The following is a 72089-nucleotide window of genomic DNA, read 5'->3' as shown; positions in this document are numbered from 1 at the left end:
CACTGGAAATAACAAATATAAAAGTAAGCCAGTCCTTGATGATTGAGCTCACATTCCATGGGGCAAACAGCATATGGACAGTTTTAGTAGCAAGTCAGCTAGACAGATACCATGGTCCTTAGGGTGCAGCAGCAAACCAGGTGGTGATGCCTCTTCTTCAATGTCATTTCTACTGATAAAATCATGTCAGTTTCTGAAGATGAATCACTTGAGAGTACCAAGGACTTTGGTGAGAAGAACTTTTTTTTTCTGTGTCTCTAGTGACTGTGGTTATAGCACTTTCAGCAGCAGTTTTCAGGGGGCATTTCCACAGTCATTAGTTCTAAGGATGATGGCTGTATGCATTTGAAGGATCACCATAACCACGGTCTTGGGTTATCTCCCTCAGGGTCTGAGAGGAGATGGTATCAAAGTGGTGGTGGTGGTATGATGTGCTTGGCGATTCTGCCTCACATCTATCCCTTAGGATGCCTTGTTGCTTTAGCTAGGCTGTGAGTGCCTATTGGGTAACAAGGGGTGGCTAGCCCCTCTTCACAAGAGACATCTTCCTAAATTCTGGCTGTGAGAAAGCAGGACTGGTGGTCTGTAGGGTGAAGGGATGATTCTGATACTACCAAAGCTCTTCTGCCTATCTGCCTATTGGGAATGGTTGGTCAACAGCTGTTGCCAGTGATGAGGAGGAAGGCAAGTCCTTTCTCCACAATGAATTCTTGCCTTCACACAAGTTGTGGCTGTCTCGATTGACCCCAACAAGATGTAGAGGCAGTTGCCTCCCTTCTTGCCAGCTCCTGAGAGAAGGGTAATTAGATAATGCTATAGGAGTTGTGCTCCCATTATCAGCAACCCTTGTGTAAGAAGACTAGACTAGAATAAAGTAAGATTATTAACCCCTTCCAAGTTGTCTTCCTGTCTGACCAGATCAAGAAAGAACCTGTGCTAACAGCCATCCTGTGTGCTAGCCTTAGCCATCTTACATAATGCCTGCACCATTGACTAGTGCCATCTTTTTTCATCTTTCCCAGTTTTGTGGGTGAGTCAAAATGTTTCTTAATAATAATGACAGTAATCATAGTGATTATTAAAAAGAAATACTAATAGAAATTTTGAAGAAACAAGCATTTGTTAAGCAGCTACTATGTTCCTAGTACTGTATATTTACATCTATGTGCCTATAGATCTATCTATTTAATTTGGTCCTCAAAACAATCATCCTATGAAGTGAGTTCTATTATTATCTCCTTTTTACAATTGAGGAAACTGAGTCAGGCAGACTTGCCCATGGTCATACAGCTATTAAGTGTCTGAGACTATATTTGCGCACAGGTCTTTCTGACTTCAGGTCTAGTACTCTAACTGCCGCACCATTCAACTGCCTCTACGTTAGAAGGAGAGTTAGGCTCACAGCAAAAGGGAAAACTTGGCTAAGTAACCTTTGGCAAGTCATTCATGTTCTTTGGGCTTAAGTTTCCTCATCTGCAAAATTAGGTTGGCTTAGATGCTTTCTGAAGTCACTTTATGTTCTTTTTTTACATTTTCACTAAACATTTTTATTTGTGGCATGAAATATATTCTTTGCAAAATATAAGTAAAATGGAATTCCTTCTAATATTGGATGTCCCCCAGATGTTCATCTTTACAGACACTATTATTGTTCTAATATCATGAAACCTTGGAACATTATAAGCCCTTCCTCCTTAAAGAGATTAAGGCTGAAAATCTAGTCATTTACACTAGAATAAACAAGTGGATGAAGAAAGTATATTGTCCATGTCATGAGAAGTAGTTAAGTGGCTTTCTTATTCTAATATTCCTTGGAGGTAAGGGTTCCTTTTCTGATCTGCCTAAATGATCCCTGAGGCATTCAACACTGAGAGTCTATGATTCTGTATCTTCTTAGAAAGGAAGATTTTAGCTCAATGTAGGGAACATAAATTTTTGTAATTAGTGTGAATAAAATGGGTGATGGGCTGCCTAGGGAGGTATCCAGTTTTTCTTAGATTGATTTCTCTAAGCAAATGCTAATGGATCAGTTGTCATGGGTGTGTGAGAAGGATTCTTAGGTAGGCAATTGCTCTTTTATGCATTTTTGGATGAACTAGATATCCTTTGCAACTCAGATAATCTGAGTCTGTTGGATACACGAAGTATGTGATGACAGAGTTGAGGCTGATAGGTGTAATCTTGGGAGGTAAAGGAGCATTTCAATTACGACTCTTTTTTATTTATTTTCATTTCTGATCTCTTTTTCTGTCCTACAATTTTGGGCCAATTCATTTTTGTAAACTTGGTGAGCACCTATGTCTACTAACTGCATCACTTGGTACTTCTCAAATTTCTTGCTCTCAAACATGACACTTTTCAGCCAGATTCAGCAGGTTCAGCAATGGCCTGCAAATGTGTGAATAAGAACATTCCCTCCACTCTACTCCATTATTAATTGTTGAAAGTGTTGAAAACCAAGTAATTCAGCAAAAAGAAAGAAAGGAAGGGAGGAAGGGAAGAAGGGAGGAAGGGAGGAATGAAGGAAGGAAGTTAGGAAGGAAGGAAGGAAGGAAGGAAGGAAGGAAGGAAGGAAGGAAGAAAAGAAGGAAGGAAGGAAGAGACAAAGGCATAATGTGAAATGACATCTGAGAGGGTTGGTGGGAAGAAGCTGATTTGATGGGATTTTTTTATGGACCGGAGCACTGCTTTGTTTTGAAGAGCGAATTGCCCTCAGGAGTATGGAAGGCCTAGTTTAACTTCTATTGTGGAACTCTTTGGATATTCTATAATCTTTCAGTGCCTCAGACAACTCTGGTTCCCTAAATTATAGCTGCTGCTGCCCTACAAATGCAGAAGACTTTCTTCCTCATCAGAAGGTCTTCACTAGAAGACAATTACAGGACAAGGTCCCAATCAATCCGTAAGCATTTATTACATGACGCTATATTTCAGGCTCCAGTGATCTAAGTACAAAAGTGAATCTTTCCCTGCTCTTAAGGAGCTTCCATTCCATCTAACATGCACATATAAAATGAAATGAATATAAAATGAAAATCATTCTATAATCACAAGAACCTAAGAGAAACATATACAATTATTCAAATGTCGATATGTACAGATGGAATAGTATAATTGAACTGTAACCATTTAGCTTCTACTTTTGGAAGCCTGGAATTTTTTTATAACCACTCTACAACTTTTCCATCCATTAAAATCTGTTTCCTTTATAGCTATAGGTTTGGAAAGGACCATCTACTCCAAACCATACAAAAAAGTAGTCTTCATTGTAACCTACCCAATAAGACATCTTCCAACTTCTGCTTGAATATCTCCAAGAAGGGGGTATGTAGCAACTCTCATTGCCTTTTGGACAGCTCCAATTATTAGGAAGGTGGTACTGGTGGTGGTTTTTCCCTGACAGAGAATCTAAATTAACTCTTTATGCAACATCCATTTATTGCCCCTGGTTCTGTCTTCTAGAGTTAAAAAGAACAAGTCTAGTCTATGCCCCACATTACAGACCTCCAAATACTTGAACACAACTATAAAGCACCCTTTTTTCCCTCCCCATTTTTTTTCTCTCAAGGATAAACACTCCCAGTTCCTTCAACCCTTCTTTATATAGCATAAACTCAAGGCCTTTCACCATCCTGGATACTTCCTCTGGACACTCTCCAGCTCATCATCATCCTTCTTAAATCTATAAATGAAGAAATAAAAATATCACAGAAGAGTATTTTATGCTGATCTCTCTCAATACTACTGGAAGAATACAGTGGGACTACCATCACCATATTCTTGTCATCCTTAAGGCAGTTCAAGAAGGTATGCAATTATTTTGGCTGCCAGAGAAGGAGGCCTTTATTTGGAAATTCTATTATGCCCCCTTGATGGGCATGATTGCCCACTGATGCTCCATTTGAAGCTTTTAAAGTATTTCCTTGAGGGATGTGGAGGCATTTTTGGATTGTGTACTTATCAAGCTCTTCTCACTTCAGTGAGGATAGCTGACTAAGCAGTGAAATGATGCGTTTGACTTGGGGTTTTGTAGAGTTAAGCCCCATTTCAGGACTCAGGCCTACAAACAATGGAGAGAGAAACAGCTAAGTATGGAAGTAACCAGAGACCTAAGACTAGAAAGCAAGACCAAGCTCCCTGAGGAGGAAGAATTTAGTTGTTTGCACAGCCTCCCCAGGGAACCAACCCCAGAGATGGTAGCTCTGGAAGGATAGTGGCAGAGCTTCTGTTTGGAGTTATTAGATGTACCACTCAAGCCCAGAAGAGAATGGAACTACTTGCAAGATGGCCACAGCCAGGAGCTTAGGGAGGGACAGCTGCAGAGAAGTGGCAAGAAATTATGGAAGCTGACTTCTGGAGAAGAACCTGGAGTTCTTGGACCCATTCTTACAAAGTTGTGTATGTTCTTGGTTATTGATGTGAGCACAGTGTGGTGTGATAAAGTGCTAACATTATTGCTTGGCTGTGATTAAGTATTGACATTGTGCACTGCTGCGTGCATTGTGATTACTGTTTGGGCCAAAATAAGCATCAGGGCTGTCCAGTCACTGACACGATTGTAAATAGTAATGGGACTACATCCTCATAGGGGATTTCTGCTCTGAAGAGTACCAGTCAACTGTGGGGGAAAAGATATCCAAAGTACTTTCTAATCAAAATTTTACCTAAATAAGAAAGATGAGATTATACCTCCCTCCCTTCTTTGTAGAGGTGAGAGACTATGGATGTGGAATGCTGATATATTATCTGACTCAGCTGATTTGTTGGTTAGTTTTGCTGAGCTAATTGTCATCCCTTCTTTTTAATTCTTCACTATATGGAATGAGTCTCTGGGTAGAAAAGGGAAGAAAAATAGATGAGGAAATAAGCGTGATTTGAAAACAAAAGATGTCAATATTTTTAAGGGCCTTACATAAGACCTTGGACAATTTGAATAAATGTGAGCTATCTTCTAAAGGATTCATGCATGCAGCCTCCCATCTGTGTTTTGTAAACTATCTGATCGATAATTACATTTCAATATTCCTGAGGAGATCAAAGTTTGGGAGAATATCTGGAAACAAGTGACTAGTTCACTCAGGTAGAGAGATATCAAGACATATCAGGAGATATCTTGTCCTGTCGAGAGAAGGAAAAATATAGAATGGATGAAGGTGTTTCTTGGTTTAAAAAAAAAGAAAGCATCTGGCCTTTTAGCATTCATTAAAGATGGAGATCTGAGAACTGGTCGGCCAGTCCAAAAAAAATCTACTGACTATAGCAAAGTACTTATTAGTGAGAACAATGAATCCTGTGAAGTGGTTGCATGTATTTGAATTCATGATATTTGAAGTTATAATTATGTACAATATGTTAATTGGTTCCAGACAAAAGGAAAATTACAACCTAAATTCAATTCCTGTGGTACTTTATAGGATTCATTATTTGCACTAATCAGGACCTCCTTCATTCTACGGGAAGCTAAGGACTTTCTCAAGTCAGCATCCATGCCATGAGATACCACTGAAGTGTTGTAGCATTGTTAGTGGGAGAGATGGAGGAAAGCCTACTGAGGCCTTCATATGATCCCATGGGTATCCTGTAAGCACAGAAGCTTGAACTCTAAGTGTTGAGTGTCTTGAAAAGGCTAGCAAGGTAGTTTGGCAAGGTAGAGCCTGTGATGACTACTTATTTTCAATATACCAACACCTTTCAGTCCAAGGGAGAGGAAGCCTCAGGATCTGTGTTGTATGGAGAAAAGCTACTCCGAACACTGGTAGTCAAAGGATCATTGATGTTGGAAGGTACGGAGAGAATTAGACAGATTCAATTGCTGTATGACCTAGGAATGGACATGCCCATTCTTGATTAAAATGGACAATAGTTTTGGAAAAGTCCACTTGCTATGCAAAGATTAATATTTAGCTGGGGGAGTATCTTTGCAAAAAAAAAAATCTATCTAACATCTGATTTCCAAAATACGTGTATGCATTTGGTATGTGTAAATGATACAATTATATGATAATAAGGTGCATTGCCCAATAAATGGTCAAATGATAGGAAAAAAGGAGTTTCCCTCCAAAATATATAAGCTACCACCAACTATGAAAAAACACACCAAATCATTAATTATAAAAAAAAAAAACTTCAAATTCACCTATCTCTGGGTTCCACCTCATACTTGTCAGATGGACATAAATAACAACTAAGGAAATGGTGGTAACCATCAAAAGGGCTGTAGGAGGAGAGGCACACAAATTGTTGTTGGAGCTGTAAGTTGGTCCAACAATTCTGGAAAGAAGTTTCATTCTTCGCTCCAAAGTCACTAAACTGTACATTCCTTTGATCTACCACTTGCCACAAAAACCAGAGTTTTTGTGTTTGTTTTTCTTTTATGAGTTTGTTTGCTTTGGGGGGAGGACAGGGAAAGGACCCATATGAATCAAAATATTTATAGAGGCACTTTTTGTTGTGAAAAAAATAAAACTGGAAATACATGGAGACCCAGTAATTAGAGAATGGCTGAATAAATTATGGAATGTAGCTGTAACTGAATAATGTTATTCTTTAAGAAAAGATAAATGTGATTGATCCAGAGAAATCTGATAAAATTTGTATGAACTGATATAAGACAAGTGAGGAGAATTAAGAAAACAATTTATATGGTGACCTTAATAATGTAAAGAAAAATAATATTTAAAGACTTAAGAACTTTGACCAATGCAATGACCAATAATAATTCTAGAAATCTGCTGACGAAGTAACTACTGAGATGCACATTTCCAGATATGGACATGTATTGAATTGTTTCTTCTTGACTATGCTTTTATGTTACAAGGAAAGTCTATGGGCAGGGAAGAGAGCTGATGGTGATTAGTTCATAGTGATAGTGATGCCCTCAAAAAACAAGAAAAGTAACAAAAACTTCATCAATGAAACCATAAAAAATTCATAGGAGACAAAGATTAGAAGGGGAAACATACAAGTGAAGTAGCTATGTTACTATCATGTTAAATTTAACATACATTTTTAAAAATCAACCATACAATTATTCTCTTTTTGAATGTTGAAATGCTTGTGTTTGCCAATATTCTTTGATTTTAACTTTTAAAATGTCTGAAGACATGAGGGAGAGATGAGAAAGTGGAGGTAACTAATAGAGATTTTTCTAGAAGCTAGGTTTTGAAAAAGAAGAGAGATCTAGTATGAGAGTTTGAGCATATGATAGGGTCAGGTGAAGGGTGATACAAGAATTAAGGGTGTTCAAGCCTTTTCCTAAGCAATTAGAAAGGAGCCAGTGGATAAGGAAAGCTTTTAAATTATGGGAAAGAGATATTTTGATTCAAGACAAAAAGATCACAAAGGAGATAGGAGAAAATAATGCAGACAAGGAAAAGGGTCACCTTTTTCTCTGAGACTCAAGTGAGAAAAGAAAATAGGCGATGATGTTAGGCAGAAGGGGGAATTCTTGATACATGACATTAATGTAATTTTTTACCCAAACTCTAAGGTATTATCCTTAATAGGGCTGATCATGTCACCCTACTGCCCACCCCTTGCTAAATAAACTTGAGTAGCTCACTATTGCCTCCAGGATCAAACACAAAATGCTCTGTTTATCATTTAAAGTCCTTCATGACCTAACCCCCTTCTACCTTTTCAGTCTTCTTATGCCTTATTCCCAGAAACCTAATCATTTCCTCTTTATCCTATATACAACTTGCTCTGTATATATTAGTTTCCATGTTGTCTTGTCATTAGATTGTAAGCTTCTTGAGGGCAAAGACTTCAAAGACATGCAAGGACAAAACTAACTGATGCAGAATAGAAACTGTGGAAGACTCTATAGGATCTATCCATTTTTCATGATGCACCATTTGGCTCCATCTATGAGACTCACAAATACTCATCCAGAACTGTCTAGCTCCTATGTGCCCACATGTTCTGAGTTTAGACAGTCTTCCTATCTTGTACTGTGCCTGGGAGACAGAAATCTGTGATCACATGCCACCTTGCTATTTCCTGATCCCTGTAGCATCTGGGAGGTTATAATCAGGAAAAGCCAAATTTCAATCTGATCATGTTTTTCTGCCTGGGGGAGAAAGGAGAATTCAATGTTGAATTCTAGGGTACATGTTCCTATTGCTTTGATTTTTGCTATGTTTTCATCTAATCCAATAAAACTTCTTGATGAGTTTCAATCACTTGAATGAATGCTGTTTAGCCTAAGAAGTGCTAACCAATAGAATGGGGGGGGGGGTGCCTAGCCAATGAATAATGAACATTGGACAAAAGATCTTAAAATATAACTTATAAGGACTAGAATTCTAGATAAGTGATAATGATTTGTCACTAAACTCTGGCTAATGGGACCAATTTGTACACATTCTTCCTGTGGAGGGAAATAAATCTTTCATCTAGATCTGTGGAAACCTGGTCACAAGATATACTCTGAGTACCTGGATAGGGGCAGAATTAGACAAATTTGTAAGTTCACTGAAGGAAATTCTATATAGGGCTATGAGTTAAGGATAACATTTGTAGAAGGAGCCAGGACTGAACATAGTTCATGGAAATTCAAAGCTTGGGGTCTTGGGACACAAAGGTTACATGAAATAAATCAATGAGTCTGAATCAGTCAGTCAGTTAGTCAACAAACACTTATTAAATGCCTACAATGTGCCAAGTTACTGTGCTAAGTGGTAAAGACAGCACCACGCCCCTAAGGGAAAAGATGTTTCCTATTTTCAAGGAGTTCACAGTAAAGCAGGGGAGACAACATGCAAATAGCTATGTAGAAACAAGATACATGTAGGATACATTGGAGATAATCTCAGAGGGAAGGCACTAAGATTAAGTCACACCAAGAAAAATTTATTGTGGAAGGTGGAAAATTAGTCAAGACTCGGAGGAAGTAGGGGAAACCAATTTCAGAGGGAGAATGTTCCAAACATGGGGAAGAGCCAGTGGAAATACTCAGGGTGGTAAGAGAGAATATCCTCTCAGAGAAACAACAAAGAGGCCAGTGTTACTGGATTGCAGAATGATACTCAATCATTTTCAAGTTTAGTACAAGTGCTATAAGAAATGATGAGCAGGATGGTTTCAGAAAAATCTGGGCTTACATGAACTGATGCAAAATGAAGTGAGCAGAACCAGAAGAACATTGTACATGGTAACAGCAATATTGTATGATGATAAACTATGAATGACATGGTTATTCTCAGCAAGACAATGATCCAAGATAATTCCAAGGACTTATGACAAAAACAAAACACACAAAAAACCCAATGAACCCATAAAAATACACAGAATAAAGTGAGAAAGAACTGAAGGAATCAGAATACAGATTGAACATACTTTTAAAAAAAGCTTTATTTTTTTGGGGGGGGGTTTGTGTTTTCATTTGCAACATGACTAATGTATAAATATGTTTTACACTGTTCATGTATAATCTGTATCAGTTTTCTTGCCTTTCAGAAGAGGGTATATGAAAGGAAGGGAGAGAAAGTATTTGGAAGTCAAAATTTTGAAAAAGGAATGTTAAAAATTGTTTTTATGTGTAATTGGAAAAATGAAATGTAAAAAGAGAATAAGAAAAACAGCTGCAGCACAAGCTAGTTTTATATTTATCCCATGGGAATTTTCATTAAAATCAACTCAAATTAATTTGCATGTTATATATTTTATTGTAATTGATCAACTCCTTCACTTTCCACTATCCAATCATTTGACAAATTCTATTACTTCTTTTTATAAAACAACTCCAGTTTTTGCCTCCCCTCAACCATCTCCTGGCCTACTATAATGGCCTCCTAAATGGCCCACCTATTTCCAGTCTTTCTCCTTTCAATCCATCTTCCACCTAGGCTGATTTTCACCAGGTTGATTTATATCACTCCCATGCTCAAGAACTTTAGTGTTTTTCTATGGCCTCGAGGATCAAATACAAACTGGTTAGCTCAAATTTAAGGTTCCCCTAAATTTAGAACCAACCAGCACTTTTAGATTGAGTTCCTATTACTCCTCTTTATTTGCTCTTCATTACAGCCATACCAGACTACTAGATGTCACCCAAACTGAACATTTGATCTTCCACCTCCATTTGCTTGCCTCCTCCAAGGCTGAAATCTACTTTCCTCACATTTGAGTCTCAAAATTTTTACCTTCCTCCTCCCCAAGGCTCCATTTAGACACCACCCCTTCCCTGAAGCTTTCTCTAGTTAGTTCTCTCAGTCCTCAAATAACTTTGAATTTAATTATTAATTATTACAAACTTGCTGTTTATATCACCTTAGAGTAATAAATAATAGTCCTAGCAAATTGATTTCTATGTACTGGATGTTTGATGAATTGAATTGAAATGAAATCAAGACTAAACTACAAGAACAGATGACGACCTAAAGTAACAAAAAATCAGGATTAGGAATCACTGAACTAAACACAAGAAAGTTGCTCAGTTCTTGTATCTTTCAAGTTTATGTATTCTTACTTCAAACATTTATACCTTTGAAGGGCACTTTTTTCTGCCCTTATTTAGTTAATTCCTCCAGCAGTAAACCTGATTATCTGCCTCTCTATTAACTGAAATCTTCAAATAGTAAGCTATTTTCCCAGGGTAAAGATTACCATAGAAGCATACCTTTGAAGTCCAGTCATGACTGTATGTCTTATTGTCTTCCCTATTCCTTCTGCTAGTCTCCTGCTCTAGGAGAGCCTTCTAACTCATGGTCAGGCCCCAGAATCCCTCTTAGAATTGCAGTTATATACACTATCCACAATGATATATGAATAAGTGCATTTGGATGGAGGAGTATATAATTTTGTATGCAGAGTATAGATCGAAGGCCTCAAGATTTCCTACAAATACATATTGGAAATCTTCCTGGGGCCTGAAAATTTCTACCAGGGGATATTGAAATAAGAGAGTTATAAATTGCATATCATAAAGCACTATTTCTTTAGATAAAAACATGAACCCCTTTGAAGATTTTTTATATCAGCAAATTTAGTGGCCTCTTCGACTTCTTCATATTAAATCACTGTTCAAAGACACTATCAACACTGGGCATCCTGCCTTCAAAGGTAAAATTCTATGGTAACCTCCACATTGGAAAAGGGATTTTACCTTTTGAAGATTTCAGCTTACAAAAAAAAAATATAGATGAACCAGCTTCTTGCTGGAGGATCTGACTTTAGAAATGCCCAAAGTCGATTTACCACATGCTGGTCTAGTTCTTTTGTGCAGGCAAAATAAACTCTGTGACTACATCAAAACACACAGGCTGAAGGATTTCCAGCAATAGCTGGGAAATCTTTTCAGGTAAGATTGAGTCACCTGGCTGCTTGAAGAGGTGTCAGACTTGCCTTTACCTACTATTACCCACAAGAGCAGCTATGGTGGTTGCATTGGATTTTTTTCAGCTGTGAGAAGAGCATAGACATATTTAGATATGAATGAAACAAAAACAACAACTTATTATTCTGTATATATCGCTGATATTATATATCTATTCAGCTAGCAAAGGACACAGTGTAAAGCTTCCTTCATGCCATACTGTTCCTACAATTTCAAAACAAAAATGAGATTGCAAGCCTCTTTGATTTAAACCTGATTTCTGTAGACACACGATTGTTCTTTTCAACAAAAGGTTAAAAAAGAAGAGAAAATGATCCTTTAAATATCCTGATCTTTATTTCTAGCACAATGGAAAAAGTTACTTACCATGTTTACCATAAAAGATAAATTGGTATATTACAATCCCCAAAAATATTCATTTTCAATTGCTGAATAACTTGCTAATGTCAAGTAACATCAACCCTTTTAAAAATGCTTAAATATAAAATCCAATGCATCTATCCCTTCCTCTTTCTTCTTGTATAACCTGGGCTAACCTTTTCATAGGACCCTTCCTGCCTGAAGGAGAACTGAGAGATACCACTGCATCTGAGTTCTGGTCCCCTGTGCTGACTTCCCCCTGCCTATCACTATAGTAAGAATAAGTTGTAATTATCAATAAGGTAATAGAAATGTTTGTCAATGTAGTATAACTGATTCCACTCTGTCTTAAGCCTCCATTTCATGATTGAGCTATTTTTAAGTAATAAGACAAGCTCTTGCATGGTATGATCTATTAAACAACATGTATATTCTTAAACAACTGATAAGTATGATAAACATTTATAAATATAAACTGATAAACATCCTAACCTCTGATAGGACAGACTACCAATGGACAATATTATAAACAACTTTATCAGTAGCTTATGAAATGAACCGCCAATTAAATTATGTGGTAAACAAATTTGAAGCACTCATAGGTCAAACTATAAGAAACCCTCCAAAAGCCCTAGATATTTTGCTTCTGAGTTGTGACTAGAACCAACTTTCTCATTTCTCATGCTTGAGACTCCAATAGCCCACACTCATTTTAAGATCGTGGTGGCTGAGATTTGCCAGATGGCCACATCAGAGGGAGACAAATGGGCTCTGGTCAGGAAGTCAGGGAACTTTGTCACGACTACCAGTTTAAGACACTTACCCAGAGCTCTAAAAATCAGGTTGGCAGTTTGTTTGGAGAAGTGCTAATTTTGTATTCTTTGCAATATTGATTAATAAAATTTGATTGAATACATTGAAAATGATGTCTAATTGGCATTTCCATTACAATATTTAGCACGTAAAACAATAAATCCATTGTGAGCATTCATGTACCACACTGGGGTGAGGAGGCACTAGGCGGAGGCAACATCATTCCATCACATGTAGATGCCCTGGGCTGGGCTTTTCCTGACAGCAGGGGATCAGAGAGACACTAGAAACCATTCCATCGTATATAAGTCTCCTGACCTGGTTTTTCCTGCTCTGTGCTTGCCAGAGATTGGAGAGATACAATTTCAGTGTGCCAGTCTCTGGAGCCGGCTTCTTCTTCCTTGCAGGATACCTGTCCTGCCTACAAGAGATGGGTAGATGCCATTCCTTCCTATCTCCTGATTAGGTCTGTCTGTGGGGATAGGACAGAAATGCTATTCCATGTTCTCTCCCCTACTGGCCCACTCCCCTTAATTGCCTAACAAACACCCTCAGAGGATACTATTCTGAGGCTGAACCACTAGTGATGTTAATAGTCCTCTTAAATTCATTCAGCAATGACTAACAATCCCCTAGCTGGTCATACCCTCCCCTCTGAAGTGATCCTGAACCCCTGGCTATCATTATACAAACCCATTTTCCATCCTCTACCTTCCACTTCCTTATTCCTATGCCCTTCAACCCAACCAACCAATATTATACTCTAAAACTACCTATCCCTTCCCCTCCTTCCATGTGCTCTCTGAAATATGAGTTCCATAGGTTTAAAAAAGATTTTCATCTTTAATCTTTTCTTTTCTGATTCCTTCCAACTTTTGGCTCCCGCTGAGACCAGAACCCCTCCTGATGACACGACCTCCCTGCCCGGTCTTTTCAGCACTGGTTGTACTTTGACTTGTCTCCCCCCTCCCCGACTCACTGGTCAAGGTTGGGAAGTTGAAACATTCTTGTTCCCCATTGCCACTTCCAGGCACTCCCTCTTCTTCCATGCCTCAATAACTTATTTTCCTTTGAAGTTCACTCAGTCAATATCTACCATCCAATCAAAATTCCGGTAGCTACTGTCTGCCATCCTTGATGACACTCTCCTTCCTTTCTCAACAAGTTTTGTGCCTGACTCACAGTCTTTCCTCCCCAATTCCTTCCCCTACACTAGGGGACATCACTATAACTACTGAAACTCCATCAAACACCCTAAATTCCAAGATCCTCAATTTGCTCATTTCCCATGATCTCCTCCTCAACCCTACCTCAGTCGCACAAAGAAAGTCATACTCTTATTCTTGCCATCACCCACAAATGTTCCTATAAAAGTCTTCATTGAGGACTCAAGCTTTTTTCAATTTCATCTTTTTTTTCCTAGAGACAGCTTGAGTACAGCAAGAGAGTAAGGGCTAGGGGGAAGTGGTTCTCTGATAGGAGCAAAAGAAGTTTTAGAAAAGCACTTGTCAGTTGAGGCTATATGATTATTCATGTGTCTTAGAAAATAAGAAAGAATTCCTTTATAGCAATTCCAAGTTAAAGCATTTATAATAATTTCTTAGTAGGAGTTGCATTGTCTGAAATAGCAAATTAAAGGGTTCGGTGATCTAGCCTTCTATCAGGAAAAGGGGAAATTCCTTAAATGATGTCACTTGTGGCCAGAGAACACACACACACACACACATTCATAGCTCTGGTGCCAAGAGGAATAGCAGCAAGGTTTGAAAGCTGTAATATGCAAGAGGGGACATGGATATTGTACACTTACTGTTTTTGTCCTTCATTTTCAAAGAGGACCATGGCATCAAGGAAATGATGACATGACTTGCAATTGACTTTGATTTGAGTGAGGGTGGGCCATGCAAGGTCACCAACCTCACTTTCTCCTACAGAGCCATCTGGATCCAGTGACCAGATATTCATCAGGATGACTGGAAATGACCCTGGATGCAATGGCCCTTTTAGGCTAAGGCCTTTTCATGTACTCACTTAGAGTGAGGTAATGCCTATTCAGTGACTAGGCTTCTTTAAGTAGTGAGTCAAAGGATGGCCCCATTTCATAATGAATGATTTTGACTGTGTTGGTCCAAAGGGGAGGGATATGGCTTGTACAGAAATCCCATATGGATCTCTTTTCCAGAGAGAATCCAAGCCCTCAGAGTAGCACAATAAATTTGAATATCTGTATGAGTCTCTGGGATTAAAGAGGATTCATGCTAATATGTGGTTTTGGCTTGCTAGGCGCCCTAAATTCAGTTTCCTTCTGAATTAAGCCCAACTTTGAGTGATGCTTTCAAATTTTGGGACTATCTAGAAAAATAGGACCTACTAGTCTAGGGAGGGGCTAATGAGAGGTTGGCTGCATGATTATAGAGCAGGGATCAGATTTGAGAGATGCTATGGAGGTAGAAATGGCAACATCTGGCAACTGATTGGATGAGAGTGTGGAAAAGTGAATAACATTAAGGTTATGTATAAGACTGGTATCTTTAAATATTTTGTGAATATCAGTCCAACACTTGATCTGTTTCTCTATTCTCCTTTGCTACAAGACTGGCTCATCTGGTTCTGTTTGGAAATATCCTTTCTGATGAAATATGCTACATTTTATGAAATCACAGTGTGTCAAGATCTGCAGTCACATGATATCCTCAGGAGAATATATAGGTCTTAAAAACCTGAATTTTGGCAGCAAGCAGGTAAGGATCCCTGAAAATACAAGGCAGCTTCCTACATATGATCTGCCTTCATTGTCTATTTTTCATTCTTGTGCAATGCATATGCAAATGTGCATATCTTTGAAAAAGTATTTACTTGACACTACTGTCCATGGAAGCTATCTTTCAATATCTTTCTTTTTTTTCACAGATAAATTTTTAGGAAAAACTGTCTATAATCGGTGGTGTGCTAGTCAGGTCAACCCAACTTGTGAGAGCCAATTGTTAAATCTTCAATGGGGACATTGTCTTAGATATCATCAAATCCTGTAAATTGGGATCTATTGTTTGGTTGATTTTCTCAATTTAACAAAGTGAAAGTATCAATAGGAACATTAAACTTGAAACGTGTGCTGTAAGTACAGTTTTCTTCCCCTGAGGAAGCTACTTGTTAAACATTTACAAGCACCCCAATGATAATAATTTCTTCCCTCCTCCACTTTCCCTTCACTTCATTACATAAGTTTATGTACAAAGAGAGACTGATAGATCGATAAATTGATCGATAGAGATAGCTTTGCATCATTTATTTATAATTTGTGCAACTTTTATGCTTAATAAATTGTTGAATTTTTACTGCTAATACAAAATCAAACTTGAAAAGAATTTGCTTTCCGGAAGGAAAATTTTACTTACTGCATTGCTCCCTTTCTCCTAATCTTTTCCTAGCAAAATAATGGGACCCCAATACAAGTGTTTTTTTTTTGCATCATAAGTCCACTCTTATTAATTTCTTAATTCTTTGCAACATGGCTTTTAATATCAACATTTAATTAAAGCACTTCTCTCTGAGGTTACCAATGATCTCCTTATTTGCCAGATCTGATGGTCTTTCTTGATACTCGGCCTTCTTGACTCTCTATAGTATCCAACTCTGTTGACTGCCCTCTCCTCCTGGGCGTTCACTCTTCTTTGGATTTTCATGATACTATTCTTCCATTTTGCTTCCTACCTGCCTGATCCCAGTCCTTTGCTGGCTCAACAGCTATCATTGCCCTTCACTGTTGCATTCCCAAAGGTTTTATACTGGTTGTTTTCTCTTTTCTCTGTGCTTTTTCTTCCTGATATTTTTTCTTCTCCAATGGAATATACATATAATGTGTGTATATTTATAATATTGTGTATATAATGTATACAGACACACATAGATACATGTCTATGTGTTGTGCATGTGTACACGTATATGTATATATTTGTGTGTGTGTGTGTGTGTGACCTTAATTCTGACTTTCAATCTCATATTTCCAACTTCCTGCTAGGAAAATTCACTGAGACACCACAGGTATCTCAAATTCAAAATCTCCCCCCTCCCCCAAAACCCCACATTTTCCACCCCAAGCCCATTTCTCAAACTTCCTTGTTTCTGTCAGAACATCACCATCCTTTCAGTCATCCATTTCTGTAACCTTGGAATTACCTCTGACTTTCCCCTTGTCCCTTACCCTCCTATATAACCAACTGTCAAGTCAACTTCATTTTACATCTCCTAGCTACCTTATGTGTCTCCTCTTCAATCACAACAATCATTCTAGTTCTTGTACTCATCAACTTCTACTTAGGACTCCTTCAAAAACTGATCTCCTTCCCTCTGGTCTTGATCCTCTCTTCAATTTGTCCTTCACATAGTTGCCAAATTAATATTCCTAAAGCAATATTTTAACCATCTCAGGCCCTACCTCAAGAAACTCCAGTGGCTCTCCACTGCCTCTAAAATAAAATACAGACTCCTCTGACTTTTAAAGTCCTTCAAAACGTGACTGCACCCTATCATCGCATGTTTGTACATTATTCCCACTGTCAAACTGTATGTTATAGTCATACTGGCCATACTTGGTGCTCCTAAGTACACGAAATTTGATATTCCACCACCATCCTTTGCACAGACTGTCTTTCATGACTCAAATGTTCTGCCTCCTCACCTCAGCCTCTTACAATCAAGACCCAACTCAAATGTCATCTCCTATGAAAACTTTACTTATACTGATTCATGTTGCCTAAAATTATGCTGAATTTATTTGCATAATCTTTGTATTTATTTGTCTATGCATAAATTGTTTCCTTCCTATAGAATATAAAATCTACTCAAGGACTATTACAATGTTGTTCTTGTATCTTTAGCATCTAGAATGGCTTCCAATGGTTCAATTCAATGTACTATAGTACTAGATCATTATATCAGTGGATCCAACTGCATTGCCCATTAATTTAGCGCTATACGGATAGCCAGACTGGTGAATTTTGAGGGACCATGGATCTCAGGCAGCCAGCCAGCCATTCAATAAGCATTTCTTGATTTTAGGAACGCAATTGTTCCTCTGGGTTCTTTATCAAAGGGAGAAAAATTAGGGGGGATTGCAGGGTGGATTCCAGTATTCTTCCGGGCTATTCAGTTACCAATGGAATGAAAGAATAGGGACCCAAGCATGAACAGAGGTTTCATAACCTGCTATAGTTTTCCTTATGCTGGGTTTCGTAGGTATAATGTTATGTTTCTGAGTATAATGAATAAGGTACATAAAGACAAAAAACCCTGACAGTTACTTTCCCCCAGGAGTTTGATCTTTCCTGTCCCCTAGATGATACCCTTCAAAAGGCTGACAAGATAATCCTTATCAGCCTCAGCTCTAAGGTTAATATATGAAAATTCTCCAAGTGATTAATTGGGCCTGACTTCAATCTTCATTTTTAATTGCAGTTTAGAAATGAGAGAAAAAGCAAGCATAGGGCTTATTTGGTTTTATTAAGGGGTGTATGTGTGTGTGAGTGTGAGTGTGTGTGTGTATGTGTGTGTGTATTTAAACCCAAGTCCCCCAGTAAAGCTGCTTAATCAGACTGAAGTGGATGAAACTGCCCATTCCTTTAGTTGTAGGGAGAGTGGGGGGAGGGGACCCTCACTCTGCTCCCTTCCCAACTTCAAACCTAAATGAGCACCTGCCCTTTGTGGCAAAGCAACTCAGAAGTCCTAAATTCACTCCAAAATTAAATTTCTTCCTTTCTTTTCCTTTCCTGGATACCTTCTCTTAGGTAAAAATTATTGTGGACCTAAAATTTTGTACAGGCTTCCAGGATTTGCCCACATTTTTTTTCCTTGAAATCAACTCATGTTCTAGATTATTCCTTTGCTGAAGTGATCCCTCCCTCCTTCAACCCAAAATTGAAAGGGTACTTAGACATCATCTAGTACAATCCCCCTCCACCCTGTATGGGACAAGCACCTCTAGTGTGAGACCTGCTAAACCCTTTTCTAGGCTGCTCACCTACCTTTGGTGTCCACCTGGCACTCAACTCTCACCTATGGCTCCAAAAAACTGTAACATGTTCATTAGCCACAGTTCAGTGAACCATTTGGGCAGGTTGAGGATAACTAATGGGTTTCAAACCTGTCCATGTTAGGATGTCTACACTAAGCACATACAGACTTCCTCCAGTGGAATCAATTTGTTCCAATGGCCATAAAGGCAGATGGAGTAGGCATTGTGGAACATTGAGAGCTTTGTAAATTGTGGAAAACACTAAGGTAGTCCACTGCTACCACTAGTTGTTTTGATTTTTGTCCTGCCACTGGACTTTGATGACTCTGGAAGGGAGGGTGAGGCTGATGACTTTGTGCAATTCTGCCTCACTTCAATCCAATTCACACAGGGTGATGTCATTGGTCTTTTTTTTCGAAAACTGATGAACAAGATCAAACCCAGCCCTCTTACTTTTCAGGTGAGGAAACTGAACCACAGAGAGGTTGTGACTTGACTAAGATCACATAGTAGGAGAGACAAGATTTGAACTCAATACCATCAACTACAAGTCCAGTATTCTTTCCACTGTAGTACATCATTTGTGCCACTTCTGCCACTTTAATGCTCTTCAGTCTTACACAACTTCTATTATTGTTATATGTGTTCATGTTTTATATCTCCTACTTGAGTATAAACTCCTCAAGAATAGAGATGGGCATTTATTACCGTGCTACAAGCTGAGAACATAGAGATAAAAATGAAGCAATCCCTGTCCTCAAGGAGCTTATCTTTTATAGGAAGAGATTGCATGTGTGTGTGTGTGTGTGTGTGTGTGTGTGTGTGTGTGTGAAATAGGGATCTTTAAATGAGCTTTCAGATCTCTTCCTGTCCTAAAGTTTGCATCTCTATGCATTCCCTTCCAGTGTCCTTATTCCTTCCATTGGTAACTGGACAGCCTAGAAGAATACTGGGGCTCATCCTTCAATCTCTTCCATTTTTTCTCCCTCTGTCCAAGAACCCAGAGTAATAATTGGGTTCTCCAAAGCAAGAAATGCTTATTGAATGACTGGCTTGCTAGATGAGATCAATGGTCTCTCAAAAATCATCATCCTAACTAGATGGGAATAATGAATGGACCAGGCAATTGGATCTATTGATATAATGATCAACTACTATATCCAATTTAATTTTACAAGCATTTACTAATCTAGGAAGCATGCTAGATGCTAAAGATACAAAGACAAAATTGTAATAGGCCTTGGGGAGATTTTACATTCTATAGAAGAGAAACAACTTGTGCATAGAAAATCAGTATGAATATTATGTAAATAAATTCAGCATCTAGAGGAAACTGAGCTAAACTCTGGAGGAAAGTAAAGATTCCAAGACGCAAGACTAAGGAGGTAGTATATTCTACACATGGGGCACAGCCTAGGCAAAGACAAGGAGAGATGGAATGTCTAGTATGAATAATACCAAAAAGGCCAGTTGGGCTAGATTGCAGAGTTCATGAAGATGAATAATGTATAATAAGACTGGAAAAAGTAGACTGGAGCCAGGTTAAGAGCTTTAAATGCCAGACACTTAATTCACTTAATAAATGTTTACTGAAATTAATTGTACAAGTTCTCTTATTCTTAAGGCTATACTGTAACTGTTCTAAAACAAAATCCCATTTGCTGATGTTTTACCTTTGGCTATTATGTTATAGACTACAAGAGAGAGACAGAGACATAAAGAGAGAGAAAGAGACATAGAGACATAGTGACAAGGACTGAAGAGACAGGAAGAAAGATAAATCAGAGACAGCCAGAAAGAGATGAAGGGAAAGAGAGACAGATATATGATGAGAAGTCAGAGAGACGAACAGGGAAGGAAGGGGAAATAGGGGTGGGGAACCTACAGCCTCAAGGCCACATGTTACCTTCTAGGTCGTTGGGTGAAGCCTTTTGACTGAGTCCAAGTTTTGCAGAAAAAATTCTTTCATAGACAGGATTTGTTCTGTGAAGTTTGGACTTAGTGAAAGGGCTGCACTTGAGGACCTAGAGGGCCACACGTCACCTCAAGACCACAGGATTCCCACCCCTGATAGAGCAGAGAGACAGAAAGAAACAAATAAAGAGATTCAGGTGGGTGTTAACCTTCTGACCAACAAGATATTTTGATACTGGTGACCATACCAGTTCGATCCAATTCAATGTCATGAAAACTTTAAGTTCATGAACATAAATTTTGAAAAATAAGGAACAAAATAAATTATTGATACATTAACATATTCTCAATCTGGTGTGTGTGTGTGTGTGTGTAATCAGGAAAAGGTTAAAAGACAAATTCCATTAAAAGGGCCTACATTTTGTATCAGCGCAGTGGTAATTCCAATAACTGTAAAGCTTTTAAAGCTTCCAAACACCTGGTTCTTCCTCAGTTTTGTGATAAAATGGCACTTTGCTCTCCTTTTATAAAAATAAAAATGTTAATTTGAAACAATAACATGCACAGTAATGTAAAATGTAGGAGCAATTTTTATTCATTATGTATGAAGAAGATGCCAGGAAATGTAAGGTCAACGGAATAAAATCACAACACAGGAAATATAAGGTCAGCCTCGTGACGTGATATTTCACAGGGCATGTTTCCTCCATTATGAATTCTAGATTCATTCAACCATGAGAAAAACAGCACTACCAATTTAGGAGAGAAAAAGAAGAGAGTAAATAATATCCTTCTATACATTCTTGTCCAAAATTCCTAAATCCTAAAAGTTTCATCTGTAATATAGACATGTTTCTTTTTTCAATAGTGCCTCTTTTATTAGGGAACATGCATAATATCAGTAGAAGAGAAAGAAATAAGAATTTGTTAAGACCTACTATGTGCCAAGTACTTTACAAATATAATCTCGTTTGATCTTCATGACAACTCCAGGAGCACATGGTATTATTATGCCTATTTTATAGATGAGTCTCATCTTCCTTAGGGAGCTTTTTTCCAACCCCTCTTAATTCTAGTGCCTTCTTCCTTTTAATAATTTCCTATGTATCCTGTATATAGCTCATTGATAGAGGTTTGCCTGTTGTCTCTCCCATTAGACTGTGAGCTCCTTGAGGGCAGGGACTCTTTTGCTTCTTTTTGTATCCCCATGGCTTAGCATAGTGCCTGGTACATAATAGATGTTTAGTAAATGTTTATTGGCTGACTTGAGGTTAAGTGACTTGCTTTGGTCATACAACTAGTCAGAGTCTGTGACCAGATTTGAACCCAGGTTGCTGCCTCTGTACTCACTGAATGTGTGATATGATGTGAACACTCAGTCACCTGGAAGGCTGCATATTGGGTTCTTGTCCTACACCTTCAACTAACTAGCTATAGGACCTTAGGTAGGTCACAGTAATGTATCTGGGCCTCCATTTCTTATCTCTAAATAAGCTGATGAACTAGCTAAAAGCTTCCAGCTCTAAATTCCTAACATTCTCTGATTTTATATAAAATGAAGAAGCATTCTAGATTTGTGGAGGATAGACAAAGCCCCAGCAGCTACTGTTTTTTCCCCCTGACTTAAAAGGATAGAAGTGGTGGTTCAAGGTCACAGTCAGCTATCCTCACTTTCACTGTTGCTAGTTTCAAAAAGTGAAAACAGTTTGCAACAATCTGGTGCTGAGAGCTGCTGGAGCTCCACTGAATTTCTGTTAGACCCCAGATTTAGTCCCAACAAAAACCAGGCTGGTGCCTTTCCCTTCGTTTGCATAACAGTGTGTTCAAAGAAAACACAAATATGGCTATGGGAAATATTGAAATGGCAGAAAGACTTGCATACTACAATAAGCAAAGATGGTGCCAAAACCTCACTGGAGAAAACGAGTGTGGTAAAGTGGAATCGGCGATGCGTTCACAGTCACAAGACCTGGTTTCCAAGCGGAGCTTTGCTGATTAATGGCTATGTGCCTTTGAGAAAATGACAGTGTTTCTCAGCTGAGTTTGTTCATCTGTGAAATGACAGGGTTGAACTCAGTGATCTTTAAGATCTCTCCCTGTCCTAAATCTATAACCCTACGCTCTTGGGTGGTGGAGGTAAGCAGGAGATGTGCCAATTCTACCTTTAGGAGTTAAACTAGATATCGATTGAGTTCAGGGTTTGCTAAACAAGAAAATGGTAAGAGAGCACTAGCTGCCCTTGAAGAATTCCATTTACCTGACCCAGATGAAGTACATACTGGGGTCTCCAGAAACCTGGAAGATGTGATTACCGAAGTACGGTCAGTGATATTCAAAATATGGTGGAAATGCAAAGAAATGTTACAAGATTGGAGTAAGGTAAATGCAGTACTGATTTTCACAAAGGGAAAGAGAACCATCTCTGAAGTTTAGACCAGTGAACTTGACCTCTATTCCTAGGAAAATTCTAGGATAGATCATTAAAGAGTTGGTTAGTGAACATCTAGAAAGGGAAGCAGCAGTTACAAAGAGTCAGCATGACTTCATCGGGAACAGGAAATATGCAGTCAAATCTAATATCCTTTTTAGATTTTTTTTTACAAGATCATTACATGAATAGATGAGGGCAATGCCATGGATGTGGTCTATTTCAGTTTTGGAAAAGCTTTTGAAGAAGTTTTCACACTCTCGGAGATATGAATGAGATGAGCATCTTGTTAGATTCAGAAACTTGGAGATTTAACTTACATAGTGAATGATGGAGTCAGCATCCAGGTCTTGGCAGGATGGAGCACATGGATTTAATGAAAAGAAAGTTTAATCCAATAGGGATAAATTTTGCATTTAAGCATAAAAAAATCTACTTCGCAAGAATGCAATGGGTGAGGCATGATTACATGGCAATTGTTTCAAAAAAGGTCAGGTGACAATAAGCTCAATATGAGTTGGGATTGTGATGTATCTCTAATCTTATTTTTTAAAAGTTAATATGATCTTGACTTACAACAAAAGGGCATATCTTCCAAAAGAAGAGAGATGAGAGTTCTACTACATTTTGGCCTCACCTGACCAAGCTTATTTAGAGTACTGTATACAGTTCTGTATTCCACAATTTAAGAAGGATATTGATAAGCTACGTCATGTCCAAAGGAAGCCAGTCAGGTTAGTGAAGGACCTTGAGTCTATGACATATGAAAAAATGTTGGGCATGTTTAGTCTAGAGAAGAAAAGATTCAGGAGGGCAGACATCACAGTTTACTTTAAGTATTTGTGCAGAAGAAGGATGAACTTTTTTTCTGTTTGGCCCCAAAGGACAGCACTAGTTTTATATTATAAGTTATAAAGAGAGATTTAGGCTTGATGTCAGGAAAAACTTTCTGACATTCAGAGGTGCTCAAGAATATAAGGGGCTCATATGACAGGTGCCTGTTCTTTGGAGCTGAATGACCACATGATGGCATTATGAATTGGAGTGACTCACCACTGAGGTCCCTTCTTGCTCTCAAATTCTGTGATTCTTTGAATACACTTGGAAAAGGGGGCCTAAGAAAAGGGAGCTTTTTAAAAGTGAAATGATTTCTCCCACATATTTACAACAGAAGACAGCTGGCTTAAATGGAATGATAACTTCTTCCTTGCATCTAGTAACAGAAGTCTGTGGAGCTGTTCTCCTTTCATGGCAGATGGAGAAGACATCCTGCTTTTCTGAAATGACAGGTGAACTGAAAGCATTCTTGTAAATAAAAGAAAAACTACTTAAAATCCAAAGGGTTGCTTAAAAATACTTCTTGAACATGTATTTCTTTAAATGAAGGTTTTAAAAGAAAACATGATGCTTGACTCAGTTTTTCATAAACTCAAGTTATTACAGCTAGAAGAAAGTTTCTTACAGACTCACTAGTTCACAGGTTCTTAATTTGGAGTCTATGGAGCAGAAATTTCAGGGGGCCATGAACCTAGATGTAAAAAATACATTACTTCTTTATTTTCACTAACTTATACCTGGAAGTTAGCATTTCTTTCAATTATGAATGTAGACAACAAATATTCCAAGTAGAGGCCTACGGGTTTCACAGAGGTCTACAGCATGAAAATTAAAACTCTCTGATTTCATGTAGACCCTTTTATTTTATATATAAAGGTCCTAAGTGACTTGTCCAAGATTATGATAATCCTTAAATGTGGGAGAGAGCCCAGGTCCTCAGATCTCCAGTCTAGCCTTCTTGAGCCTAAACACAAAGATAAGCTTTCAATTAGGTTGAGTTCAATTCACTTCAATTCAGTTGGATTCATTTTCATTTTGTTCTTTAAATTCAGGAATTCCTGTAGAACTGACAGTATCAAGAAAACCAGTATTTCCAATCCTAGGAGCCTACCATTACTCACATAATTAGGAATAACCAATTTTCTTACAGAAAATATTTTAAGGAATACATGATTTCTATGAGAAGTTTTAGTGTAAGTGATTGTTCTCTCATTTTTCCCCAAATAATACTTTAAACCAGGTTCTTGACTCTATTGGCAGTCCTTCAAATGTCTTAGTTAACAAGAGTTACATTTAGTAGCCAAATTCTCAATTAAATAAAATCCTACTTAACTCTAAATCACACACATCATTTATCATAGCTATTAGACTGGCTGGGCCAAAAAACATTTAGGTTTCACTTCAGTGGTGTCTCATTTCAGTGATGAATTAGGAGATCCTTATAAGTTTCTTAGTTAAGCACTAGCAGCTAAAAGGAGGATTTAAAAACAATATTGAGTGAGTGAGGTATGATAGCTATATAGAATATTGCCTTAAATAAGGTGAAGTAAGATAAAGATGATTTCATTCATTTATTAAAAAATGATAATTTCATTTCCCCCATATTCCAGGCATTGTGTTGTTTCTTTTGTATTCTGTGAGGGTACTGGTAGAACCAGTACTAGAGTGTCAGTCAGTCAATAAGCATTTTTAAAGTGCCAGTCATTGTGCTAAATGCTGGAGAAACAGGAAGAAAAAAAATCCAAAAGCAAAGCTAGCTTTAAGGGCTTCACAGTTTAATGGGGAGAGACAATAGGCAAACAACCATGTAAACTATACAGGGTAAATTTGGAGATAATCACCACAATGATGAAGAGAAGGCACTAGATTTAAAGGGGATCAGTTAAAGTTCCTTGCAGAAGGATTAAATTTAGCTGAGACTTTAAGGAAGTCGGAAGAAGTAGAAGAGGGAGATAGGGAGGGAGAGGATTCCAAGTGTAGGAAATAGCCAATGAAAATTCATTAAGTTGGGAGGTGTGTGTTCTCAAGGACTAGCTAGGAGGCCATGATGGATGAAAGGACTGTAGGCTGCTAGAACTGGAATAGACCTTGGAAGCCATCAAGGACACCTTCTACGGGAGTATGATCAATAAGAAATGGAACATTTTTTGGAAAGACCTCCAGCAAGGAAAAAACATCTTTTCTAAGGCAGCCTGTACCACATTTGGACAACTCTAATTGTTAGGTGGATATTCCTTACAAAAACCCCAACCCATGAGGTACCTAAGTAGCACAGTGAATAGAGTACTGGCCCTGGAGTCAGAAGGACTTGAGTTCAAATCTAGCCTCAGACACTAGCTGTGTGACCTTGGACAAGTCATTTAACCCCAAATGCCTTGCCTTCCGCCCCCCCACCAAAAAAAAACCAAACAAACCAAAGAGCTGAATCCTAACCCTATGTTTCTCATTTCTTTCCATTGGCTTGCATTCTGGTGCCAAGGACAAGATGAATTTCTCTTTTACATCAGAGGTATCAAGCACATGGCTGTATCTACAGGTTTGTGACCTGCATTTTTCAATTTGATTTTGACACCACTATTTTACAGGATAGCTCTTAACATTACTGAAGACAGCTGTCATAAATTCTCTTCACATCTCTTATCTAGACCAAACAATTCCTTCAGCTCAGGTGTAGCTTAGGGCAAGACTGAACTGGCTCACAAGAGCCAACTGTTAAATTTTCAATGTGAGCATCTCCATCTTGGGAATCAGGAAAATAACGCAAATTAGAACTTGATTTATTGTTTTATTGATTATCTAAAGAAAGTGATAAAGAGAATGTTAACAAGGCAGATTAAAATTAAAAATGTGGCATGCATACTTTTTTGTTTTTTTTTTTCCTGGAGAGGTGGTTGTTAAACATTTATTAGTACACACCTACTTGTTTCATTCTATTCTTATGAAGCTTTTTTTTTCAAAAAAATTAAGATTTTATACACAACTCTATTGAATTTTAATTCAACCAAATGCTTTATCCTTCCAAAAATATTTTAGATCCTGTTGTTTAGTGAATTAACAATTAATCCTAGCTTTGTGTCTTCTGGAATTTTGATGAATGTGCCCTTTATCCCTTTATCCAAGTCATTGCTAAAAAGAAATGTTAAAATGCACAAGGCTATAATATTAATTAAGGTGGGACTTTTTTTTACTGTTTTAGAATGCTAAATTAATTAAGTGTCTTTGATTGAGCCTTACTGGGTGTAAAGCCCCAGGCCTAAACCCCTAATTACTAGGTGCTAAGCCAATGTGGGTGTGAAGCCCTCAGGGTCCTAAGGGGAGTTGCTAAGACCACAGCCAATGGTACGTGCCTAAGTTCTGGTCAATCAGATGATGTTCTAGTTGATCAGATGACATCTAAGGACTGTATAAAAAGAGAAAACAGAGTTGTTTTTTTGGGGCTCTCACTCACTAGAAGAGTGGCATGTGACTCTGGGCCAGCTATTGTTAATTAAGAGTCCCCCAGCTTGTCAACCCAGATATTGATGTTTTCCTGGTAACTATGAATTGTGATTTGGTCTGTTTATAGTGTGTATGTTTGTAATTTGTTTGTATTTGCTCTGAAATTCAGGGTGCTAACTTTTCCTCCTGAACTAAGTGAATGATATTTGTATGTTGGATTAAAGTAAGATTGTTAATCCCTTAATGTTGCTTTCCTTAGTAAAGCAGATCAAAAGAACCTGTGCTGGCAGCACTTGTTGCTGATCTTGTTGGGTCTTACACTCCATAACAGCTGCTAGCTGAATTGTTGCTACAGGGGCCAAGCACAAATACTTGGAGTCTTCCACTGGAGGCCTCCTACCAGACTAACATGGTGCCGTTAACAAATACTTTTTGAATCCAACCACTAAAGCAGCTCTGTAGCTATCCAATAGTATTATCATTCGGTTCATACCCCTCCATCCTCTCAATAAAAATAGTATTAGATTCCTTATTCAATAATACTATATGAAGACCTGGAAATAATGGAGTTCTCCATCAAATGGGGAAACCTAACCAAATTATCATATGAGAATGAAATGGATTATTATTGTACCATAAGGAATGGTGAAAGGGATGGTTTCAAAGAGAGCTGAGAAGACTTATATGGACTGATCCAATCTTAAGTGAGTGAGGAGAACAATGTATACAGTAACAGCAACATTGTGAAGCAATTAAAAATGCTGAGCAATACAATGATCAAGCATATCACCAAAGTAACAACGATAAAATGGACTTCACCTCCTAAGAGAGAGGTGATGAACTCAAGATGTAGAATGACGTGGTAAATGGGTAGATTGCTTTGTTTGACTGTTCTTATTTTTACAAGGATTGTATTTTCCTTTTATTTTAATTGGAAGGGAGCATGTGGGCAGTAGAGGGGAGTTATAGTGTTACCAAAAAGTTATAACACAACAACAATAGCTATGCTTATATATTACTTTAAAGTTTACGAAGTACTTTTATGCATATTCATTTATTTGGTCCTCACAACAACCCTGGGATATAGATGTACTATTACCCCCATTTCACTAAAGAAAAATCTTAGGCAGACCGAGGTTTAAATGACTTGCCCAGGGTCACAGCTTGAATTAAGTGTCTGAAGCATGATTCAGAATTAGGTCTTCTGGATTCCAAGTCCTATGTTCTATCTACATTATCATGCAACTAATCCAAAAGGAGGGCCATTGAAGTATGTGTAATATACACAAAAATAGATAAGGGAGGAATGATGGATAAAGGCAAAAAAAGGATACAGTAATTAAGAAAACACCTAGTTGTTCTTATTGAATTCAAGGCACCTGGTCCAGGCCAACTAATCACTTGTATATTAAAAGAAATGATGGATGTGATTGCTGAGGTATGATCACTGACTGATATTTGAAAGAATGTGGAGAATGGTGTAAGACTGAAAGTAAATGAAATCATGCAAGAATAGAGGAAAGTTAACTTCCCACCCCTCTTAGGTCACATGGGTCTGAGAAACATACCAGGCCTATTGTATTTGTCCTTTACAATTTCTGATTCAGGTAATGGATTGATTTCCTACTCAGGAGTTCATGGCATAAGGATCCAGAATTCCAGGAATAAGGGCCAGTTGTTAAAACAGCCATTCCAAGAAGAAAGCCCTGAAGATCCAGAGTCAGGGATGCTAGCCCCAGTATAGCTTTGAACTTGAACTTGATGGGACTAACGCTATGCAGAAATTGAGCTAAGTCTTGAGCCTAAACACCTTCTCCTTCCAAGAGACACAGGAAGTATAATGGGGATTATGCCCCTAAGGTGTTGAAAATGTTTATATGCTTATTCTTGCTATACAAGTAAACACTTCTTTCTTAAATAGTTAAGTAGAACTCAAGTGCTAGTCACTGTCACTTAAAAAGGAGAATGGAATGGATTAGAACAAGAAATTCCCAAGCACTTCAGGTACCAGAAAAGGGAAGGTAAATAAATTATAAATTACCTGTCTCTCAAACATAGGGACAAAGTCCGACCATGTTGCACAAATATAAAGTAAATCAATTAAGAAACTGGATTACATTATATCAACCAAACAGCATTGATTGAGTACCAACTTCATGCCAGGAACTACAACAGGTACTAGGGAAACAAAGCTAAAAATATAATAGTCCCTTTCTAAAGGCTTTACATCCTATCATGGGGAAAATAGGTATATAAATAACAATAAGATACAAAATTGGTACAAGCTAATTTTGTGTAGGGAGTCACATAAGCAACTTAGAGAATCAGGGAAAGCTTCATGTAGAAGGTGCCATTACACTTGGTTTTAGAAGGAAACTGGGAATTTTTAGCAGCTTTTCAGGTCTGTTCCATCTCTAGCTTAAAGATTCTACTCTAGTTATTTTAAGTTAGCTTAAGAACAGTTATTAAGATCTGCTTAAGTAGGTAAATTATTCCATAACATACTCAGCTATAATTTTTAAATGTACTCTGAAAAAGGAATTAGTCTTTGTCTTATAATCAGAAGACGAGGCTAGTAAAATTTTAATGGGACTTTTTCTTTCAACTTTAAGATAATACCTAAAAAGTTAACAAATTTAAATGAATATCCTCTAGGTCTTCTCTGCAAGGCTAATAGATTTATATAAGCAGCAGAAATCAACATTTGGCCCCTTCAGAATTGCATGGAGCATTCATTCATTTTTATAGATGAAGAAATTCTTCTTCACCCTTCCGTCACCAAAATCTGCTTTTGCAACAAATTAAGATGTCTGGCACATACTAAGTGTTTGTTGATAGGTTGATTGGTTTAAAAACTGAAACAGGAAACAATCAAATACGCTAAAGAGTTTGTTTACTAAACCATTATTTCTAAGTTATGTGTTCCCCCCATAAAAATTCTTCTTGATAAAAGCTTTCAGAAACCATATTTGAAAATATCTAGATGCACATGCATTTTTAGAGTAAACAAAATATTATTTGCTTCTTAGAATTACTTCAGAGCTATCTCAAATAATCTTCAATTGGAACTAAGCGGTGCAGACTCACCCATTGAAGATGATTTTGTTATCTGACTACCTCATTGGTGTAATAATAATTAATTAATGTAATAATAATTACATTCATCAACAATATACATATTTTTTTTCAAATTTGTGTACTTATTGTGTGCAATGAGCAAATTTCATCTTCAGATAGAGAGAATTGCAGAGAATGCCAGGGCAGGTTGAAGGAAGTCTTTATACGTCCTAGAAGTGAACCAATATAAGACAGAGGAAGATGAAAGGGAGTTGGCCTGGGGAGTTTAATAGATCTGATAAATGATAAAAAGAAGAAAAAAAAAGAAACATTTTTTCAAGAGTGAAGCCTTCCAAATAAACAATAAAAGATGATGTGATGGAACCGCTACCTCCAAACCCCCACACAGGTAACCAGTAGTAGGATTATCACACCAGACCACCTTAACTATTGCCAATAATAGATTTTTCCCTCAAAGCTTCTTAGCAGCAATCTCCTCTAACACCTTCATTCCCTGGCATTAAGGAAGAACATCATTCTCTCCCAGAACAGGGTTGGGATGGAGATAACAATGGATTCTTATATTCTCTATACCATTCATTTAATTACATGACTATGCAAATCCAACATGTTTGTTTTTGATGGTTTCACCAAGGATAATTGTGATGTATGTATAGTTCTTTTTTATAAAGAGTCCGTAAAACTTTGAAAGTTAGAAGTTATTGATTTCCTTTCAATCACCTTTTTTAGGATTCTAATATGGTCCATGGTATTTTAAAATAGCATTATTTCTAATAAACTTAAAAACTTGTTTTGGAATGGCAGTAATTGTAGGATAATTTAAGATATATTTATTCAAATTTAGCCTTTTAGTGATGAAGAAATCCATGGGTAAACCCAGTACCAATTTAGATTTTAACTAGTATCTCCCCTCAAAAATGTCTTATTCCTTAATGACAGAGTACTAGACTTGGACTAAGGAAGACCTGAGTTTGAATCCTGCATGACAGGAAAATCATATAACTTCACTCAGATTCAGTGTCCTCACACATTAAATAGAGAAAATAATACCACGTACTTCACAGGGCTGCTGTGAGGATCAAATGCACCAACATATTTAAAAGCACTTTGAAAATCTTATAGTGCTATATGAAAGTGTTTTCATCATTATAATTATTATTATTAATATCTTCCACCTTTTTCATGTAAATACAATGAGCTTTCCCCCGCTACTTGATATGTCCTACCAGTTTTTGTATAATCTGGACAAATATTATTATAGTATTACAGTGATATTTGTCATTCAGAATTAAAATAAATACAAACAAACATAATTAAATATGATCAGACAAGTAACTGATTTTTTAAAAATGTCTGGACCCAGATGGCAGGATGACTAAGAACACATTATTCCTCTGAAAAGTTCAACATGAAGAGATAAAATCTCAAATGTTTTATGCCACTTGAGCCAGAACATTAGCAGAGATATTTTAAGGAATGAAATGGATGAAGTTTCCATTTTCTGGGAAGTCTAGAGAACCATTTGACTGTAAGTTAACAGGAAGAGACAAATCTCCTTAAAAGGTGAGCACCTCATTTTCCTGAGGGAGCAAATTAGGCTAGGAGTCTACATAGTGCAAAGGGACGTGAAGACTTGACAATTGCTCCATTAACTTGATTAATTTAGGCATCTGAAATTGGATGTTGAACAGTTATCTGGTTGAACTCTCTACAGTAGCTATTACTCTAAGTATGAGAATTAGAATGTGTCTTAAGAGCCCACTTTTTGACTATTTTTTATTTATTGAAATTAAACAAATTTCTATTAACCATCTTCCATGTGAAAGACATTCTCAAGGCCCTGGGGATATGAAGACCAAAAAAAAAAATCTCTGTTCTATGGAACTGGGGACCTCAGCATTCAGACAAATTAAGACAAGTATTGTTTAAGCTCACTCTACCAATAAAATGGTCTCATCCAGAAGGGATCCTGGACTTCATCTACTCTAACTCTCTCATTTTACAGGAGAAGAAATAGAGATGCAGAGGGGATGAGTAATTTGCTTAGGGTCAACACACTAGTAGATATCTAAGGTAGAATTCAAATTCAGTTCCTCCAGACTCCAAATTCAGTGTTCTTTCCACTCCACAAGGCTGCCTCTCATCAAAACACTTCATGCAATTTTTCTGGTTGTAATATGGCATCTCAGCTTCCTGTATTCCACAGTAGTTTCTTGCCTGACATGTCTGGTTTCTAAAACCTGATGCCATCAGCCCCCAATCCTGTAGCCTGAAGGCCAAAGCCAAAAGCTTAGAAATGCCTTTGAAGTATCATAAGTAAGGTACTTCAAAGGAATTTTGCATATAAGTGAATAAAACATTCTTATAAGTAAATTGGTTCATCAAGACCACCTAAGCAGGTACAGATCCTTTCTAAAATGAATTTTTTAAAACCAAAATTTATCTCTAAATAATTCTCAAATGCAGAAAGTTAAATTTCATGAAAAATAAAATGAAAATATTCTGTGAATTTTGAACATATTTTGCTATTAATAACAAAGATGCTGAAGTTTTGTGTAGAAAGAATATAAACTATTTTCTAAGTCCTAACAGCACTTAATGAAATTTTTCTGAATATTAAACATCCCTACTTGTCTGTAACTGGCATTCATGTTCATAGCCTTAGAATTATCATTGGTTCTTTACTATCCCTCACCCCACATACCCAATCAAAACATTTCCAAGTCTTTTTTAAACAGTATTTTTCCCCCAATAACATGTCAAGACAATTTTTAGCATTCATTTTTACAAGATTTTTGAGTTCCAGATTTTTCTCCCTCCCTCCCTCCTCTCCCCTTTGGGCAATTTGATATAGGTTATACATGTGCTTATCATGTAAAACATATTTTCATATTAGTCACAGTTGTGAAGGAAGAAACAGATCAAAAAGAAAAAACATGAAAAAGAATAAAGTAAGTGAAAAAATATGCTTCAATTTGCTTTCAGAGTCTGTCAGTTCTTTATCTGGATGTGGATGGCATTTTCATTTGTGAGTCCTTTGGACTCATCCTCGAACATTGTTTTACTGAGAGGAACTGAGTCATAGTTGATCATCACACAATGTTGTTCGTACTGTGTACAGGGTTTTCTTGGTTCTGCTCCTTTCATTTTGCATAAGTTGGTACAAATCTTTCCAAGTTTTTCTGAAATCTGCCGGTCCCTCATTTCTTATTCCACAGTAGTATTCCATTACATTCATATACCACAGCTTGTTCAGCCATTCCCCAATTGATGGGCATCCCCACCATTTCCAATATTTTGCCACTATGAGTAGGGCTGCTATAAATATTTTTGCATTTGTAGGTCTTTTTCCCATTTTATGATTTCTCTGGGATACAGACCTAGTATTGTTGGATCAAAGAGTATGCACGGTTTGGTCACCTTTTTACATAGTTCCAAATTGTTCTCCACAATGGTTGGATCAGCTCCCAACTCCCCCAAACTGAAATTAAGCTTGAATTCCTCTTAGCTACTATCATTTCCATTAGATCAACATTATGTAGTTTGGGAATTATACACTGTTAATATTGCCTCATTATCACCAATCAAAAGAATCTCTAGAATGAAGACATATCAAATTTCTGTCCATTTTCCTTCTGGCATAATTACTCATGGAAAACTTGAATTAGCAGAAAGATCAATTGGATTTGGCAATAGTTGGTGGTACCAATAGTTGGTGGTTGTAATTACAACAAGAGAAAAAAAATCAGTTGAGAACTTCTCATGTCTAGTCATTAAGTCAACAAGTCTACTGTGTGCCAGGCATTGTGCTAAGCACTGGAGATACAAAGAAACAGGGGAAGGGGAGTGGGTGGGAAATAATCCCTGCTTTCAAGGAGCTCAGTCTGGGTAAGACAAAATGCAAACAATTATGTAAAAACAAGATATGTACAGAGTAAAAAGGAGATATCTCAGAAGAAAGAAACTAAGATTAATGGGTTTTTTTTGAGGAATTCTAAACAAATATTGCCCATCCAACTTCATATATATATAGTCAAATAAGTATGTGATGTGAAGAATATGAATAAGATTGTGCCATAAGTATGATTTTAAAGAATTCTAAATGATAATGATGGTGTTTCCACACAGTTGCAAAACTGATATGAAAATATGTGAATCGGCCCATAATACAGAAAAGTAGGGAGGCAATGTGGTACAGTGTAAAGAAGGATTCATTTGAAATGAAAGGACCTGATTTCAAATTCTGTGTTTCGAACTTTTTGCTTGTATGACCTTGAAAAAATCAGTTATTGTGTTTGATCGTCAATGTCCTCAACCATAAAATAAGGGGGCTGAAGTAGGTGACTTCTAAGGTCCCTTCCAGATATAAATCAATGACACTATGATTGTAACCTCTAGCCCAGTGATTTCCTTATTCTGGCCCATGGTAGACCATCACAGCATGGAAGATAAAACAATTACTCTAACTGTTTAATTACAGCTGTTTAATCCCATAATTCAGATTTAAATATACCTTAAGAACTACATATCTTCCTTGACTCCCTACCATGATTGAACACACAGATTAATTGCTTGATCTCTGCTTTACTTGGGGCTGTAAAGTCACAGCCAGAGTTAGCTAGATCTCTAAACATTGCAAAATGGGAAATTCTTTTTTTGATCGTGAATAAAATGTTTCTTGATCATAATATTCAGAATTGCTTGTCATACTCTCACCTGGAATGATATGTTTAGGGATTCATGAGCACAAATAAAAGGGATGTCTTTAAAGTCTCCATATAATTTGCATACTGTTCAGAATTTCATCAGATCTAACTGCTGAGCTATGAGAAATCATGTACAGAAATTAATGTGTTCATCATATTATATATAAAATATTAATATTATCCCTTGATATTATCTCCTTTTACCATTGTCTTTTGGACAGCCATTTTATCAGGGTACATAATCTTGCTACAGCGAGACAGACAATGGCTTACAAAGTCCAAGTAGCACTTTTTAATTTAATATTCTGTGAACTGCCAATTTTCAAATTACACTAAGACGTGTGAGTGCCAGACTCAATGCAATGAAAACTGCTTTCTTCCAGGATCAAGGTTTAATAACATGATTGCATGAGTCATAGCCAGACGATGAACTCACTGGTCTATTCAGAAGTAGCCAAAGATTAATGTTTAATAAAGAGCAGGTCATCACTGGCCATTTTAACTGTCTCAAGAAAGTTTGAGCCCATTTGGTGCTTTAGAATACGGTCACCTAGTTGGACTAATACACAAGAGAAATCCATGTTTTAGCCTTAGATTTTTCCAGTGAACCATGTCACATAGTCAGTTTTGCAGCAATTATTGTTGCTTGCTTGCTTGTTGTGCCACAGTGAACACTGATTCCAATGATTTTTATACCCAGGATCACAAATTATATTACATACAATGCAGAAGACCTGTTGACACTGTTTTTATTTTCCTGTTATCAGCAGCATATTCTAGAACTGATCACTCTGATTCCTATTATCTTTGTAAGATGGTATCAGTTAGGTAGTTAATGAAAGGGAGTACGGCCCACAAGAGTGTTGACATGGATGATGAAAATTACTCTGATAGCCATAGAACTTCAGAGTTGGACAAGATTCAGAAGCCATTTAATACAATCTGTGCCTGAATATAATCAGGAATTACAGAATTTGAGTTGGAAGGAGCTTCAGAGGTCACATAACAGAAAAAGAATCCCTGCTATCCCACAAGAGATCAAGTCTCTAGTTGAAGCGCTCTATTTAAAAGGAATCCGTTGCCTCCCAAGGCAGCACACGTTCCACTTTATGATAGTTCTAGCTCTTATAAAACCATTCCTGAGACCAAGCCTACATCAACTTCTTTCTAACTACTCCCTAATGTTCCTATTCTTGCCCTCTGGTGCCAAACAGAGCAAAACAATCCTCACAATCACACCCCCAACAAGTAATTCAACCTCTTAAAGATCTCCACTGACAGGAAACCTACTCTCTCTAAGAGCACAGTTCCCACAGCGAAATAGTTCTAAGTATTAGGAAGTTTCTCCCTTATGCCAAGCTTAAGTCTCCTTTCTGATGTGTATTTTAGTTCTATCATCTGTGTAACAAATTTAGTCCTTGCTCCATATGACCAACCATCAAGTCCTGGACAACAGCTATCATAACACACTTAAGTCTTTTTTTGCCCAGGCTGCACAGTCCATATCATTCACCTGACTCTCAAATGGTATGGTCTCCAGTTTCTTCACCATCCACTGAATATTCCTCTGGAATACCCCAGCTAAATATTACATTTGAACTGTAATGTTGCTTAGCCTGAAAATGATGCTTTTCTTAACATGGAGTAGGAAAAAATAGAGCATGGAGCTGCCATGAAAAAAAAAACACTATTGAAACATTTTGAGTTTGCTTTTCACTAGACACACCATACCACAATATAATAAAATCATGAATTTACAATGAGAAGGCACCTTAGAGTTAATTTATTCCAACTCTCTGACTTTACAGATAAGACCTAGAGAGGTAAAATAATTTTCCCACAATCTCCCAGATGGTAATTACAAGAAGCAGGTCTTGAAACTAGGTCCTGTGACCCAAAATTCAGTGTTTTTTTCTACCACTCAAGGCGCTTCCTCAACTGAAACTTAGAAAGAGCAAGACTTGGGAAATCTAGAAGGGCCACTGTACTGCAAGGATTGTATAAGAGTTTCATAAGTTCTCTAGAAGAAATAACAGGATGAATATGGAGTGTATGAGACAATATGACAGAGTGTAAATGAAAACCAAAAAAAGTTTATTTTAAGCACTTAATAAATGCTTATTCATTCATTCATTCATTTGAAGAGAAATTCCACTGAAGCCAAAAGGTAGTCCTCCTCTTACAGGAAGCTCTTAAAATTTTAGGGAGTTTCCATTGCAGTTGAGACACAGTTGTCCATGAAGTGATCCACCTGGTAGAGGTTGTTCAGGATGGTCTTTGTCACTTTAGAACAAAAGCTCATATAAGCACCAATTGATATCTAGCCATGCCTCCTCCATCTTCTGTTGCTGTAGTTGATGTGTTATACTCAGGCACAGAATCTTACATTTTTCCGTATTAAACCTATTATATTTGGGTTCTTGACTCAAGTCATCCCAATCTGTTTTAATAAAAAGTATTTACCAATGTTTTGTCTCTCTCTTGAGACTTGTATCACCTGATGATTTGATAAATGTCACATATGTCTTTGTCAAATCATTGATATCAGTATCAAATAGTGCCAAATAGGGTAATGAAGAATTCCTGGGACACTATAGCACAAGCCTCTCTCCAGGATACCTCGAGCAATTAGTAAATACTCTTTCCTAGATCCATTCTTTCAATCATCTTGGAATCTGCCTAGTTACTATAAGTCATAAAGATAATGAGTGAGATTTTGGGAACCATTTTGATGAAATCTAAATGCACCAAAGCATTCTCCTAATTGTCCAGTCTTTTAATAAGGATAATGATATTTCATGCTAAGATTGTGCCTTGTGGCTAAAAAAATGATTTCTGTACATTAACTCATTTAATCCTCACAAAAACTTATAAGCTAAATATTATTCATGTTACTATATATATATATATATATATATATATATATATATATATGTATGTATGTATTTCATATAAGAGGACTCCTAGGCTGAGCAACTTAAAGGAAGATCAAGAAGTTAATTCAACTAAATTCACCGGACAAGTTCAAAATATATACAATGTCCTGTGTTAGGCACTATGGATATATTGATTTAAAAAAAATCTCTGCCTTTAGCTTACATTCTACCTGAAAGTATGAGATAGACAGAGAGATAGAGATGCATAGCTAGAGAGAGAGAGAGAGAGAGGGAAAGAGAGAGAGAGAGAGAGAGAGAGAGAGAGAGAGAGAGAGAGAGAAAGTAAATAAGTAAATACAAAGTAATTTCAAGAGGCATGAGGACTTACAAGTAGAAGAATTGGGAATGGTCTCATTCAAGATAAGGCAACTTAGATACACTTTGAAAGAAGCTTGGGATACTAGGAAGCAAAGCTGAAGAAAGAGTACATTCCAGGCATAGAGTATGAAAGCATGGAGGTTAGAGATGGAATGTCATAGATTGACTAGAAAAGTGAATCAGTGAATAGTTTTAAGGTTGGTAAGAGATAGATAGATAGATAGATAGGATAGGTGATATATTATTTTTAAAAATGAGTATTACAATAGCTTGCTATTTTTACCATTCACATTTTACAAATAATGAAAATGAGATAGAATTTAACTGACTTGCCCAGGGTCAAACAACTAGTAAGTGTCTGAGGCAGGATTTGAACTCAGTTCTTCCTAACTTCAAGATGATGGAATCCTAATAAAGCTGTCCCAGCCCCAATATTCTAACTTCTTTATAGGCCCCACTGAACAGCAGGCCCAGTTCCCCTACCTAGCCCCTTACATAACCCCACTCAATATACTAACTTCTTCATGTGTGCCTCACTGCTCATTAGAACAATACTTGTGTCCATGAACTCATATTTCTCACAGAACAGCAGGTTCTGCCTCTGCCCAGCCACTGCCTCTAGCTAGCCACTGCCCCCAGACACATTCCTCATATTTCCCAGAGAAAGAGGAGGTGTCCATGCATTCAACTGCAACCACATCCATCTAGTCTCAGACAGGATCATAATACTCAGGCAATCAGAAAGCAGTACTACCAGGATACCTGAGCAGGATGTGGACCCCAAAACAATAGAAAGGACTTTCCATAGATAGGCACCTGTGCGGTAACAGCAAAAGCTGTCCTTTAGGTGAACTTGTGACATAGAGAGGCTTATTATAATATCATTATCCAACCCAAAATGGTTTTTTTCTGTACGCATTGTGGATAATCTAAAGGGCAGTTTCACTGAGGTTAGGACCCTTACTCTATTACCTAATCCCTAAACAAACCCCACCTGCCTTTTTAATATTGATAATTTCTGTTATGTAATTTCATCTTTACCCTATAAAAATCTATCTTGCTTTCTCTGAAGTTACTGGTTCCTCTTGGAACTTAGCCTACTTCATGAGAGGTGTCAATCTCAATAAATGCCTATCCTTGGATTAGAAGTGGTCTTACTGTATTCTTTGAGATGGTTCCACCACAACACATCATGAAACCGCAACAAAGACCTGTGCTCTCTCCACTACATCACCTAGCTGTTTTCTGTGACTTGAAGGAGAGTAATATGAAATGACCCTGGGAAGGAAAGTGGAAGCTAGACTGTAGGGGGCTTTAAATTCCCAACTGAGAAGTCATTTTATCTAAGAAACAATGGAGAGCCCCCAAAGACTTTTGTACAAAAGTACCATGATCTGCTAAGTGGTTTATGAATAATAATTTGGAGCTGTGTTTAGGGTATATAAAAGAGTTGGAAAACTGGAAATAAATTGACTAACTAAACAGATATTTTAGTATTTCAGTCATAAGTTGATTAGGATTTGAACTAAGCTAATAGCAATTTGGCCAAGAAGAAAAAAAATAATGGAATTTAGAGATGTTGTATAAAGAGTTGTCAATGAATTAGATATAGTGAGTAAGAAAGAGGAAAGAATCAAGGATGCTTCTAAGGCCTAAAAAGTGGGTAACTAAAAGAAGGGCGATGTCTTTAATGGAAACAAGGCAGTTTAGAGAATAGATGAATTTAAGGAAAATACAATTCATTCATTGTGGGGTGTTTTAAATTTAAGATTATAAGACACCCAGATGGATATGCAGGCATGTGGTAATTTATTTATTAGTTCAGGTGAGATATTGAAGGCAAATATTTAGATATTTGAAAGTTATCTAAATAGAGATCATTGAATCCATGGAAAATGTTGAGGGGGGGGACAAAGAGATATATAGAGAGGAGAGAAGGTAAGAGAGAATGAGTGTAGAGGATATTGAGAAATTGTTAAGAGTTCCCCACTTAGAAAACAGGAGAAGGATGATGGTCCAGGAAAAAAGACTAAAAAAAAGTAGGAGAAAAACCAAAAGCAGTAGCAGAGTAATGAAATTTCAGGCAGAAAAGATGTGTGCCAAAAGCTACAGTGAGATCAAGTAGAATAAGGAAAGAGAAAAGATCATTGGACTTAGCAGATAAGAGATTCGTGGCAACCTTGGGAAGAAGCAGTTTCAATTGAGTGGCAAAGCCAGAAGCCAACTTACAAAGGGATAACAAATGACTGGGAGATGCCAAGCCTTGAGACAATCCTGGTCAAAACATCTGTCGTGTCTGTTCCTCCTCCCCTTTTACCATTCATACAGACACTAACCTAGTTCAAACATCTTTTGCCTGGGGTCCCTTAAGTGGTCCTTTTCTTCTCTCTGACCTCTGTAATTCATCCTATACACAACAGGAAAGTTAATATTTCTTAAACACTGATCTAATCATGTCATTCCCCTGCTCAAAAAAGGAGGGCAAACAAATTAGCAGTAACAAAAATAAAAGGATGAATTTTTACAAAAATACATAAGACCTAGCTTAACAAAGCTGATAATGTAAACAACCCTATCTTGGAAAAACAAATTGGAAAAACCATGAATGAATACCCAAAGGCGAAAAAGTGACCCAAATTTATCAAGTGAATTCTATCAGACATTTAAATTACAAATAATGTTACATAAACTGTTCACAAAGAGACAAACTACCTTGTTAAACTCTTTCTATGAGAAAATTGTAGTTCTGATACCTAGAGACAAATAAGAGGAAAAATACAGAACACCACCAATAATGAAATTTGATGCAAAATTAAAATATCACAATAAATATTTTAATATTCACTATGACCTGACTGTATTTATACCAAGAGTGTAAAACAATCAATTTTAGGAAATGTTCATTCAAATATTCAAATTAAGTATGTCAAGGAGCATAGGAAGATAATTCTGGAAGAGAATATTTGTACAAGATTACAGATGTTATTGGACCCATGAAAGACAGTGAGACATTCTGTTTTTCTCCTCTACATGCAATAGGGAAGTGTTGAAGATTTATCAGAAAAAATTGACATTACCAGACATAAAAAACAAAGATTAGATTGATAGTAGATGAGGAAGAAATTGGAGACAGAAAGAAGACACAGCATGGGTCAATGGAAGGAGTACTTCAATGGGTATCAATAAAGTTGGATTCAAGTCCTCAGTCTGCCACTTACTAACCTGTGAGCCTGAGCAAGTCATTTATAATCTCTGAGCCTATTTCCTTATTTATAAAATAAGAAGGTCACAAACATAATTTCTTTGGGCCCTTGAAAATTTGATATTGAGTGGTTCTATGTCCTGTTATTTACGTAATGCAAAATAGAGGGAGGTGGTAACACTGTCCCATACTAGTGAAGAGAGAAAAGGAAGACACACAAAATATATTGATTATTTGTTAGATGAGAGAACAGTAAAAGTCAACATTAAGGTTTTAACATGAATAATTTTATATTTCCTTTTGCCATTCTTTCTCTTTCCTTTTACCTCCTTGCCACGGTCTGAATCCTAACAGCCTTGCCTCAGTTTTTCTCTGTTATCTGTGTGCTGGGCATTGAAAGACATAATTGCTTATGTTCCTAACAATCTCACTTTTGCTAAAGCACGTTCTTTAAAGTTTAGGGCACCTGAAACAAGAATTTCTAAGAATCTGACCCAAAACACACAATAGAAATATTTCATTCTTTGTACATATAGTTCCAGTGCTTAGCACAGTGCCGGGCACAAAGTGGGTGCTTAATAAACACTAATTGGTTGAGGCTGGCAGAATAAATACAGGGACTCACCTGAACCCTTCCAAATTCTCCTCCAAACAATATTAAAATAACACCCCAAAAGGAACTCTGGAGTGACAGAACCAACTAAAGCAAAGGGTAAAACAATTTTCCAGCTGAAGACGACTTAGAAGTTGGCAAGAGAAGTCTGTCTCACTAGGGTAAAATTGAAGTACAATCCAGAGCAAACTGTGCCAGTGTAGACTGGGCCCAGAAAGCCAGCAGTAGGCAATGGGGGTTACTGAATCAGCTGTAGCAGTGCCTTTCAGAACTCTCATCCCATAAATGGTAAGGGTATCAGGCAACTGTTCAGAAAGAGATTACAGGGGACCCTTTGCTGACACTGTGAGTAGGACTCTATTGCATTGCTCATGCATGGTTCTGGGTCCCAGACCCAAGACAAGAAGGAGCAGCAGAAATGAGCCCCCTAGTCACAATTCCAGATTGGAAAATGTGCTCGAGATCACTCATAGACCAGAGCAAGGGCCAGAAGAGCAGTGACCACACCTCTCCTTAGGTCATACAACATTGGAAGAATATAAAACTTACACAACTCCAGAACTAGTTCTGAAAACAGCAGCATGAAAAACCAGAAGCTTAGAACAGTGCTCCTTTCACAACAACAGCAGAGCCCAACTTTAACAGAAAGTTAAAAGTCAAGAAACAGGTTAGAAAAAAATGGTCAGACAACAACAGAAAGAACTTGACCATAGAAAATTACTATGATGACAGGGAAAATCAAAATACAAACTCAGAAGAAGACAATGTAATAGAAGACGATACATACAAAGAAAAATGTAAGTAAGAGCTGGAAAAGCTCAAAAAAAGATTTTTAGAAGTTAAATAAGAGGGGCAGCTAGGTGGCGCAGTAAGTGGAGCACTGGCCCTGGAGTCAGAAGGACCTAAGTTCAAATCCAACCTCGGACACTTGACACATGTGTGACCTTGGGCAAGTCACTTAACCCCAATTGCCCTGCCAAAAAGCAAAAAAAAAAATCTCTGTTACATATCTATTAAATTTAAAAAAAAAGAAATTAAATAAGAGAGGTAGGCAAAAATGGAAAAAGAAATGATAGTGATCAAGAAAATCATGAAAAGGAGTCAACAGCTTGATAAAGGAGGAACAAAAAATACTGAAGAAAATACCTTTAAATACAGAATAAGTCATATGGTAAAAGAGGCACAAAAATCCACTGAAGAGAAGAACTATTAAAAACTAGAATTCCTCAAACAGAAAAGGAGGTACAAAAGCTCACTCAGGAAAATAATTATTCATAAATTAGAATTGGGTAAGTGGAAGCTTATGACTTCATAAGATATCAAGAAACAACAAAACAAAGTTAAAATTGAAGAATGTATGAATGATCTCATAGTGAAAATAACTGAACTGAAAAACAGATCAAGGAAGAGTTCATTTAAGAATTATCAGAGACTTTGGGGTGCCAAGATGGCAGAGTAAGCAGTAAAACTCTGTAACCCTCCCATATTCACCTCCAAACAACCCCAAAATAGCACCCCAAAAATGAATCCTGGAATGGCTGAACCAGCAACAAGACCGGGTGAAACAATCTTTGAGCCCAAGAAACTTGGAAGATCAATGGGAAAGGTCTGCCTCACTTGGGTAAAAAGGCAGAGCAGTTCAAGACAGGAAGAGTCCCAGTGAGGCAACAGCAAGTTCTATCTCAGCAAACCAGTGGGAGATTCTGAGCCTCAGTGAAGTGAAGCAAGCAAATTCCAACACCAGGTCCCCCACATATCTCAGTAAAACCAGGGGAATAGGCAGACTTTACTTCTGAGAACTGCCCTGTGCTTCAGCATAACCACAGGCAAACAGGCAACCTCCAGCAGACAGACCTCCATTTCCTTCAGTGTAGCTCTGGGTAAACAGGCAGAAGCCAACCCTCCAAGTGCCTAAGCAAATGGGCAGCTGCCAACATCGCCTCCACCCAAGGGATTCAGCATAGCCCTGGACAAATAGGCAGCTGCCAGCAGCCAGACCATCATGTGCTTCAGTGTATCCCAAGGGAAATGCAAAAACACTCCAACTGTCTCGGCACATGCCAGACAGCAGCACTAGGACCCTGGCTCAGCACCAGGTAAGCTGCCAGACCCCTATGGTCTCCAAGAGAGTCAGCCATCTCCCCGTACCACCCCCTTAAAACAAGGATCCCCCATAGATCTCAGGGAAACATCAATGTAGTACCAGGTAAACAGCCAGTGCCTGCAGCCCCTGGCACAAGAAGCCTGACACAACGCCCATTCCATCTTATGGCTCAAATTAACTCAAATTTAAAAGAAAGGAAAAAGGCTAAAAAAGATGAGCAAAAGAAAAAAGAATCTGAATATAGAAAATTATTTCAGAGAGAGGGAAGATCAAGATACAAATTCAAAAGAGGACAACAATGTCAAAACACCTATGAGCAAAGCCCCAAAGAAAAACTGGAAGTCTTAACCCCAGAAAGAACTCATGAAAGAGCTCAAAAAGGAGATTAAAAATCATATAAGATAGGGAGAGGAAAAATTGCAAAAAGAAATGATAAGTGGTACAAGAGAATTATGAATAAAAGAGTCAACAGCTTGGAAAAAGAAAAGGACTGCTTAAAAAGTTGAAAAGGAGATACAAAAATCCACTGAAGAAAACAACTCCTTGAAAGGTACAATTAGCCAAATAGAAAAGAAAGTAAAATAGCTAATTGAGGAAAACAATTCCTTAAAAGTTAAAATTGAGCAAATGGAAGCTAATGACTATAAGACATCAAGAATCAATAAAAAAAAATTCAAAAGAATGAAGAAATATAGAAGAAAATGTAAAATTCCCCATGGGAAATACAACTGACCTGGAAAATAGATCCAGGAGAGATAATCTCAGAATCATTGGACTACATGAAAGCCATAAGCAAAAGGAGGACCTAGAAAGCATCTTTCAAGAAATTATCAAGAAAAACGTCCCTGTTGTCTTGAAACCAGAGGGCAAAATAGGCATTGAAAAACTCCCCCAATAAACCCAGGAAACAGATCCCAAAACAAAAAGTCCAAGGAATATTTTAGCCAATTTTCAGAACTATTGGGTCAAGGAAAAACACTGCAAGTGGCCAGAAAAAAAATCACATATCAAAGAGTCACAATCAGGATTACAAGTAAGGGGCTGGAGCAGAATCTATAATGCCTCAGCTGAAGCAAAAAAAAACAAATCAAGTGTACAATTATAATCTTGGACAAATCAAAAGTGAAAATAGATCTAATTAGAAGACATCAGCAGAAAAACAAGATTTTATGAAAGATTCCATAGATAATGAAGTAACATTCGTACTAAATATATGTACTAAATGACAGAGTATACAAATTCTTAAAGAAAAAGTTAAATGAGTTATAGGAAGAAACATACAGTAAAACCATAATAGTGGGGGACTTCAACTTTCCCCTGTCAAAACTGGATAAGTCTAACCAAAAAAACCCAAGAAAGAAATTAAGGAGATGAATGGAATTTTAGAAAAGTCAGAAAATGATAGACCTCCGGAAAAAAAATTGGATGGGGATAAAAAGGAATATATCTTTTTCTCAGCTGTACATGGCACCTATATAAAAACTGAGCATGGGCAATCAAAGGCAGAAAAGCAGAGATAACAAATGCATGCTTTTCAGATCATAATACAATAATAACTACATTCAATAAAGGGTCATGGAAATGTAGATTAAAAATTAATTGGAAACTAATCTAAACCTAAAGAATGACTGGGTCAAAGAACAAATCATAGAAACAATCAATAATTTCATTAAAGAGAATGATAACAATGAGTCAACATACCAAAATTTATGGGATGCAGCCAAAGCAGTACTTAGGGGACAATTTATATCTCTTGCTTACATCAATAAAAGAGAGAAGAACAGATCAATGAATTGGGCATGTAACTAAAAAATTTAATATCCATAATTAAATACCAAATTGGAAATCCTGAAAAACAAAACAGATTAATAAAATTGGAAGCAAGAAAACCATTGAACTAATAAATAAAACTAGGAACTGTGTTTTTTTAAGTAGATAAAACTTTGATTAATTTGATTAAGATAAAGAAAGAAGAAACCACATTATCAACATTGAAGGTGAATTTGAAACACTAGGAGCTATTTTACCCAATTATATGGCAATAAATCTAACAATCTAAGTGAAATTGATAAATATTTACAAAAAAATTAAGTTGTACAAATTAACAGAAGAACAAAGGGAATACTTTAATAACCCTATTTTAGAAAAAGAAATTGAATGAGCCATCATTTAGCTCCTCCGCCCCCCCAAACAAAAACATGCACAGGACCAAAGGATTCACAAGTGAGTTCTATCAAATATTGAAAGAAGAACTAATTCCAATACTATATAAACTATTTGGAAAATTGGCAAAGGAGTCCTAACAAATCCATTTTATGCTACAAATATGGTTCTGATACCTAAACCAGGAAGAGCAAAAACAGAGAAAGAAAATTATTTAATTGTCCTAATAAATGTTGATGCAATTTTAAAAAATAAAATAATAGCAAAGAGATTACAGCAATATGTCAAAAGATCATACACTATGACCAGGTAGTATTTTTTGCAAGGAATGCAGGGTTGTTTCAATATCAAGAAAACTATCATCAAAATTGACCATATGAATAACAAAATGAAGATAAACTATATGACCATCTCAAGAGATGAAGAAACAGTTTTGACAAAATATAGCACCCATTCCTACTAAAAACCCTACAGAGCATTGGAATAAAAGGAGCTTTCCTTAAAATGATAAGTAGCATCCATCTAAAATCATTAGCGAGGATTATCTATAATGGGGATAAGCTAGAAGCCCTCTCAAAAAGATCAAGGGTGAAGAAAGGATGCCCATGATCATCAACATTATTCAATATTATACTAGAAATGCTAGCTATAGCAATGAAAGAAAAAAGAATTAGAAAAAAAGAGGAATTAGAACAGGCAATGAGGAAACAAAACTATCACACTTTGCAGATGACATAATGGTCTACGTGAAGAATCCTAGAGAAGCAACCAAAAATTATTGAAACAATTAACAAGTTTAGCCAAGTTGCAGGTTAAAAAATAAACACACAAAAAATCATCACCATTTCTATATTTTACCAATAAATCCCAGCAGGAAAAGATAAAAAGAGAAATTACATGTAAAATGACTGCAAACTATTTAAAATTCTTGGGAGTCTACCTGCCAAGACAAAGCCAGGAACCACATGAATGCAATTACAAAACTCTTGATATAAACTCAAATTTAACAATTGGAAAAATATTAATTACTCATGAATAGACTGAGGCAATGCAATAAAATGATAATTCTGCCTAAATTAATTTATTATTTAGTGTCAAACCAATCAAGAGGTAGAAAAGATAATAAGGTTCATCTGGAAGAATATCAAGGAAATAAATGAAAAAAAAAATATGAAAGTGACCTAGCCATACCAGACCTCATACTATTACAAAGTATGTATCATAAAAACAATCTGGTACTTGGCTAAGAAATAAAGTGGAAAATCAGTGGAATAGATGAGCTACACAATACACTGTAGTAAATGACCATAGTAATCTAGTATTTGATAAACCCAAAGACCCAAGCTTTTGGAAAAAGAACTCACTTTTTGACAAAAAAAATGCTAGAAAAACTGAATGTAGTTTGGCAGAAACTAGGTATAAACCAACATCTCACAATGAATACACAAAGATAGGGTCAAAATGGATACTTGATTTAGAAATAAAGGGTGATACCGTAAGCAAATTTAGGAGCATAGAATATTTTGCCTGTAATATCCATGAAAGGGAAGAAATTATGACTAAAGAAGGGATAGAGAGCATTGTGGGATTCAAAATGGATACTTTTCATTACATTAAATTAAATAGGTTTTGCACAAACAAAACAAGATTAAAAGGAAAGCAGAAAATTGGGGGGGGGGAGGGGAGAACCTGTAGCAAGTTTCCCTAATAAAGGTCTCATTTCTCAAATATATAGATAATGGAGTCAAATTTATAAGAATACAAGTTATTCTTCAGTTAATATATGGTTAAAGAATATGGATATGCAGCATTCAGAAGAAGAAATCAAAGGTATCTATAATTGTATGAAAAAATGTTTTAAATCTCTATTGATTAGAGAAATGCACTTAATGTGCATTTCTCTATGACTCAGGTACCAACTCACACTTATCAGATGTGCTAAAATGACTGAAAAGGATGACAAATGTTGCAGGGAGTGTGGGGAAATCAGGATACTAATGCATTGCTAGTGGACTTGTGAACTTAATCTAACCGTTCTGGAGAACAATTTGGAGCTATGACCTAAAGGCTATAAAACCGTGCCTACAATTTGACCCAGCAATAGAACTACTAGGTATGTATCCTGAAGAGATTTTTTTTAGAAAAAAGAAAAAGAACCTATCTATACAAAAATATTTATAGCAGCTCTTTTTTGTGGTGGCAAGGAATTGGATGGTGAGGAGATGTCCATCAATTGGGTAATGACTGAACAAGTTGTGGTATATGATTTTGAGAGAATTCTACCATGCTGTAAGAAATGAAAAGCAAGATGCTTTCAGGACAACCTGGTAATACTTACATGAACTGATGTACAATGAAGTGACCAGAACTAGGATAATAAGTATTAAGGCAATCAGACTTTTCCCAGTTCTTCCCCTTTGGGATGCTAAGACTATCAAGTCTCCCTTTTGTTCGAATGGGTGGGAAACCTTTTTCTGATTTTGTCTTAGAATATTTCTCAGCTGCTTCTCAGCATTAAGACAATTAGGAGTCATCGACTTGTATGTGATGTGATACTGGGGATGGGGAACTTTCACACACCCAGCCTGGGTAAGGTCAGAGCCCTCAGGGCTCTGAACAGGATGTAATTGAGGGGAGCTTGGCATTTGACTTTTGGGGCACACTCATGGAAGGAGTGTTGAGGGGCAAGCCATAACTGCATCCCCCACCCCTGGGTTTGTAACCCGGACGCATTGGTTCTTCTCTGGTAACTATGTATTATGATCTGAATCAGACAAGGTCTGTCTGTTGATGTTTGTAATTTCTGTTTGTATTTGCCTTGAAGTTCAGGGGGATGATCTTTCCCCCCTGAACTAAGTGAATGATATATGTATGTTTGATTAAACTGAGATTGTTAACCTCTTAAAGTTGCTTTCCCTAGAAAAGCAGATCAAAGAACCTGTGTTGGCCGCTTTCTGTGTGCTGGTTGTTGGTGGGTCTTACACCCCTACAGCGGCTGCTAGGCAGATTGTTCCTACAATAAGGTACACAATAACAGCAATACTGTACAATGAACATATGAATAATTTAGCTATTCTCAGTGATCCAATATTGTAAAACAATTCTGAAGGAATCATGATGAAAAATGCTATCCACTTCCAGAGAAAGAACTGGTGCATTCTGACCACAAATTGGATCATACAGTTTTTCACTTTCTTTATTTTTCCTGTTTTATAAAATTTTAGTCAGTTTTATTTTGCAACATAATAAACATGTTTCACATGACTATACAATTATAGCCTATATCAAATTGCTTACCTTCCCAATGAGGGGTGAGGGGAGGAAGGGAGGAAATTTAAAACTCAATTTTTTAAAAAAAATGAATATTAAAAAGTTTAGATGCAATGGGAAAAAAAATTTTAAATAAACTGATCCTGGAAAAATAAATAAATAGATGATAGTTGATTAACTGGTTTCCAACTAAGTCATCCCATTCAAAAAGGGATACACATGCCATATCTATATTATTACACAAAGTTCCTAAAATCAATGAAATATTAAATAAATATACTGCCCACTTTAGCTAAATTTTCTAGGCCTATGCAAATTATCCTTTTCCTGGATATCAACTACTAAGCTCAGAAGATATGCTAATGAGTCACTGACCTACAGAGGGTCATGGGAGGCAAAGAGATGCAAAGCGAGGCAGACTTCTTGGCTACCTCCTCTGGAGGATTACAAATGCATATGTGAAAGCTGACCAAGCTCAATATTTAGCTCAATTTAATTGGACTGATATTTATTAACTACCTACCTTATGCAGAAGAAAACATACAAAGTGGCTCTCAGTCCTATGTGGCCCTCTTTTACTTCTGCAGTGATAAAGGAGTGCCCTCAGAAGAGAAATAGGTTACCAAGAATGACCTATTAATAAACATCATACCATCTATAAACACTAACTTAGCAATTGGTATTCTAAAAGTGAGAACTCTGTCCAGTGGCCAGCAGGTAGATGTACTCTTGGAACAATTGAATCATAGCATTCTGATTGACATTCTCACCATTTATAAAAAAAAAAAAAAGGAAATTTCAGGCCAAAATAATGTTTGCTCACAGTTTCTCCTTTGGGAGGCAGGTAATCTTTTTAGAAAATATATTTTTTCCCATTACATACAAAAACAATTTTAACATTTTTTTAAAAAATTGATTTCCAAATTCTCTCCTTCCCTCCTACACTTCACTCCTCCCTAAGGCAGCAAGCAATTTGATTTAGGTTATACATATGCAGTCATGCAAAACATATATCTCATAGGTTCTCCTTGAAGAGGATCAGAAGAGTTTAGGGGATGAGGCACTGGATTTGGAATCATGGATGTATAGGTTCATAGTTTACCTTGGATACTTATCAGCTGCCTCACCGTGGGCAAGTCATTTACCTTCTCTGTGCCTAAATTTCTTCATCTGTTAAATGAAGGTATTGGACTCTCTTCCACCTCCAAATATGTGGTCCTATGAATTGGTTTTATTTGTCAAATAAGAATAAGAAACATAATATTTTTGGACATTTGGTCATCTCATCATACAACCTAGTGCTTTGCCTCTCTTCTCTCCCTCTCTCTACTTCCTGCCCCCCTCCCTGAAAATCTGACAACTTGGCCTCTCCTAAGTTTGCCTGGAGCCAGTGGTCAAAACTGAAAGCAGCAGACTCCTTCACAATGGGAATGCCTAGAAACTCAGTTCAGTTTTTCCATAAGCAGTGAGATGATGGGAGCTGCAGGAAGCAGAGTAATTTCATCTCCTTCTTTGTGACTTTAAGATCAGCTATTATAAGAAATTTATGAACAACTTCACTACCAGCACCAAACCTCTCAATCATTGATATAACAGAGGAAAAACAAAAACGAAACAAGAAAGACCAGTTTTGACTGGAGATTTGGGGAGAAAAAAAATATGAACAAGCTTTTAAAAACTTGGTTGATTGCCTGATGCATGCACCATCATTGCCCCAGGGAGATGCATGCAAGTCCTTTGTCCGACACTACCCTGGAAGCCTTTGGAGTAGTTTCATACCTGTTCATCATCATAAAATGATTGCAATGTGCAGGAGAAAAAATATACAAACAGCAAAATTCCTTATCCCATATACAATCTGTGGTCATTATTTTTTGCTGAGGAGGGGGGAAGGGAACAAATATTTAATAAACGTGTATTATGTTCCTGGCATTATGCTAAGTCCCTTATAAATTTCAACTCATTTGATGCTCACAACAACCCTGGGAGGTAGGTGCCATTATCATTCCCATTTTACAGTTGAGAAAACTGAGGCAAAAAGAGGTGAGGTGACTTGTCCAGAGTAACACAGCTAGTATGTGTCTGAGATAGAATTTGAACATAAGTCTTCCTGATTCTAGGGCCAGCATTGTGTGTCTATTCTACCATGATGCCTTGAGAAGTTCAAAGACTGTATAAAGGGTCAAATTTTGAAGGGAAATGGACAATATACTGACCTATATTTTGGCTAGTTCCCCTTTGGAGGCTGACTGCCAAATGTGGATAATTTGGTTTGCCTTCTAAGCCAGGAAAGACTAATATGGATGCAGAAGCTCTGTAAAGTTCATATGAGAACAAAGGTTGGCTCTCGGTGGGATAAAGGCTCCTGCATAGTCGGAGAAATGAATCATAGTCCAATGGATATGTAGGTGACAACTATTCCACTACAGAGTTTGCCACAATTTTGTTTCAGTTTTACTTAGATGACTGGCAACAAGAGCAAATGCATTATAAAGAACTATGAGAATAACACAAGTGAAGTAACAAGAGACTAACCCTCAGGGAATCAAGATTAATTTCCTAAGGGATATTTTACTATTGTTAGAATAATAGAAGTTGGAACTATGCAATGGATTGTTGTGCTAGAATGTAACTGATTCCACATATGATGATCAGAAATAGTTGCTATTTCACTTGCTGCTTAAGAGAGAACTATATAGAATTTTTAATATTTTGTCCTAAAATTTGCACAAAACTGATTTTATTGACCTAAGATGTCAGCAGATATCTCTAGGTGTAATACTGTAATTAGATAGATAGACAGATAGATAGATAGAGAATTATAGATATATATTCTAAATCAGTATGTAATGGGGCTTTCTTGCACATGTCTAGATGACCTAACATTGAGGAACCCTGCATCTGGAAAGATGACTTCCTGTATTCCTTTGCCATTTGAATGAGGATAGTTCCCTTTGATTGGCTATGTTGCTGTAATGGGTTGGATCTTTAGAACTATCATATGGGATAGTCTAGCTTTCTCCCTCTCCAGAGAGAGTGCAGGTTAACTCTCAGTATGGTCATATAAACTGAACTGGTGATGGGAGAAGGGCTTCCTCTCTCTTTTAGGTTCCATGGTTTTTAATGTTTCTGCTGTGTTTTCTTTGTTCCCATTTTTCAGTTTAGGTTACAGTAATCCTCATTTCAAGTCATGGTAACCTTGAAGCCAGGATTTCAGGTGGAATGTTACAGCCAGCTATACTACCTCAAAGCACTAAGAAGCTAGAATGACTAGAACTCAAGGCAAAGGTAGCGTAGAGTGGATTTGAAACTGAGACCATGCTATATAGTAATTGAGCTAAACTAAAAACATAATCCCCTTTCTCTCCTCAAAGACTAAAGTGGGTTGAGGGTTGGGATCACTCCCCAGGAATATGTTTGTATTCTTGTTATTATACCTTTGAAAGAGATATTTGTTTGAGCCCCTTTCTTTTCTTTTCTTTTTTTAACAAAGAACTGAAAGAGAAGTAGGTTTCCATCATTTGGGGAATGGCTGAACAAATGATGATACTTGGATATAATGAAATAACATTGTGACATAATTTTTGTTTTCTCTCTGGGTTTTATTAAATATTCTGTCATATTATCTGAAAAATTAATAAATTTGTTCTCTTAGTGCCTATTTTTATTTCTTTAATTTCCTTCTTTTATATCTTATTGCTATGTTAGATAGTAATAGTGATAATGCCTATACTTGCTTTGTCCCAAATCTTGTTGGAATGGTTCTGTCATTTTTCACCATTATATGCAGAATTTATTCTTGTACTTAGATGCCCTTTCTATAAGAAGGAAAGTTCCATTTATTTCTATAATTTCTAGAATCTTGTATTAGAAAGTAATGTTGAATTTTGTCAAAAATCTTTTCAGCATTTTTTATATAATCATATTACTTTATTTTGTATGTTAATAACTTAATTTAGTTAATTTAATTTCATAAATGTTAGCATGTCATCTTATTATTTGATGAAATTTTCTACTGTTTCCATAATTTCTTTTTTTTACCCAGCAGTTCTTTACAATTGCTATTTAGCCTCCAATAAATGTTTACTTCTTTTTCTATGGGAACTTTATATAATATAATTGTTATCACACTGTGAGAAACAAATAATGTGTTTATTTTTTCTGCTTTTCTAGATTCTTTTTGCCAAGATCAATTTTTGTAAATGTGCCAGCATAGCTAACAGGTAGACACATTCCTTCTATTCTCATTCAGTGATCACCAGAGATCTATTATCTTTGATTAGTATATGTGTGTATATTTGTATGCATGTGTGTATAAAATCTTTTTTAAGACTTTTTAAAATGTCCTTAACTTCTTTCATGTTTATCTTTTAATTAGATTTGCCAAGGTTTGAAAAGGGTATGTTAAGTTCCCTCATTATTATGGTTGTTAAATGTATTTTCCCTCCAACTACGCTAATCCTGAGTAAGGTCTCATGAGTTACAAATATCATCTTTCCCTCCAATTAAATTTCCCTTTGTACATATGGATGCTATTTTATTAGGTGCATATGAATTAAGTACTCACATTGATTCCTTATCTATGGTACTTTTGAGCATAATGTAATTTCCCTATTTAGCTCCTTTGGCTTTATATTTACTTATTTGAAATAATGATTACTGGTGGAATTCATCACCAATGAAGAGGAAATTTAAAATATAATTAGGAATTATTTTGCCAATGGCATATCCATAAATTCAAAAATGTTAGTGAAATGGATAAATATTTACAAAAATATAAATTGCACAGATTAACAGAAGATGAAGTAAAATACTTAAATAACCCCATCTCAGAAAGGAAAAATTGGATAAGCTATCAACGAATTCCCTAGGGAAAAATCTCCAGGGCCAGATCGATTCACAGGGGAATTTTATCAAACATTTAAAGAACAATTAATTCCAATACTGTAAAGACTATTTGGGAAAATTGGCAAAGAAAGAGTCCTCCCAAATTCTTTTTATGATTCAAATATGGTACTGATACCTAAGCCGGGAACAGTCAAAACAGAAAAATAAAATTATAGACCATTTCCCTAATGAATACAGATGCAAAACTTTATACAAAATATTAGCAAAAAGATTACAGAAACTTATCATGAGAATAATACACTTGGATGAGGTAGGATTTATACCACCAATGCAAAGCTGGTTCAATATTAGAAAAACTATCAGCATAATTGATCATATCAACAATAAAACTAATAGAAGCCATACGATTATCTCAATAGATGCAGAAAAAGCTTATGACAAACTACAACACTCATTCCTATTGAAAACACTAGAGAGCATAAGAATAAATGAAGCATTCCTTAAAATGATAAGTAACCATCTACCAAAAACCATCAGCAAGCATGGGAATAAGCCAGATGCATTTCCAACAAGATTGGGGGGTGGGTGGGAAACAAGGATGTCCATTATCGCCGCTTTTACTCAATATGGTACTAGAAATTTTAGCTTTAGTAATAAGAGAAGAAAAATAAATTGAAGGAAATAGAATTGGCAAAGAAGAAACTAAGTTATAACTCTTTGCAGATGATATGATAATTTACTTAGAGAATCCTAGAGAATCAAATAAAAAACTACTTGAAATAGTAAACAACTTTACCAGAGTTGCTGGATATAAAACAAACCCACATAAATCATCTGCATTTCTATATATTACTAACAAAGGCCAACAGCAAGAGATAGAAAGAGAAATTCCATTTAAGGTTACTGTAGACATTATAAAATATTTGGGACTCTACCTGCCAAAAAAAAAAACCCAGGAAGTATAGGAAGAAAATTACAAAACACTTTTTGCACAAATAAACTCAAATCTAAATGACTGGAAAACCATCAGTTGCTTTTGGGTAGGCCAAGCTAATATAATAAAAATGACATATGGTAAGGGGATCAAGTGGCTGATCAGGGTGGGGTTACAGGGATCTCTTTGCTGGTGCTGAGGCAGGATTCTCTTGCTTTGCCCTGCTTGGATCTGGGTGGAAGTCCCGGGTGGCAGTCCTGGGGTGAGGAGGAGTGCTGATGTGGCAGAGCCTGCGGTGGCTGTGGAGAGGGAATCCTCTTCAAAGTTCCAAGGCAGAAAACAGTGCTGGTAGTCACTCACAGATCAGAGCACAGGCCAGGAGAGGAGTAAACACCTCTCTTCTGATCATACCTCCTTAGAAGAATTGAAAACTTACAGGTGCCTAGAAGTATCTCTGACAACAGCTGCCCAAAACCCCTGAAACTTGGGACAGAGCACCATCCACTCTGGAAGCAGAGTCCTACCTTGACAAAGAGTTCAAAAGTCAAGTAATTAGCTGGGAAAATAAGCAAACACTGTAAAATATCAAACTATAGAATCTTACTTTTGTGACAAAGAAGATCAAAACATACAACCAGAAGAAGACAACAAAGTTAAAGCTCCTACATACAAAGTCTCCAAGAAAAATATGAATTTTTCTGAGGTCATGGGAGAGCTCAAAAAGGATTTTGAAAATCAAGTAAGAGAAGGAGAGGAAAAATTGGGAAGAGAAATGAGAGTGATGCGAGAAAATCATGAAAAATGAGTCAATGGTTTCCTAAAGGAGACCCCAAAAATATGAAGAAAATAATACCTTTAAATAGACTAACCCAAATGGCAAAAGAGGTCCAAAAAGGGAGGAGAAGAATGCCTTAAAGAGCAGAATTAGCCAAATGGAAAAGGAGGTCCAAAAGCCCACTGAAGAAAATAATTCCTTAAAAATTAGAAAGGAGTGAATGGAAGCTAATGACTTTATGAGAAATCAAGATATTATAAAACAGAACCAAAAGAATGAAAAAAAAATAGAACATGATATGAAATGTCTCATTGGAAAAATCACTGACCTGGAAAATAGATCCAGGAGAGATAATTTTAAAACTACTGGACTACTGAAAGCCATGATCAAAAAAAAGAGCCTGGACATTATCTTTCAAGAAATTATCAAGGAAAACTGCCCTGATATTCTAGAACCAGAGGGTGAAATATAAATTGAAACAATCCACTGATCACCTCTTGAAACTAATCTCAAAAGGAAAACTCCTAGGAATATTGTAGCCAAATTCCAGAATCCCCAGTTCAATGAGAAAATATTGCAAGCAGCCAGAAAGAAACAATTCTAGTATTGTGGAAACACAATCAGGATAACACAAGATTTATCAGCTTTTACATTAAGAGATTGAAAGGCTTGGAATATGATACTCTGGAGGTCAAAGGAGCAAGAATTAAAACCAAGAATCCCCTACTCAGGAAAACTGAGTATAATACTTCAGGGGAAAAATGTATATTAAATGAAATAGAAGGCTTTGAAGTATTCTTGATGAAAAGACCAGAGCTGAACAGAAAATTTGACTTTCAAATATAAGAATCAAGAGAAACATGAAAAGGTAAACAGAAAAGAGAAATCATTCTTACATGGAAAGATATTTGTAACTCATGAGACCTTTCTAAGTCTTAGGGTAGTTGAAGGGGAAAAATATGTACATATATATATATATATATATATATATTATATATATATATATGTGTGTGTGTGTGTGTGTGTGTGTGTGTGTGTGTGTAGATATATGGCATGTATATATAGACAGAAAGCACAATGTGAGTTGAATATGAAGGGATGATATCTAAAAATAGAATTAAGTGGTCAGAGAGGAATATATTGGGAGAAGGAGAAAGGGAGAGATAGAATAGGGTAAATTATCTTACATAAAAGAGGCAAGAAATAGCTATTACAATGGAGGGGAAGAGCGGGTAGGTGAAAGGGAATGAGTCAACCTTACTCTTAAGGAGGAAATAACATACACACTCCATTGAGTATATTACCATACAGAAAAGTAGGAGGGATCAGGATAAGAGTCAGGAATGATAGAAGGTGTAATAGTAATCAGGGCAGTGCTTTTTGCTGTTCTTCTGTTAAGTGCTTTCAATGATTTTTGCCTTTCAAATGTAATGGCAAGCAAAATGGGACTTTTCACTGTTATTTGTTTGAACAGGGCAGATAAAGTGTGATCTTGTCTTGGAATGTTTCTCAGCACTAAGCCAATCAGGAGTCATAGATTTGTATATGCTGGTACTAGGGATTAACTTTCCCAAACCCTAAATGGGATTTTTCCCTGTTCTTTGTTTGAGTGCTTTTCAGCACTGAGGTAATCAAATGCCCCAGGGCCCTGATAGGAGTATATAAGATCCAAGGTTGGTGTTTGACTTTTGTGGCACACTCATGGAAGGAGTGTTGAGTCTCTGGGCAAGCTGTAACTGCCCCACCCCCACCCCCCACCCAGTTTTGTAACCCAGACAGATGTTGGTGATTCTCTGGTAACTATGGATTGTGATTTGAATCACACAAGGTCTGTCTATGGATGTTCGTAATTTCTGTTTATATTTGCCTTGAAGTTCAGAGGGCTGATCTTTTCCCCCTGAACTAAGTTAATGATATAAGTATATGTATGTTTGATTAAACTGAGATTGTTAACCCCTTAAAGTTACTTTCCTTAGTAAAGCAGATCAAAAGAACCTGTCTTGGCAGTTCTTGTTGCTGGTCTTATTGGGTCTTACACCCCCACAACAGCTTCTAGCCAAATTGTTGTTACAGAAGCAAGGGCAGATTGGGGGAGGGGGTAGTCAGAAGCAAACACTTTTGGAAAGGGACAAAGTCAAAGGAGAAAATAGAATAAATGGGAGGCAGGATAGGATGGAGGTAAATTTAGTTAGTCTTTTACAATATGACTGTGTAGAAATGTTTTGTATAACTACATATCTATAACCTATATTGAATTGCTTGCCTTCTCAATAAGTGTGGGTGGGGAGGGAAGGGGGGAGAGAATATGGTAGTCAAAGTTTTAAAAACAAATGTTAAAAATTGTTTTTACGTGCAACTGGGAAATAATATATACAGGTAATGGGGTATAGAAATCTATCTTGCCCTGCAAGAAAGTAATGGGGAAGGGGATGGGGTGGGGGGGTGATAAGAGGGAGGGCAGACTGGGGGAAGGGGCAATCAGAATGCATGCCATCTTTGGGTGGGGGGTAGGAGAGAGATGCAGAGAAAATTTGGAACTCAAAATCTTGTGGAAATGAATGTTGAAAACTAAAACTTAATTAATTAATTGAAAAACAACAACAGAAGAAAAGAAATGCTAGGGAAGATGGCCTAGCCATACTAGATTTTTAATTGTATTATAAATCAGCAATCATCACAACTACTTGGTACTGGCTAAGAAACAGAGGGGTGGATCAGTGGAATAGGTTAGGTACACAAGACACAGTAGTCAATGACTATAGTAATCTACTGTTTGAAAAATCCAAAGACTCTGGCTTCTGAGATAAGAAATCATTATTTGACAAAAACTGGTGGGAAAACTGGAAAATAGTATGGCAGAAACCAGGCATAGACCAATGTCTGACACCATATACCAAAAAAAATTCTAATTGTGTACAACATTTAGATATGAAGGCTGATACTATAAGCAAAATGGGAGAGCAAGGAATAGTTTACCTGTCAGATTTACATAGAATAGAAGAATTTATGACCAAACTAGATAAAGAACATTATGAAATGCAAAATGGGTACTTTTGATTACATTAAATTGAAAAGTTTTTGTACAAACAAAGCCAATGCAACCAAGATTAGGAGGGAAGCAGAAAGCCAGGAAAGAGTTTTTACAACCAGTATCTCTGATAAAGGCCTCATTTCTCAAATATATAGAGAACTGAGTCAAATTTATAAGAATATAAGTCATTCCCCAATTGATAAATGGCCAAAGAATATTAATAGGCAGTTTTCAGATGAAGAAATTAAAGCTATCTATAGTGATATGAAAAAATGCTCTAAATCACTATTGATTAGAGAAATGCAAATCAAAACAACTCTGAGGTACCACATCACACCTACCAGATTGGCTATTATGACAAAACAAGACAATGATAAATGTTGGAGAAGTGTGGGAAAGTTGGAACACTGATTCATTGTTGGTGGAGCTGTGAGCTGATTCAGCCTTCTGAAGAGCAACTTGCCCAAAGGGCTGTAAAACTGTCCATACCCTCTGACCCAGCAATAACACTTCTAGGGCTGTATCTCAAAGAGATCATACAAATGGGAAAAGGACCCACATGTACAAAAATATAACAGCTCTCTTTGTGGTGGCCAGGACCTGGAAATTGAGGTGATTCCCATCAATTGGGAAATGGCTGAACAAGTAGTGGTATTATGAATCTAATGGAATACTACTGTGCTATAAGAAATGATGAAGAGGTGGACTTCAGAAAAACCTGGAAAGACTTATATGAACTATTGTTGAGTGAAGTGAGTAGAACCAAGAGAATGCTGTACACGGTAACAGCCACAGTGTGCGATGACTGATTTTGTTAGACTTAGCCCTTCTCAGCAATGCAAGGACCTAAAACTGTCCAAAGGACTCATGATGGAAAATGCCATCCACATCCAGAGAAAGAAATGTAGAGTGAAGTAGACTATTTTTTTAGTTTTGTTTTGTTTTGTTTTTTCTTTCCCATGGTTTCTCCTATTCATTATACTTCTTCCATACAACATGACTAATGTGAAAATATATTTAATAGGAATGTATATTTAGAGCCTATATCAGATTGCAGGTCATCTTGGGAGGGAGGGAGGAGGAAGGGGGAGAAAATTTAAAACTTATGGAAATGAATGTTGAAAACTAAAAACAAATAAACTAATACAAAAAAAAGGACTCCCTCACAAAAACAAGAAATAACAATTACTAACCCTACTTCTTTGAAATCAGCTCAAAAACTTTGCTCCAGCTCTTCATTTTAAGTCTATCTGAATCTTTCTAGGTCAATTATATTTTTTGTAGGATTGTTAATTTTATATTTTCCTTGAACCTTTCCTCATATACTCTTTTACTTTCACCTCCCTCTTTACATGGTTAAAAAAAAAAAAACAAAGTGGTAGAAGTATGGGAATTTCCATGGCATTAATGGTCTTATATGTGAAACAACCTATTTTTGATCTGTAGTAATTCTTCTGTTCTCCTTTACCCTCCCATAACTCCAGGTTTTTACTTTTTACTTTTTCTTCTTTTCTTTAAATCCTCCCTTCACATTCCTCCTTCAAACATTTGAGATTTGTTTTGCTTTTTATATCCTGTCCTCCCTTTTAAACCCCTCCCTACCTCTACATTGTCCTTTATACCTCCTATTTCGTTTTTGAGTTTTATGTATTTCCATACTAAGATCTCACTGTTTGTGAGTATGTATGGGGGAATGTAATTTTATTCAATCTTCCTTTATCTGTTTCAGATGAAAATGAGGTTCATGACACACCCATTCCCCCACCCCTTCCTCCATGGTTATAGGCTCTTCATCATATACACCTCAATTGTGCACTATAAATTTCTCTCCTGTTCCTCCTTCCCTCCCTAGTGTTTTCCCCTCTCCTTATTTTTGTCTTATAACATCATTAAAACAGAACAAAATCACCAAAAGACCCTTTGTACTTTTAACTTTTCTCTTTAACTTTTTTTTTCCTTTTTTAAAATCTTTTTTTTCTTTTTCTAATTTTTCCTTTTAGACAAATACTATAACTTAAATACATAGCAAGAAAAGAAAAAGAAGCATTATAAACTTAGATATCAAGTTAAATATAAAATAAGAAAAGAAAAAAAAACATGTCATTTGCACAACAGAACAGAGCTCTCCTCAAATTATATAGCAATAACTTACATTTCAAGAAAGTCTATATATTAAATACTGTATGTTAAGTTGAATGCTGTTCATCTTTTCTTTGCTACCTTGGAGGTTTTCTTTTTGTTCTCTGCTGTACACTTTTTACTTTGTTCTTTTTTCCCCTTCCTCCCTACTACACACCACCCCAAGACTACAAATGAGCATGGATATATTTATATATAGGTACTGATATATACATACATGTATGCATATATACACATGCATACATATATATGTACGTACATATATAAACATACAATTTTCCTAAAAGATTCTACTCCTAATTTTGTTTTTATGTTTGTGCATATCTCTTTTTTCCTATCTCTCCTAACTCTTCTGCTTTATTTCTACCTTCTACCTTGTCCTCCTTTTACTACCCCCACTCCAGCAATCCCTCCCTTTTCCTCCTGTTCCCCTGAATCTAAACACCCTTTTGTACACTCCTTTAACCTATTCCATCCCCTTCCCTTCTAAAGCTCCCTCCCTTATCCTCCCATTCTCCTAAATCTAAACACTCTTCTATACCCCACCTTTTAACTTATTCCCTCACCCTCCCCTCTAAAGATTCCTCTTTTATCCTCTCCCTGCTCCCTACCTTCTTGGAGTTTCATTTTTTTTTAATTTAGAAGACTTTTCTACTCTTCTAGATGTATATGTATTTTCCCCTCTTAAAACTATTCCAGAAGAAAGTAGGTTTCCAGAACTAACAGGCCCCCTCCCCCATCTAATTCCTCTGTATTAGTTCTTCCTCTTGCACTTCATTTGTACAGGATAATTAGTCTTTTAGCTGTTCTTGAATGGTTTTACTTTTTAAAGTCATATCATACTCAGGTCTACCCCAACCTTTCTTATAAGCTCCCTAATTACTAGTAACAAACTTAGACATAGGTTTTACATTTTCCTTTACATAAAAGGTAAACATTCTATCCTTATTTAGTCCTTTGTAATTAGTCATTATTATGTACCTTATATTTCTCTTCACTCTTCTATGTCAAATCTTCTACTGAGTTCAAGGTTTGTTTGTTTGTTTGTTTGTTTTTATCCTAACAGAGTCCTGAAAGTTTGACAGTTGATGAAATATCCATTTTTTTCCATTCAAAATTATGCTTAGCTTTGCTGGGTATGAGATTTTCGGCAAGAAGTCTAGTCCTTTTGCTCCTCAATATACAGTCTTCCAAGACCTGTGATCTTATACTGTTGTCAACGCTAGGTCTTGGGTGATTCTAATTGTGGTACCATCATATGTAAATTGCACTTTTCTTGTTTCTTGTAATATTTTGTCCTTGATTTGGGGGTTTCAGAATTTAACTAAAATATTCCTGTAAGTTTTCCTTTTAGGATCTCTTTCAGGTGGTGATCAGTGTATTTTTTGTATTTCTACTTCCCCCACTTGTTCTAATGCTTCAAGGAAAGTTTTCTTTAATTGTTTCTTGTAGTATTGTATCAAGATTCTTTTTTTGATCAGAACTTTCAGGTAGTCCGATTATTCTTATGTTTTCTCTTCTTGATCTGTTCTCTAGATCCATTGATTTTCTTATAAGATATTTCACGTTCTCTTCTATTTTTTCATTCCTTGTATTTTTTTTTTTATTTCTTCATCTCTTATAACTTTGTTGACCTCCTCTTGCCCAATCTTGATTTTCAAGGAGTCATTTTCTTCCTTAAGATTCTGGATCTCCTTTTCTAACTGGTTGAAATTCTTGTCATAATCTTCTTATTTTTCTTGTATTATTATTATTCTTTTTAACTTTTTCTCAATCTTTGCCATTTAATTTTTAAAGTCTTTTTTAAGTTCTTCAATGAATTCTTTTTGGACAGGTGAGCATTTGATATTACCCTTTGGGGTAGAAGAGAGTTTCTTTGTTTCAGTGTTATCCTCTGAAGAGAAACCCCAGTCTTCTCTATCCCCATTCCCTCTATGATTGGATTCTTTCTCCTTTGCCTGGGCTTTTTTTTTTTAATAATTTAGTTTTTATAATCACCTCTAGTCCTGGGGTATGGGGGATGGTGCCTCTGGCCACTGATTCTCTTCAGTTCTCTCTTCTGACCTTGAACTCAAACCAAGATCTCCAGCCTCCTGTAAGTGCTTCTGCAGTCACCTGGCATGGGCTGGTTCCTTCTTGCCCCGGTTGCTTGCCATGGCACAGCTGGGTCTGGCGTTCTTTGTCAGCAGAGGTTCTGATGACCTTCCCCAGGTTAGAAACCCAACTTCCTTCAATGTTCCCAGAGTAAAAGTTTCAGTGGTGGCCAGCTGAGGCAGCTTCCAACCCAGCTACACCCAGGGTTTGCTACTTGTTGTTAAAGGGGACCCTAGCCTGGATGTGTTTAATTTTCACAAGGAGGAAATCTAGTCCTGGGTTTTTCTTCAGGTTTTCTCCTTTTGTCCCAAGAGGACCACAGTTCTGCTCCTACTCTTCTTTGTTTTCGGTGCTCTATATTCTCCAAGAGGTGCTATTTTATCCCTTTTGTGCAGGAAAATCTTTTTTTTTTGTAGTCAGCCAATAAACACTTTTTATTTTTATTTTTTTTTTGCCTATGTATCTTATTTCCTAGTTGCTGTTGTTGTTTTTGAATGTCTGTTTTTAAAACTTTGAGTTCCAAATTCTCTCCCCTCTTCCCTCCCCACCCACCCTCCCTAAGAAGGCAAGCAATTCAACATAGGCCACATGCGTATCATTTTGTAAAACCCTTCCACAATACTCATGTTGTGAAAGATTAACTATATTTTGCTCCTTTCTAACCTATCCCCTTTACTGAATTTTCTCCCTTGACCTTGTCCCTTTTCGAAAATGTTTGTTTTTTATTACCTCCTCCCCGTCTGCCCTCCCTTCTATCATCGCCCCTTTTTTATCTTCTTCCTCCTTCTTTCCTGTGGGGTAAGATACCCAATTGAGTGTGTATGGTATTCCCTCCTCAGGTCAAATCCGATGAGAGCAAGATTTACTCATTCCCCCTCCCCTGCCCCCTCTTCCCTTCCTACAGAACCACTTTTTCTTGCCACTTTTATGCGAGATAATTTACCCCATTCTATCTCTCCCTTTCTCCCTTTCTCAATATATTCCTCTCTTATCCCTTAAATTGATTTTATTTTTTTAGATATCGTCCCTTCATATTTAACTCACTCTGTGCCCTTTGTGTGTGTGTGTGTGTGTGTGTGTGTGTGTGTGTGTGTGTGTGTGTGTGTATATGTATATATATATGTATATATATATGTATATATACCTACATATATACACACATAGACACAGACATATGTATATATATGTTTACACACATACATATATATATATGCATATTTCTTTCAGCTACTATGATATTGAGGTCTCATGAATCATACACATCATCTTTCTATGTAGGGATGTAAATGAAACAGTTCAACTTTAGTAAGTCCCTTATGATTTCTCTTTCTTGTTTACCTTTTCATGCTTCTCTTGATTCTTGTGTTTGAAAGTCAAATTTTCTATTCAGCTCTGGTCTTTTCACTGAAAAAGCTTGAAAGTCCTCTATTTTATTGAAAATCCATATTTTGCCTTGGAGCTTGATACTCAGTTTTGCTGGGTAGGCGATTCTTGGCTTTAATCCTAGCTCCATTGACCTCCGGAATATCATATTCCAAGTCCTTCGGTCCCTTAATGTGGAAGCTGCCAGATCCTGTGTTATCCTGATTATTTTTCCACAATATTCAAATTGTTTCTTTCTGGCTGCTTGCAGTACTTTCGCCTTGACCTGGGAGCTCTGGAATTTGGCAACAATGTTCCTAGGAGTTTTCTTTTTGGGATCTATTTGAGAAGGTGATCTGTGGATTCTTTCAATTTCTATTTTACCCTCTGGCTCTAGAATATCAGGGCAATTCTCCCTGATAATTTCTTGAAAATGATATCTAGGCTCTTTTTTTGATCATGACTTTCAGGTAGTCCAATAATTTTTAAATTATCTCTCCTGGATCTATTTTCCAGGTCAGTGGTTTTTCCAATGAGGTATTTGACATTGTCTTCCATTTTTTCATTCCTTTGGTTTTGTTTTATAATATCTTGATTTCTCACAAAGTCACTAGCTTCTCCTTGCTCCAATCTTATTTTTAACATAGTATTTTCTTCAGTGGTCTTTTGGACCTCCTTTTCCATTTGGTTAATTCTGCCTTTCAAGGCATTTTTCTCCTCATTGGCTTTTTGGAGCTCTTTTGCCATTTGAGTTAGTCTATTTTTGAAGGTGTTATTTTCTTCAGTATTTTTTGGGTCTCCTTTAGCAAGTCATTGACTTGTTTTTCATGGTTTTCTTGCATCATTCTCATTTCTCATCCCAATTTTTCCTCTACTTCTCTAACTTGCTTTTCCAACTCCTTTTCGAGCTCTTCCATGGCCTGAGACCAGTTCATGTTTTTCTTGAAGGCTTTTGGTGTAGGCTCTTGCACTTAGCTGACTTCTTCTGTCTGTATGTTTTGGTCTTCTTTTTCACCAAAGAAGGATTCCAAAGTCTGAGACTGAATCTGGGTATGTTTTCGCTGCCTGGCCATGTTCCCAGCCAACTTACTTGACCCTTGAGTCTTTCGTTGGGGTATGACTGCTTGTAGAGCAAAGAGTACTTTGTTCCAAGCTTGAGGGAATGCGCTGTTGATTTCAGAGCTATTTCTATACAGCCAGCTCTGCCACCCCAGCGCTCCTCCTTCCTCAAGAACCACCAACCCGGACCTGATGTGAATCTTTAGCAGGCTCTGCACTCCTGCTCTGATCCACCACTTAATCCCTCCCACCATGTGGGCCTGGGGCCAGAAGTAACTGCAGCTGTAGTTCTGTAGCTGCACCTCCCCCGCTGCCCCTGGGGCAGTGGCCAAACTGGGAACTCTGTCCCCCACAGCTTTTCCCACTAACCTTCTCTGTTGTCTTTGGTGTTTGTGGGTTGAGAGGTCTGGTAACTGCCACAGCTCACTGATTCAGGGTGCTAGGGCCTGTCCTGCCCTTCCCGGCTTCTGTTCTGGTTGGTCCTGCTGCCTCCCACGCTGAGCTCTGCTCCTCTCTGCTCCATGTATGATAGACCTCATCCTTCGACCATCCAGGCTGTCCTGGGCTGGATCCCTGCTTCCCTCTGCTATTTTGTGGGTTCTGCCATTCTAGAATTTGTTCAGAGCCATTTTTATAGGTTTTTGGAGGGATGTGGTGGGGAGCTCACACAAGTCCTTGCTTTCTAGCCACCATCTTGACTCCACCCCTGGAAGTCGGTGGAGGAAAATCTTGAAGGCTTGAAATTTTCTGACCTACTCTGCCAGCTTCCCACAATCCTCTCCTTTTCTCTTTAACTCTTAAAGCTATTAAGGTTCTGAGAAAACATTTGTGTCTTATCTCTGTGTTAAATCTTGTATAGAAAAAAGAGAGAAAAGAACAGAAGAAAGGCCAAGATAAATATAATCAGTATAGCATTAGAAGTTACATGTTGAATATAATATATAGTTAAAAGGAAATGCAAGCTGTATGCAATAGAGATTTGGGGTTTCATCTACAATCCTATCTTTCTGTTCTACTTCATATATGAAAATGTTTATTTATTTGGTAGTTAAGTCCAGAATAAATATTGAAAATTTCTAATTAATAAAATAAAAACAATTTCCTTCTGAAGTTCACTGTTACCATAGTAATAAATCTAGCAGATATGATAAAATGCCAACATGGATAGTATGACCTTGCTCTGGTAACTAAAGCACAGGTAAACACAGCATTCACTTTAGCCATATACCTTACAAATGAGGCATATTATTGATTCCCAGGCAAAGAATGTAATCATTGCCTATACTGCTTTTCTGGGTCCACCATCCACTTGGCACAATATTTGGGATTCCCAAAATTAGAGAATCTCAGAGTTGGAAAGAAGCCAATGGGTCTCAGCTATTACCATGTCTCTCAAATTAATTTTCTACATAGATATGCTTCTCATAAGAATTATAATATTATATGTAAAGATTATTAGATTAATATTTTAGGAGAGAGAAAGGTTTAAAAGTCATCTTAAAATCTTTGAACCTCCCAGTACATCCTATTTCATTAGAAAAATACCAGTCCCAATTTTCATGATTGATTATCAGAAAGAAAATAGGCCAAAGGATATCAAATTGTTTGAAACCTGAAATGACTATTTTTGACTATGGCATAGAAGGTAGATGCTACAAATTCCAATGAAGCACAACATGTTCAAGAAAGGATGCTAAAGGTAATTGTAGATTCTTAGGAATATAGCTCCAGAGCTGGAAGAGACCTCATAATACATCTATTACAAGTTTCTCATTTTATGGATGAGAAAACACACCCAGGGATGTTGAGACTTGCTGAAAACCACACAAGTAAGAAGGATCAGAGTTGGGATTTTAACCCATGTTCTCCTGACTTCAAAGTCAGCATGCTTTCTACTGCACCACACTAATAATTCTATCTTATATTTCTAAAGTATTTTTCATGGTCAGGATGATAACTCTGAGGTGGATAGAAGGAGTTTCAACAGCCTCATTTTACAGAAGGGAAAAGACCAAAGGACACCCAAAACATCATAGCACTAACAAGTGGCAAGACCAGATTGAGATCCTAGATCTCCAGCTTCTCACCCAGGAGTTACCCTAATTCTGAGTGACTCCACTTCTTTAGCAATGTAAACATGAGCAAGACATAATGAAATGCAATTCATTAGAGTAATTGTAAAAGTAATAATCAATATAGCAAAGTGTTTTGTGGGATGGAGAACATAAAACTGCAAAACAGTCATTCTTCTGGAAGGACAATCTTGCAAAGAGAACATACAGAAGTGATGGCCTTGAACCAAATTATCACTGACTGGGGAAAACAAAGAGCTCGTGAAGCAACATGATAGAGGACAAGGTTGTGCCCTCACCATCCAACAGCGTGGAGACAACGCTGCTAATGCATACAGTTCTATTCATTTTAGGACTTGAAAGATTAAAAAAAAAACTGGAGCATATTTTAAAAGAGCAACAAGAATGAGTGCTTTGAATAATAATGCTTTGTGTTAATGGAAGTGCTCCCCCCACACACATACACATATTTCAAAGCATGATTAAGGGACAAGGGGGCTAATTTTAAGAGCAAAAAAAAATGAAATGAATGAGGTATATGTGGTTCTGTAAATGATGATTGAGATAGAATGTTATTCTAATTACCATCTGGATATGTATGAAGGCCACAATCATCAAGAATAAATATTTAAAAGCAGCAAAACTAAGGCATGACTAGAAGCAAGAGCATAAAACTGAGCAAAGGAAACTTTAGGTGGGAGTCAGGGAACATTTCCTAACTGTAAGATCTATTACACTAGGGAAGAGTTTCTCTAGGGAAATGCTCAAAGGCCCTGTAGTTAAATCATTTACAAGTAAAGTGAATGAAGGATTAAAAAATAGACTGTAGGGAACAATTCTTCACTGGTGAGGAAAAGGGCTGGATGACTTTTTTTTAATGGGGCAGACTTCTTAATGACTATCTCTGAAGCATCAGGGTACAGTGGGAAAAGCACTGGCCCTAGAACCAGGGTACCTGTGTTCAGATTCTGTCTCTGATGTCCTCTACCTATGTGACATTGGGCAAGTCACTTAATTTCACTGGGCTCAGTTTCCTCACCTGTAAAATGGGGGAGGGATGGACTAAATGGTTTCTGAGGTTATTTCCAGCTCCCAACTGTGATTCTACATGGATGTGGTTTCAGTTTAATATCATAGTCATAAAAAAGAAAATAGAGGCTGTGAGTTGTGTTTATGCAAGTGGGCCCTCAGTTTATCCTCATTGTTCATTTGAAACGGTAGAACTGGAGAGAGATACTCTCCTAGCACTGGGTTTTCTGGAGAAATACTTCCTGAATGAAGGTTTTCCTGGTGAATTGGAGGAAAGCAGTAAAAGTACCCCCTTCCCTAGTTTGTTTCTCTGATGTCGCCTGTATCAGCACAGCCAATTAAAAGAGAACAAGGTGCTGTGCTAAATGTAGAAAGGCCCCGGACAACAGGGCAGTCAGAGCAAATTAGGAATAATCAGGTTGTACTTTCTGGAATGGACAGATTTCCAGTTGAGTTTTGAAGACTGTGAGGTTTGACAGGGCATACCAGACCTATCTCTGAAGCTGAGAGTCCACTGTTAAATTTTCAGTTCAATCACTGATACATCAGAAATCCACAATGCCTACCAATTAGGGCTTGATTGATTGCTTTGCTGATGGTCTAGACTTAAGAACGTATTAATATAGATTAAATTTCAAAGTGTGTGTGCATCATATTTTTTTTTGGTGGGGAAGGCATCTACCAATATATACTACCTATATGACTCCATAAACATTGCTTAAACTCAGGAGCACAGTAGGGGAAAGAGGGAAGGGAGTAACAATTTTTATACCACCTACTTTGTGCACTGTGTTAATCTCTTTATAATTATAATTTCATTTGATCCTCATAACAATTCTAGAAGGTACATTCTGCTATAACCCTAGCAAACTGAGGCAAATGGAGATTAAAATTATTTGTCCATGGTCACCCAGCTAGTGCCTGAGGCTGTATTTGAACTCAGGTTTTCCAGACTCCAGGCCCAGAGTTGTATCCATTGTGCCACCTAGCTGTCAGTCAAAAGCTAAAGGAATGTAGTCATCACTAGACAAGAAGCCTTGTGACTGTTGTCTAATAATAATAACTGGCATTTGTGTAGCACTTTCGGGCATCTAGATGCCATAATGGATAGAGTGCTGGGGCTGGAGTCAGGAGGATCCAAGTTCACATCTGGCCTCAGACGCATACTGGCTGTGTGACTCTGGGAAAGCCACTTAACCCAGTTTGCCTCAGTTCCTCATCTGTAAAATGAGCTGGAGAAGGAAATGGCAAACTGCTCCAGTATCTTTGCCAAGAAGACCTCAAATGGGATCCTGGAGAGTTGAACACAACTGAAACAACTCACTAAAATAGCACTTTTAGGCTTACAAAGTGTTTTCCATCCATTGTCTGATTTGAGGTATACAGCACCCCTGGGGTAATGGATGAAGATCTTGGAGGACATTCCCAGTAATAGAGTGGTGTGGCATGTGCAAAGAGGGACAGTAAAATTCAGCTTTAATTAGAATAGAGAAAGGAAACAGAGGGCCAATAGAAGATAAGGTTCGATTGAAAAGATGGGACTAGATAGACTGCAAAGACCAAGCAGAAGCAAAACTCCAAATTTCTCTTGTCTGGTGTTGAAAGGGACATACCCCAAAAAAGATGAATATTGACAAGCTAGGATAGCAAGAAGATGTAGGATGAGGAAAAGAGTCAGGACTAGATAACAGTGCATATGATAAGATCTGAGGGCTTTAGTGGGCTGTAAGCTCAATAAGCTAAAGTCATCTGTAGTCTTCCACATGAAGAAGGGTCACCACTCTTGATCCCTTGGGTAGATGACATCCAGACCATGAAGTTGTGTTAGGAAGGTCACATTTTAAGAAAAAACATTGACAGACCAGAGTCCATCCAGATGAGAGTGACCAAGATGAAAGTGAACTGGAAATTTTGCCATATGAAGATCATATGAAGAAATAAGGAAATTTAAACTGGAGAAGAGATAACTGCCTTCAAGTATTTAGTGGATTATCATGAGGAAAGGGGTTAGACATGGTCTGCTAGGCTCCACAAGGCAGAACTAGGAACAAGGCACACAAGGAGCTGAGAGGCAGAGTCTGGCTCAGTGTAAGGAAAATTTCCCTACTAAGCATTAAATCTATAAAATAAGAGAAAGTAGACTGTCGCTCACTGGAGGTATTAAATCAGAAGCTAGGTGTGTAAGGAACAGAGGGCCCACTTTATATGGACCACATAGTCCAAGAGGGGAAAAAATGTTAAAGGCAGCTAGAAAAAAAATAAATTGGGGCCAGATTGTAAAAGGTTTTAAAAACTGAATAGAATAGGATGTGTGTGTGTGTGTGTGTCTGTATTATACACACATACAAATATACACTATATAATACACATATACATGTCTAGATAAATAATCTATTTCCTATTGTCTCAAGGATAAGATGTTAATGTATTTTCCTATCCTCCTTTTCCTATATCTATCTATCTCTATCTATATATCTTAAAATAGATAGAGATATATAGATAGAGAGATAGATATAGATATAGTTATAGATATAGATAATGATATAGATATAGACATAGATATATTTCTTGAGGCAACAGGAAGCATATTATCTATTTGGGTGGAGGTCCTCCATTTCCCACAATAAGAATTAGTTTCCCCTAAAAAAAATAAAACAAAATAAATGCTGCCTCACGGAATGGATTGGCCTCTTACTCCATTGAAACAACTTCATGATCACCTAAGGGGACAAAAAGTCCTACCCACATGAAGCCTGGGCCCCTCCAACCTGGTCTATTTCTGCAGACAATTTGGGTCACCATAACTTCCCTCTCTGCCCACATTCATACATTTCCACGTGGAGACAAGGAGAGTCATGTCTCAAGTAACCAAGTGCCACTGTAGCCTTCTTGTATATCCTTGCTATGTTAGGGCAAGGTAAACTTTTCACTGACTATTAAATAACTTGAAAGTGCCTCATTTGAGTCCAAGATGGAACCTAAACTACTACAGTCCAGGTGTTGGGAGCACCTCAACCATCTGACCTAGTGAGAGACTGGGACAAGATGAGATGGCCTTAATGCTGACAACTTGGTCGGCTTGGAGTGGCCTATTCCACTCTGGAACAGAGTTAGCTGTTAGGAAGCTTTTCCTGACATGAGGCCTAAAATACCTCTTCACAACTTCAATCCATTTCACCTGGTCCTTCCCTCCAGGGCCAAACAATTTACCTAATCCC

This window comes from Trichosurus vulpecula, chromosome 6 (assembly GCF_011100635.1).
Source record: "Trichosurus vulpecula isolate mTriVul1 chromosome 6, mTriVul1.pri, whole genome shotgun sequence".
NCBI classification, from domain to species: Eukaryota; Metazoa; Chordata; class Mammalia; order Diprotodontia; family Phalangeridae; genus Trichosurus; species Trichosurus vulpecula.
Note: the sequence above shows the minus strand (reverse complement) of the source record.